The 72089-nt window shown below is 36.3% G+C and overlaps 3 protein-coding genes and 1 long non-coding RNA gene across 5 annotated transcripts; 2 read left to right on the top strand and 2 right to left on the bottom strand.

The window, feature by feature from the left end:
- The first annotated feature begins 1154 nt into the window (after window positions 1-1154).
- Window positions 1155-7990, top strand: LOC115435321 (P2Y purinoceptor 14-like). Its single transcript, XM_030157642.1, has 5 exons — window positions 1155-1251; window positions 4219-4374; window positions 4706-5000; window positions 6034-6069; window positions 7461-7990. Exons 2-5 carry the CDS (start codon window positions 4243-4245, stop codon window positions 7988-7990), a joined length of 993 nt encoding a protein of 330 aa, XP_030013502.1. The 5' UTR covers window positions 1155-1251; window positions 4219-4242.
- A 3714-nt stretch (window positions 7991-11704) lies between these two features.
- cnih4 (cornichon family member 4) lies at window positions 11705-19079 on the top strand. Its single transcript, XM_030158264.1, has 5 exons — window positions 11705-11773; window positions 13212-13280; window positions 13412-13524; window positions 15212-15352; window positions 15459-19079. Exons 1-5 carry the CDS (start codon window positions 11705-11707, stop codon window positions 15484-15486), a joined length of 420 nt encoding a protein of 139 aa, XP_030014124.1. The 3' UTR covers window positions 15487-19079.
- A 15593-nt stretch (window positions 19080-34672) lies between these two features.
- wdr26a (WD repeat domain 26a) lies at window positions 34673-66977 on the bottom strand. Of its 2 annotated transcripts, none has more exons than XM_030157524.1 (14): window positions 66294-66977; window positions 59859-59958; window positions 57596-57652; window positions 56349-56485; window positions 54698-54795; window positions 50892-51048; window positions 49832-49970; window positions 49600-49740; window positions 46018-46137; window positions 43183-43328; window positions 42256-42334; window positions 40896-41025; window positions 39873-40067; window positions 34673-35820 (listed from the first exon to the last, which is right to left on the bottom strand). In XM_030157524.1, exons 1-14 carry the CDS (start codon window positions 66581-66583, stop codon window positions 35798-35800), a joined length of 1812 nt encoding a protein of 603 aa, XP_030013384.1. In that variant the 5' UTR covers window positions 66584-66977; the 3' UTR covers window positions 34673-35797. The 2 variants fall into 2 exon arrangements, with proteins under 2 accessions (XP_030013384.1, XP_030013385.1); XM_030157525.1 differs by lacking the exon at window positions 66294-66977 and adding an exon at window positions 62069-62211.
- LOC115435244 (uncharacterized) lies at window positions 36346-39864 on the bottom strand. Its single transcript, XR_003937676.1, has 2 exons — window positions 36596-39864; window positions 36346-36548 (listed from the first exon to the last, which is right to left on the bottom strand). It is a non-coding gene; the product is annotated as an uncharacterized LOC115435244 (long non-coding RNA).
- Window positions 66978-72089: the final 5112 nt, after the last annotated feature.

Below are 72089 nucleotides of genomic sequence, written 5' to 3'. Positions count from 1 at the left end.
TACCAGTGAAAATGCTGCAATATTAGTATCACATTATTGTTACCTCTGTCATCTCCATGTTTGTTATTACTGATTTTCTTCTTCTTCTCAAAAAACTTTACTCTTCTTCGTGGTATTTGCCCAGTATGGTTAATTCAGAGCAACGCCCCCTGGTGGATTAATTGAGAAACACTCATTCCAACACATTAAATGTCAGTAGCAACACTTTTTTCCAGTCAGACTAATGACAACAACAATAAAGCACATTTATAAAAGGAACTAAGAACTGTAATGGGATTATTAAGTACTCGTATCGGTACTCGGTATCGGCAAGTACTCAAATGTAAGTACTTGTACTCGGTCTGGAAAAAAGTGGTATCAGTGCATCCCTAGTTCTTTGGTTGTAACACACATCAGGTTTATCATAACTGTTCGATAAACTCCATTCTTTCTTGTTTGTTTTGTATTGCTCAAATTCAGTTTTATTATGTTAAAAGTGTTTAATTAAAAATTGCCATGAGCTGAGATATACTGAAATATTTTTGGTGGGGTTTAACGGCATGTAAATGGCCACTGTGTACAGCTGTAACCATTTTTTTCTTTTAGCGCTTTGTGTTTTTGTAATTTTTTAAAATACTGCATCTGTCACTATTGATTTTGGACTCTTTTATCTTGGCCTTGAGCTCAATAAACTTCACAGGAAACAAAAGCCCTGCACTTTTGTGTCCTTCCTCATAATGCTCTAGAAAGTTTATCACACTTTGATTTGAGACAGTGTTGTTTATCAATTCAAGAACAATTATCTGTAAACCCACAAAAAAATCTGTGCCTGCAGTAAAATCGCATCTTTTCCATTGACGTTACCAGAATTTCCAAACTCAGAGCATTTAATTAAAGGTTCATTGTTTGATTTTTGGTGGCATCTAGTGGTTGCTTACCTTTGTTGGTTGCACCTCATTAACACAAATATAATAAGGGACACAAACTATGAAGTGCTGTAGAAACACATCAGTATTGTTTCATCATTTGGTGCAGGTTCATGTCTGCACAGTCACTTCCTGCTAAAGGTCAACTTCTCCTGTCAGATAAACTCAGCACTTTTGGGCAATGCAATCTTTTTGTGTCCCACAGGAAGTGGTTTCTTAAACCCTGAGTATTGTGAGGACATTTCTCTCTTTAACACACAAATTAAACAGTATCTGTTGCTTTGCAGAAGCTTATACTAGACATCCACTCAGACATATTGAGGCAGGGCAGTACTCAAAGATACAGGTACAGTAAGTTTTAATCTTGCCATTTTGATAGTTTTCATGCTTAAATATTGAGTTTAACAAAATACTCTGCACAGTTACTGTTCAGAAAATGGATTACTTTTTTTTTCAGAGAGGCTCATATGAATTAGAAGTTTGCTCTATGAATAATAAATGTGCAGTTTTAGTGAAAACAGTGCTTGTTGTTTAAATCTTAGGCTCAATGGGTCAAAAGTCATTAGAATTAGTCCAGTCTGGATTATATTATTATTACAACTTTATAGTGATACATCTGAAGTGTTCAACAGACATTAGCAAGGTTTACTAAACTTACTAAATTTTGACCTGCTTGTTGCACACCTTCACTTATAATCATTGTTTAAGTCCCAGATGTGGACATGATTATGTTGTCTTTTGTTTTTTTGTTGTTTTTTTTCCCAGAAATGAACATATATGATAAAACACAACAGGGCATTAAATAGCAAATAGATTTATTTAGCCCACAAAGACACAAACATCCACCACTGACCAAAGTCATCTACTGATGTAAAATGTCTAATATCTTCTGAACCACTCAATCTATCAATACATGTAAATAATTGGTGTAAAACACAGTTTATCATCTTTCCATGGTCATCAGATATGACCCATATAGACATTCAGAAGCTCTGTAGTGAACGTGGAAACACCTTCATCTTCTACAACATTGATTCACCAGTAAAACCCATGGAGTTGAGTCAAGGACAGCAGATAGAGATGTTTGTTTTTATATTCAGTTATTGATATGTTGACTGAAAAAGTCACTATTTCTTCAGTTTTTTTTGTTTCTGATATAATTACTCTCAACTTTAGTTTGAGCTTTTATGAACATCTACATGATCTGTGAATTAGAAAAATATTCATTTGGGAACTTCCACAAAAGTAGCCCTGAGTCTTTATGGGTTAAGCATCAGAGGAAAATTGACCATATGAACTGTGGATGTCAATAAAAGAGAGTGAGACCACTGCATCATCTGCATAAAATTTAACTGCATTCTGTCCAAAAATTACACTTACTGTAATTATTCAATAATTGTCAAGTAGGCTGCTACAGTCTAAAATAAGCTTAGTTTTGATGATCAGGATCATAGCAGTAGAAGACGGGGCTTGTGTTTAAAGCCCACTGAGACTGAACTCAGTTTGTTCGTCGTTGCCGATGACTTGATGCCAGTTTTCATCTGACTGAGTTTTGTATAGAGTCTATCAACAATACAGCTTGTTATGGGCACAGTAATGAGGGCCTGCGGGAGATGATTCTCTACAGGAAAGTCTACTGATGAATGTCAACAAGTGATAGAATGACCCTGTCTGCTGCAGTTGCTGCTGCTCATCTTTCAGAGAGGGGAAGCTCATTGTTGGCTTACATCAAAAAAATTGTCAAGTTATTTAAACATAAATTCGGCCCTCCATTCCTTTTTGAGAAAATGGTCAATGACTTTATTGTATCAAGTAGGTGTCTTTTCCAGGGACTTGATAGCTAGTTCACTTTGACCGAGCCAACAGTATGATTGATTTAACTATCTACAAAATGATATTAAACTCAAAGAAGAAATGATTAAATTATGTAACTGAAACAAGGAAATGTTGAAATTATGTTAAATTGAAACAAGGAAGTACAATGAGTGTGTTTTATTTACAGTGCAAAAAATGAACAAGTAATTTCGTAGTGGTTTCTCTCTCGATTTCAGAGCAGAATGCGCTACAGTATTAAACTGAACTCTGTCAAGCGAAGGAGTAGATCTCAAAATAGCTGTCAATCAAACAGGATTCAGCCTTTCGACTGATCCTCCAATCAGCACGTGGAAGCCCGGCATCCAGCCCAGCCGAGTTCCTCCCACAGCTCCATTCACCCCCAGAGACGCCGAGCATCCAGAGGCAGGACAACATCATGGCATTTATCCAATTACTGTCCAGTTTTGAGGCAATGAAAAAAAACTGTTCCACTCAGTCCCATTGAAGTGCATGGACGCTGAGTGTCTACGGGCAAATGCACTGAGCAGAGATCGTATGAGAAAACAGAGCAACGGGAATGTATGAGAAGTGAACAACATCGAGTCCATTGGTTTGTGATAAAGCTGATTCTGAACGAACTCATCTATGAGATGAACGTGTTCTAACAATCTCTTCAATGAAATGTCAACACAACAGTACATATTTGACCATTTAATTTTCGTAATTTTAGGGGAACCTTGCAGTCTTTGAGAAATTGCCTCTGGTCTGCTGAATCCTCACCCCCCTGCCCCTCACAGAAAACAATGAATGTTAACCCATAAAGACCCAGCACTACTTTTTGGGGCAGTTACAAAATATTTTTTTTCTTTCTTTTTAACTTTTCTTAATTTATTATGATATTATCCTCTGTATTTTTCTTTTTTTTTTCAGCCAAAATCAGGTATTTTCCTGTATTTAATTTACCGATTGAGTAGATGTCCATAAAAGGTCAAATTAAAGTTGAAGGTTATTGTATCAGAAACAGTGAAACCTGAAGAAAAACTAATTTTTTCAGCAAAGATATCAATAACTGAACATAAAATAACTGTCTCCATCCACTATCTATCCACTATACATTTATTAAACTCCAAAGGTGAATCAATGCTGTAGAAGATGACATTGTTTCCACATTCACCATGGAGCCTCAGAACGTCCAAATGGGTCATATCTGATGACCATGAAAAGATGACAAACTGCATTTTACACCAATTATTTACATGGATTGACAGGATTAGTGAATCAACAGGTATTAAACAACATAGATGAGTAAATGCTTTTGGTCACCAGTGACTGTTTGGGTCTTTATGAGTTAATTACTTATCACATTAACTTATTTATACAGTGTGTGTATTTGTTATCAGGCAAAAAAGGGAATCATTCTCAGCCAAATGTGCAATGTTGTGTTAGATGTTCTAATTAAATTTTGTTTGTTTGTTTGTTTTGTTTTGCTTTTTTTTAGAATAAACACCAAATCATCAACACCATGGTAGGACTGATGCTGTTACCCAACCAGTCCATCACCAATGAAAACACAACTGAAGATTTGACTCACTGTCTTGAATTCAGTGCTTCAACCAAGGTCTTCTTCATTGTCGCATATACTCCAGTGTTTCTGGTAAGCTTTTGCCCATTTCCTATTTTCTTTCTTTGATTAAAAAAACATCATAGTCCAAATATGAAAGGGGTAACCTGATGTGGAAGTAAGACGGATGCCAGAAACAGTTTTTGGTTTAGGTGCCTATAAATAGCATTCTGTTTAATCTAGTTCTATTAATACATCCATCCATGAGTGAACCCCAGGCTCAACTCTCTTTTCCACGCACAGCTCCAAAAATACAAGATGGTGACCGTGACAATGTCAGATTCAAAGCCTCAAAATAGACATGGGATATGCAAGGGTGTTTCTGCTAAACATTACACTGACTCTTCCTCTCCATCCACTGTAGGTGGGTTTGCTCCTCAATGGATTCATCGTTAAGTTCGTCTTCTGTCACCGTCAGAAGTCATCCAGAAGCATTATGGTCTACCTGAAGAACCTGGTAGCTGCAGACTTTCTACTCAGCCTCTCAGTCCCTTTTTACATCATTAATGCAGCCACTAACTCCACGACCATCCGCCTCATCTACTGCATTTTTGGCTCCATCATGTTCTACTTTAACATGTACACCAGCATCCTGTTCATGGTCCATATTGCTTATAACAGGTACGTTAAACTCCACCATCTTGTCCAAACAAGGTCATGTCTGACTCCACAAAAACAGCAAAATGTTAAGCTCAGGACCTCAAAACAGCAGCAACTTTATCCTTTTACCCTTTTAAGGTTGCCATGATAACAGGCCTAAGTGTCTCCATGTTTTTTGGGGTTTTTTTTGCAATAGAAGTGTCTTTTTTGCCAATTATTGTACAGCTTTTTTTTCAGGAAGAACCTCATTTTGAATATCTGGCCATTGATTATCATTATTCTAAATAATAAATGCTTAAAACTGTGTTTTAGAGTAAAAAAAAAGAAAAGAAACAAACAAGCTTGAAATATTTAGCATATTTATCACAAACAACTGTAAATGTGCGTAATGAAACTTTTTGAGATTGCAAAAATAAACTTTCAACTATTTTACATCTGCTTAAACATGCTTTGAGATCTTAAACATTCAGTATCCATATTATGGCTTCATATTTTTGGTTATTTCCAGGTGTTTTTTTAGCCTGTGTAGAATTCTCTGAAACAGTTCCTTTCTACATGTAATAGAATCCCACACTGCTGCCATAAAGTGTTAGCCTATATGGTTTCAGAAAGCTCAGGATGTCAGCTTTCCGATGCCATTTGACTTTTGTGGATAGCACACACGGTTCAGGAGTTACAGCAATTTGAATGCTGTACAGTGCAAAGTGCAGCGCCGCAGAGATTGCAGTTGTTAAAGGGTTAAGTCAAAGTATGATGGTAGAATGTCCTTACCTACATGTGCTGCTAGAGTTATAAACAATGAATCTAGGCTAAACAAGACACTTGCACTGGCATAGATGGCATTTAAATGTGAGAGAGGGAGAATGTGGACCTGGTCATGACTCCAGAGGAGGCTACTTTAGAATATTAATTTTGCAAATAAAGTCTGAGTTTGTAGTTTTAGCATTAATTGTAGCTGTTACATTGATCAGTAAGTCATTGCATAAGGATTTCTTATTGGTTGGTAAATTAATAAGGCAGTTACTGTTGTCATCCCTGTCACAGCCCAGCTTTTCTTTTTCTTAGTTTCTTTTCTAGATACTCTAATTCTAGGGCCTGCAGGTGCTCTTTCTCCTGCAAACACCTGGGGTGTGGCTATAAAGCCTGAGAGGCATTCAGTCTCATTCTCTTCCCTGCTCATTTTGGGCTGTGCTGCTGCACAGCCCAGACCCTCTGTTCCTTTGTGTTTTGAGTTGTTTGTCATCTGGCCAGTTACGGTTTCAGTTTTGGTTCTTGTCTTTTGGTTGGATTATTTTGGCTTTCTTTTATCGCTTATAATAAATTTTGGTTAACCATACTTGTCGTGTTTGGTTGTTTTGTTATGGCTATGAGCCAGGTCATGACATCCCAAACTGAGACCATGATTTAACTAAGATCTGAGTGAATCAAGACTCTATGAAATGGTTCTTGTTGCCAGTGAGCAGCAGATTTAGGCAGCATGTGGAAAGACAAATTGAGAATTGGGAAAATGTTTTATACCTTAGGAAAATATTTGAAAGATTTTTCTAGACTGAGAAAAAATGCACTCAAATCAAGTCCGAAACTATCAAAAAGCCATCTTGAGACCATAATCAGAACTGCAATCAATCTCAAATAATAAAATACTAGATGCTGTTCTGTGAATCACTTTCTACCAGTGACATGATTAACCCATAAAGACCCAGTGCTTCTTCTGTGGCAATTCCCAAATGAATTGTTCTATTTAATCATTCTTAACTGATTTATTGCCATTTATTATGATAGTATCCTCTGTATTTTATGTTTTTTCAGTAAAAATCATGTATTTTCCTATATTTAATTTTCTGATCATGTAGATGTTCATAAAAGCTCAGATTAAAGTTATGTTTTATAATATCAGGAACAGAGAAAACTGAAGAAAAAGTGACTTTTTCAACAAAATATATCATTAATTGAACATAAAACAAGCATCTCCATTTATTGTCATTGATCAAACTCCATGGGTTTTACTGGTGAATCAATGTTATAGATGATGACAGTGTTTCCACATTCACTATGGGCCTCTGAACGTCAAATGCACAATGCCAAATGCACAATGTTGTGTTAGATTTCCTTTTTTGGTGTGGTTTTGTTTGCATGTTCAGTTGACATTTGGGTAGGCAGGCGATATGAGGTAATCGACAATCTTTTCTAAGAATGTTTTCAGTTATGATGCTTTGGGAAATACCTCTATCATTCTAAGAAAATCATCTCAGCTTTGAGATGCCTCTAGGAAATGAAACCATGTCTGAGATGTTTATCCCTTTGTTGATTAATGGATTCTTCTGTCATAAGTTTGAATCCAAAATATTATTTTTGTTACTTCTTTTGTGGCTTCTTCTCTTACAGATATCTGAAAATCGTCTGTTCTAATAAAACTCACATCCTACTGACGGTGCGAGGCGCCTGCATCACCTCCGCATTTACATGGGTTTTTACCGGAATATTTGTCACCAGCTATGTTTCTGTGTCAATTGTCACAGGAAAGAATCTGACATCTGTCCCTGGTCGCTGTGAGGACTTGCAAAATGCGCAGTTCGGTGTGTTTGACAAAGTTTTCGACACCTGTGTTTTAACTATCTTTCTGTCCATCCTCGCCTTCATCATCTTCATCTACTACCGTATCTCCTACAAGGTGTCAATGGTTCAGCAGAGTCAGGTGACATCCTCCAGCTCTAAGAAACTGGCCGAGTCACGTCGGAACATGTTGGTACTGGTCAGCGTCTTCTGTATTTGCTTCGTCCCTTTCCAACTGGTTAATATTCCCTATGTTTTCCTTGGGTGTTCTTGGAGCCCAGTGCTTAACTTCCTGCAAGAACTGACCCGTACATTATCAGCTGTGAATATCTGCCTGGACCCCTTCATCTACTTCATGTTCTGCAAGGACTTCCGGGAGCAGATGAAACTGAAAAATGTGTTCTTCTTACGCAGAGACACACCAGAACTGAACATGGAGAGAGGGCTGCAAAATGAAGCTGAGCTCAGTATCCAGTCCAGCAGCGATAGCAGCTGATTTCACCACATCTGAAGTGATATGGTTACCTTGATTTGACTTCTAAAAGACACTCACTCAATCAAAATTTATTTATATAGTGCCAAATCATAACAGAAGTCAGTGGTATGCGGTGAGGTTTATGGCTGGTGAGGCACTGACTTTTCTAGAGTCAGATTTACAATTGTAAGAACTGAAAAGAGCATCTAATTTCACTATTCATCTAACAGCATGCAACTGGTAATACTTCATATCCCATCAGCATTCCGCTTTCAATTACACTTACACCAACACAAACATACATAGGAACATATTTGTCCAACAAAGAACATTTCTTTTATAGAAATGGATAGAGCACCCTTCTTGTGTCTAAGCAATTCATATTTACTGTAAACAAATTAAAGTATAGAGATGTGTGAAGCACATATTTAATTTTAACCTTCAGTATAAATTTCTGTTATTTATCAAACTTTAAGTTCTGGTGCTTTAATCAATTTTAATAAAGGTTGTGTTGTGATCCGATTTATTCATGTTTTGCGAAGTATTATCAGAGGGAGTCAACATAAGATAGGGTAAATTTTAATCAAAAATTTATTCTTTTAAATTAAAAATATACTTTCATTAACCCAAGACGTTGTCTATCAAAATGATAAGAAACGAAATCTTTTAGGCCAAAAATGTAGTTATCAAATACTTGATTTTTTTTTTTTTTTTTACTTACTCCAATCTTATTTTTAAAAAACAAAAACTTAAAACCATTTTTGGCCTTACCTTGAAACGAACGACGCTTCTGCCCCGTAGTTTGGAGCAAAATTTTAGCTCTGGTGTTGGTCTTTCATCATTTATTATCTTCTGTTTGGAGTGGAAGTCCAGTTTCGAGAAATATTTTAGTTTTGCAATACAATCCTCCATAGTGAGTCGGATCAGGCAGAGCATAAAAAACACTGTTGTTGACCTGTTAGCTTTAGCTTAGCGCCGACTTTCAATTGCTTCTGTTGAATCCAGCAATGCAGCTACAAAACACCTGTCAGTTCACGTCCGCCCCCTGGAGGTAAGGCAGAGTACTGCCTGCCTCACCTGCTGACTTTTCTCTGCACTGTATTGTACGAGCAGCAGGAACAATTCTCTCACACGAACATTAAAGACATTACACAGACTGTAGAGAGTCATGCTGTATAAGAAATTTTTCTGTAAAGTCCATATTGACGATATGCTGAGGAACAGAAACGGGTCTGCGTCATGTGACCCAGTTTGTATAGAGGGTATGCACATACGTCACTTCCCCCCCAGGCCACGCCCCTCTAAGTCAGCCTGGGTGGCAAAAACAAACCTGTTAAACATGAGGGAGTATAGCAGTAAACACAGCCAGACTGGGAAAATGTGAAATATGAAATTAAATGAAGGACATTTGGACTGGACATGGATCCCCACAAGCTACCAAAGAACAAGTGGTCCATGAACACTGACATGTGGACAGAAATGGAGTATCCTGACATCCAGGGTAAGTAGCATCGCTGTTTTTACCTGAAACAAATATACATGGTTTCATCATTACTGACAGCCAGGGTCTAAAACTAGGGCCCAGAACCAGCTTGTTATGGAAAAAAATATTACTCTACTAATTCGTCTATAATAAAGAAGGATAAGTTCAAACGTTCAGTGTCAAAGAAATCCCTTTATTTGGAGCTCCATAGAAGGAGATACCCCTCAGACAAAGACTGAGACGGTCTGACCCCAAAAATACAAATCACCCTGTAGTCTTCTGTCTCCCATGAGAAAACTATGACGTGTGGAAAGTATTTTGGTTAGTGTCAGGAACTTAGATAAGACCCCTGTGAGAAATGTTGGTTTGGCCTTCTACTCTGGACACAACACAAAAGAGGTCCAAACTGCTCTAGAATACACAGTGACATGAATATATCTGAAATAGAGTTAGAAGCCTATATGATATATGAAATATATGAAAATATATATGAATATATATGGATATAAGTAATTTTGCCATTACATACTCCCCCCTCTTGATCATTCATTGATCACTAAGAATAAATCATAACAAAAAGACCAATCACACACATCCATCCCTACACCCCCTTCAAGGTTTAAGTAGAGATTTCCTAAACCATCACAGAGGAATGCTTTGTTTTCCCAGAGGACAGACTCTTAAGTAATCATCAAGCAAATGTATAGAAAACAGAGAGATTTTCATATGTACATGTTAACAGGTTTACCAAGTACCAAGACAAACAGGCTCACCATCCGGAAAAAACAAAAGAGATTAGTTTAAGATGTGGCTATATTGCTTCGTCCAGAAGCCACCAGTATAAATGTCTTTTTACTTCCTGCCGCCTTCAAAATGAAAGTGTCTTTTAAAATAAAAGCACCCATTTTTATAATTTCACCTAATTAAACAAAGTCCAAACAAACTGAACACACATTATATTTCAGATCCTTTCCGGTGAACCTTACCGACTCCCAACTCATGTTGCACTTCGGTCCCGTTGGAGATTTAGTTTACCTTTAGGTCCCTTTTCCTGTCCATATGTACAATGACCTCTGTCAAATTGGGCACCCCACAGAAACACAGAAAGTGCACAGGCATGTTTGCAGATACTGTCTATTTCAGATATTCCTTGAACAACTTTTTTTTTCCGGATGGTGAGCCTGTTTGTCTTGGTACTTGGTTGTTATTTCCAAATCCCCACTTAGTATTTCCCACACAGTGTTCAAAGAAAAGTGATATACATCTTGTAATTAAAAAGAGTTACAATATTCATGGAAATTATTTCATTTCCAGATCACAGATGTAGATGAAATTATATTTTTTGTGTCCTTAATTGTCAGGATCTTACATGGAGTGAATTTAGTCATTTAATAGACAGGATTATTATATTTTAGAATTAGGAGGTTTGTATGATTTGAGTTAACTTGTGAATAAACCTGTTTAACCTCTTAGATATTCTTTACCTAGATGCAGAACCTTGGACATCTCACATCCGTAGGTTCCAACATTGGTGTTTCCAGTGCGCTGAGTACAAACCAACTACTTACTAGCACTAGAAATCTGTGGAACTGTATTGCAAATCTGGGTTTTGGACCCATATTTCTTGGCTGAAAACACAGGGAAATCTGAACTGAGCCCTGGTCTGTCTCAAGATTAGTTCTGTAAGGTTGACATCTAAAATGTGGTCTCACTGCCGATCCAGCCTTTATGTGTAAGTAATATGTGGATTTATGCTACTTCTTTTCTTTTTTATTGTGTATGTTTTTTTGTTTTTTGTTTTTTTTAAATCTGATCCTATGGACCTAGTTTTTGTGTCCTTAATAAAGCTTTAATGAATGAATGAGATCTGATTTGATCAAAAATGCCCGACTCTGACATACACTACAAACAAAAAGTTAAAAATATTTCTTTTTTTTTTTTTTTGCCATTTGTAACTAAAACTATGTCTGGTTATTAAAACGTGTTTCAATTCAATTCACACAAAAAAGGTAAAAAGCACTGTGCAAGAATCCCAACTGAAAAAAATAGCCCAAAAAATAAAAAATATCCTTAACATTTTGTTTGTAGTGTAAGTTTCCACCAGTACTGTCGCTTCATTTTCCCTGCCATTCTCTTCCTCGACACTCCAGTCCAATAGGGGACAGTGATGTTTCCCTAAACTGGTTGTAACCCGCCATACAATTCAACGAAGAAGAAGTAGCCGCAGTAGTAGAAGAAGAAGACGACCAAAAATGGAAGCGGCAGTGTTCATTCTGTCACTTGTCGACTGCTGTGCACTGATTTTCCTTTCGGTCTATTTTGTATCCTTTTCACAGGTTTGCTCTCTGGGTTGTGTGGGCTGTTTTAGGACGAGTCGTTAACCGGAGGAAAGCTCTGACTCGGTCATTTGTACATTAGCTAATACAGCCATGCTAACTACCTAGCTGTAGCTAACCGGTTAGCCGCCGCCTTACAAGTGTAAATTACTTCACAACAACTTACAACAAGGTGTGACTAAAAGAATACAAAACCCACAGACAAAAACAGGAAAGTAACCGACAGTTACACGCAAATACCTTAAACAGCATAGACCTGTCGAAAGAAGATGAATAAATGAATGTGTTTCATCGTTAGCTGTGACAGTTTCACTCACTTTCACATCTACTAGTTTGACGACACACCTTTATATTAGCTTTGGGGATTTCACCGTCTTTCTTTTGCAAATTTTCCACCGTTTTTAAAATTATTAGCGACCTTTGCTGTTAAATAAGTATACATATAAATTAGATACGTTACTGTGTTAGATACAGAAAACATTATTCTGTATTACTCCAAACTATCATAAGCAGAAGTTGGCCCCGATAGTCGCCGATTTCAAGCGACATTAAGATTAGAGGCTTTTTGAAGGTTTTTAGTGGCGTTTCAACTGAAATAATTACCGTTTGTGGGGAAACATTAAGTATAGTGTAATTAGCAACAGTGCATAGTTAAACTGATGTTCATTTCCACTGTTATGTTATTAGATATTTTAAAAGTGGTGTTCAGTGATCCACATATGTTTGCAGGAAAGTCTAAGATAGTTTTTATTTTGGGGGTAGGATGGAGATGATATCAGCTGTTAAAATATTGGCCTTCATTTCATTTCATTTGTTTATTTAGACAGGGACAATGCACAACATACATTAACCTTAAAAAGGAGAGATGTAGTGTACCAGGTTCTTGCACTAGTGCTAATTTCCACCTGTAGTCCCTGGGCAGGCTGATGTTATCATTAAAAAAACAGACATTAATAAAAACTAAAACAGTAAAAAATGCATTTCTATAACGCCATCTGTAAAGAAAAAATCACTCATATCCAACCATTCACTCTCACTGCAGTTCGTCACACACTCTGAGCATGTTTACATTACATTACATTATGGCTACAGTACAATATTGGCTTTGTATTATATGTTACATTTTATATCAGCCTATGAATATCAAATATCTGATGACCTCTAGTTTACTGAGGTTACAGTGGTTATATAGCTGCTTTGAGGCCTTTTTCTTATAATAAGATGAATATTACTTACAAAATATTTAACCTGAAATATGTCACATTCAGTGTGAATACATGTGTGTCAAGAGAATATGATCTAAGGAACAGCTATAGGGAAGTATTTTTTGTGTGTAAAAATAGCACAGTAACATATTTTATGTACATTAATGTAAATGTTTTAAGATGTTGACCACTTGATAAAACCTTGACCTGCTGCTCAGATTATCACTCTATCGGATTTAGAATGTGATTACATCAATGCCAGAGCCTGCTGTTCCAAACTGAACAAAGTGAGTTGGTTTATATCAGATTAGTGTCAAAGGGCAAACACAGCTTCCACATTTTGAATAGACCGGCTTTTGTGGAGTTTGATCTGTTGCAGTTTGATAGATTTGTATGTGTTGTGTGCTGTTCTGTGCAGTGGGTCATTCCAGAGATGATTGGTCAGTGTCTTTCCACGATGCTGATGTTGGTCTCCATGCACTGGTTTATTTTCCTGCTCAACCTGCCAGTAGCAGCTTGGAATATTTACAGGTGAGCTCTCATGGTATAGCATCTGCAAGTCCATGAAAAGTCTTTCATGCATTAAATTACTTGAAAACTGGATTATGAAGCTTACATTAGTTTCACAAAATCACATGGATTTTGTCTGATATACTGGGAGTAATATGAAAGTAACTAGTGCACATATTAATACCGATATCTAGGGACACAAGTTAGTAAATGCATTGTTCCTGTTTTTAACTTCATTTCCTGTCATGCTGCGTGGTACTGTGCTTCCGGTTAACTGAACAACATGATTGTAAGGCTACTGTAAACCAAAATGACTAATATCACCCAAAATATTGGTCCTATCAACTTGTTGAGATATTTAATGTGGAGACGAGACTATTCTCAACTGTAAGTATCAAATTGGCCAGTTAAAAATGTCTGAATTTCTCAGAACTGTGCAGATACACACTCACACAGGTGCTCTAAGACCTTCCAGTATTATGACATAGATACTTTGGGTTGTTTACTTAGAAAACATCAAACCACTGAAGTTATTGATGATAACACTTTTTTTGGTCAAATATTGAGTTATGCTATTTCTGGAAAATTACACCCATTGCTTAAGTTGTACTGGCATGTTACAGTTACTAAATGCCTCATTGCATTTCATTTTTCTTCTACTATGGGTTTAGCAGAGAGTTACAGTTATAGAGGTTTATTTTCTACCTTGTCTAAATGCTTCAATAGTGGATTTTGTATACATGGCACGTCAGATCTGTCAGTTTTTATTAACAAAACATAAATGAAAATCTGTTTCATATTTCAATATTCTATGCCAGTGGTTCTCAACGGGGGAGGCACAAGCACAGAAAAAAATAATGTAAAATCACTCACTGGGTATTAGTACAAAGGAGATGCAGCAGATTCTCCCCATGTCGAAATACAAGTGGTTGGACTATTACAGTGTTTCTCAGCGGGGGCGGTAGGAGGCTAATGATGCCATTAGTGGGCCTTTCTTCAAAAAAGGTTGAGAAACACTGCTCTATGCTAATAAATGTTTCTTCATCATAATGTCTAAGTATTATTAGCTTTATATTACTGTGGTTGCTTACAGTTAACAGAAGTAACAATAATATCATTAATTGCAATTATTTGTATCACAGTTAATCTGCATCTCACATTTCAATAATGTGACAACACTAGTTCTAGCGTTTGTATGGAATCCTGAAATAGGAAAAGTATATCCTGTGATTGGTTGGCTGTATGTGGATGATAGGTATCATCCACATACAGAGGGTATTTAACTTCTTTTTTTAAATTTATATACAGACCTTCACACTTCGAGCCATTGTTGGAAATTGGATTTAGCAACATCCCCTAATGCTCTGGAAAACAAAAAAAAAAATCTTGGAAAGTTCTAAGAGCAAGAAGCTCAAGGCAAATAGAATCGAGGAAGAACTTGTTTGGCTGGAACAACTGTGGTATTAAAATGACAAAATTCCCTCACAAGAATACACCACATAAAAAGCAGCTTGTCTTTGTCAAGACTTGCCATTTTCAGTGTAAATTTGCATCTCAAAGGTTGCTTTTTTCATTTAGTAGGTTGGACTTTCAAAGCTGTAATACACAGAGAGAGACTGAAGGAGTGGGTTTTTCCATGAGTGTATAATTTTAGACTAACCTGAATGTGTTCAAGCGTTTTCTCACCTCTCATCTGTTGTTTTTGTAGGTATGCCAAGGTCCCAATGGGCAACATGGGGGTGTTTGACCCCACTGAGATCCACAACCGGGGTCAGCTCAAGTCCCACATGAAGGAGGCCATGATTAAACTGGGCTACCACCTGCTCTGCTTCTTCATTTACTTGTACAGGTAAGAACTGCAGCATCCACCAGGATACTCAGCATTTACTCATCTTTATCAGGTACAAGGCTTTAAAATGATCCACTGCTTCTGTCTCCCACTCCTGCCTTTCCAGCATGATCCTGGCTCTGATCAACGACTGAAACGCCCGGAGAGCTCTTCTCTCACCCCAGCTGCCAAATTTAGACTCCTACAAACTCCTGGATTTGCTGGTTTTTCTTTTTTTTCCACTTTCATCCTGAACTGTATGTATAAAACCTTTCAAAACAGCAGTGCTGAGCAGAGTTCACATGTTCACCTGTGTTGTCACAAAGCTAAAACTGATCTTAACCCTGTTCGCAGCTAGTGCTAACATCCAACATCCAACCCTGCTAGAAATTAATGTGAATTTTCAAAGAGATAAATACAATAATCTGATCTTATTAGTTTCTTAGCTATTTAGACAATGAGCAATGTTTTGGAAAGCTTATCAGGTCAATTGTTAAAAGGTACAGATGATAACATTCATGTTGAGTGGAAATCACTACACATGCACCTCATGATTTATATAAAATCATCACAATATGCAACATATTCCCTTCAGGGTCTTATTACAAAATAGAGCTGGAACATTTTTTTTCAAGTTATTACATAATGAGGTATTTTTTATATGATATTAATGTTAGTACCAGCTGTGAGCAGGGCTTTAGACCTAAACTAATATTCACTTAAATGCCATTTCACAAAATAAGAAATCTAAAAAAACAAAACTTCATTAAGGTGACTTGAAGAGTAACTGAACAACACAAAGCTGTAAACACACTAAGTAATGATCACATCCTGGGGTACAATAAATACTGAGATGTTAAACCCCTGTAGGTCTTCAGAGAGAGGCCTTTAGGAGTTGTGAAGATATGTTGTTTTTAATCTTTGCCTGAAAGAATAAGATTAAATATTTTTTGCATTCAGATGTTTACAAGACTATATGAGTAGTTTTATTGTAAATGCCATGTGCCTGCAGCTTCTATATCACTGTAAATGTGAGTGAGAGTCTTAAATTTTCCTTCATTTTGGAGATTGAACAGTGCAAAAACAGCCCTGTTATGGGTGCGTTGAGTCCCAGTGTAAGAGAGTTTTACAGCCAAATCACAAACAGTTCGTTAAAAATTATAAGTGTTCTTCAAGGCTGAGCAGTGGCTTTCTATGTTGGTATGACACCAGACAAAAGACAATGGCTGTATGTTTTAGGAAATGACTAAGAAGATGGAAGAGGACTGGTGTAATTTGGATTAAACATGAAAAATCGGCAGTGTTTTTAATTAAAAAGCCTTTTTGAGCCAATGGAAAGTGCACCACGCCTTCTCACATACATAGATAATTTTGAAGATTTGGTAAAATAGTCTCCAATGAAACTAATTTGTATGAACTGCTGGACTGTATTTACCACCCACATATGTACAGTTGGCTTTTCCTAGAGTTCAATATGACGTTTCTCAGATGGAATAGAAGGCTCAGTTATCAAACCCACTTGGTGCAGATGTTGCCTTTTGCTGTGGTTTTTCATCAGTTTATTAAATGCTGATGTGCAGGGTTTGGTTTCTCACTTCAAGTTTCAATAGGCCTGTTGTTTTGCTTTTCGCGTCAGGATCTAAACTAAACGCTCTGACATGCCCACTGGACTGTTGGTGTGTGCGTTTGTCCTGCATCATTAGCTCTGATCAGCCTTACTGAAGCAGCTGTTCAGCCTATTCAGCACGTCGAGGCTGTGTTCGACGCAGCGAGTGAGTGTTGGCCTGTCTAACCTGCAGTTCTTTGCCTTTTTCTTCTTCCACATCAGCCCATCACGGTATAGACATGCACGGCAGCTGCCTGTTTACTCGTTTAGTTTAACTTTTGCAAAAGATTGTAAGGCCCTACTTGTTTAAAGACATTTTTTAATTAAATCTTTGGTTTATGATGTGATGTTGATATTTGTTGCGTTTACATGGATTCCAATAGTCCACCTCAATCAGAAGACACAGGTCTCATTTGAAGGAATTTTAATCAAATTCAGAGGGTTGATCTGCCCAATAGCAACATATTAGTAGCTAATAACCATAAACCCTTAGTCTGGTTGTAATAAATGTATTCTTTCCATTTATCCCACATGAGGGCAATATTAGGTTAGATTTTTTGGCAAAAATCAATCCAAATTAAAGTGAAATCAATGCGGAGACATCAAAACTAATTAAATGAACTTATTTTAATGCCTTGTCCCTATTTACCCCCTCTAAAAATTATTGTTTTAAAGCCATTAGATTTAATTTTGATATTGCTTTTCCAAATTTGTGTGCACAGGTATGTAAAAAAAAATATATGTTGGAAATTAGGACTTTTCTTCCCCAAAACTAGGGTTTATTTGATTTTCCGTTATCTTTTGTGCTGTTTTCCCTTTCGCATTTACCCCTCATATGGTTGTGGTATCTGCAGGTTCTTCAAGAATATTTAATATTTTCATCAAAAATGCATAATTTTGGAGCCTTTTATTATAAGAAATGCAGGGGTTTCCGTACGGTTTTAAGGCTTAGGTGCTGCAATCTAGGCACCACCTAAACCAAATGAATGTAAAACCAATGTGGATGTAGTTGTAGTAATCCATTTGATAGAGAATTAGATAATCGCTGCTGAAAAACATGACATTTTGCCGGTAGAACTACTGTGTGCACGTCAAATCAAACTGATCTGGTTAAATATTTTGTTTGTGCATCTATGTATATAAGTAAAGATTGCGCAGCATTTATTTCTCCAGTCATATGTTCACTTCTGTCTTCTAAGAGAGCGTGGTATGATGGATTGAGAAAATCATATGGATTGATATCTGTATAAACTAACAGTACACTAACTTTTAAATCATAATTACAATCCTTGGTTTTATTTTCAAACTTGCTTTCACATCCTTCAGATGAGATTTCTCTTGTGAGGTCTCAGGGCACTTTGTTTCTGAGACCGTGAAAGGCCTCAAAGTCAAAGAATCAGATTACGTATTTGAGATGGGTGACTTTTGAGAAATGGGTCCGAATTGATCTGCTAGCCTCCTAAAGGGGCGGGACAGTGGATGTGGAGAAACCATGTGACACTGAAACAGGAATTGACTTTGTGTTTGTTTGGAATCTCTTGAAGGAGTTTTGTCCATGTTAACGCAGCTGTTGTGACAACCCAGGTGATAGTCACATCCCTCCGCCTGTTCTGAGACGTCTTATACATACAGTCCACATCCTCTCAGACTCCAACGCAGACCGTCATCCCAGTCTGTTCAGATCATTACATGTATCACACGAGTTACTAAATGCGATCTATCGGGGGGGCAGTGATGGTGCTCGGCAGACAGTTTGACAATCTCAGCGAAATGTGTGTTTCCGGTCTGATGTATTTTACTCAGAAGAACCGATCAGTTAATTTAAGTATGAGTGGCAGCAGTTTGGATGTGTATGGACTGTTGCATGACCTTTGACACTGAACACAGACTGTATGTGACATTCCTCTCATCAGCAGGCGTCTCGGCCTTAAACCGCGACGACGTGCACTCCTCCTCATTCAGCTGAATCCAGAGACCAATCCTGGTTTTCAGTAAATACACACAGCCCTGTATTATCACAATGTGAACTCCATGCTCATATCTCTATTCTCTTCGGCGTGATTAAACTGTCTGATACAGTATTAAGTTTGTTTTATTTTGGACATGTGGAAGTTTCATAAATAAAACTCAAAAGTCAAGGTATTTGTCTGTATTTTATTTTTCAAGCTTTTATTTCATCCATTTCTTATAAAACAGGGGTGTCAAACTCATTTTCGTTCAGGGGCCACATTCAGCTAAATTTGATCTGAAATGAGCCGCATCAGTAAAATAATAACATAGTAATATATAAATAATGCAACTCCAAAATTTTCTCTATGTTTTATTGTGAAAAAAGTAAAATTAAACTATGAAAATGTTTGCATCTACAAACTATCCTTTCAAACAATGTGAATAACATGAACAAACTGACAAAATAAATGTAATTTTAACAGTATTATGCTTCAGTTTATCATTTACACATGCAGGGCCGTAGCACCAAATTCTGGGCCCATACACAAAAAGTCCCCCCCACCCCCACCCCAACACACACGTCCACCCATCTGCCAAGGGCCTTACCCACCAACACAATGGCTATATCACAGGGCTAACATTATGATTTAACCATAATTCGAAAGTCTGCGTAAGCTACTGTATAAGAAAACACAACCACGCAAGACTGTATTTACCCATTATATTTCCTGAGTGAACAAGAATAGGTCAAATTTTTCAATAGCCTATAATATATCATAAAAGGTAGTCAAACAAAACATGACTCAATAGTCATTTTCCTGTAAAGATACAAAAAAAAGGCAAAAACAAACAGATTTGAACAAGTATTCCAAAAATAAAAATAGCACAATTCTATACATTCCAGTTTACTCTACAGAAAATGCCCACTGACGAGTCTTCTTGCTGGCAAAATCAATCCCTGATGAGGTCTTTAACCCTTAATAGGTAACCATGGTGCCCCCCACAGCTACAGGTAACCTGGGGTCCAGCTAGACCCCAGGTTACCTACGGTGATAAAAACATCTAAAAATGTTATTTTTTAGTCAGTTACAATACTTTATTGCTTATAGTATGAAAGGATAGCAATGAAACGAAAAAAATATAATAAAATTGTGCTTTATTTTCCAAATAAATTCTCCTTTACTGCGTGAAGTACAATTCTCCTTTACTGCGTGAAAACATAAAAAATTAAAAACGTGGGGTCTGCTGGGACCCCAGGTTACCTATTAAGGGTTAAAGTCCAATGCTCTTGCCAATGTGCTTTCAATGGAGAGAACAGCCTAACAAGCAAGGTGCGTTTCTCAAATTCCGTGTGGAGTAAACCATTTTGCGCTTTTCTCAAGGGATGTTCACAGAGTAGTGACAGCAGTCGTTATTTTTATGGAATACAATAATATACCAATTTATAAAATCTAATGCGTGAAGCTTGCAAACTGGTCGACATTTATCATATAATTTAGTTAAATAACAGGAAAAAAAAAATACTTAAAAAAAAAAAAATCTTAACTTCCCATGGGCCCCCCTCTCCCTTGGGCCCCCCCACAGCTGTGTAGGTTAACCCCCCCGATCAATGGCCGTGTCCACATGTTCATCATAACTTACAGATCATAGTGAATCTGCAAACACAAAATATATAATAACAGACAGAAGATCGTTAAAATTGTACCTACTTCTCTTAAAACATTTCAGGTTATTCACATTTTTTGTAAAATTATACTTTATTTTAGTGTGAATACATGAAAATATTTACATTTTACAAAGAGAGAAATTTGGAGTTGTGAGTATTTATAGATTATTATGATAGTATTTTACTGGTCTGACCCACTTGAGATTGAATTGGTCTGAATGTGGAACCTGAACTAAAATAATTAATATCTTAGTGTAAATTTTGCATTTCACAACTTCATCCCAAGGGCCAGCCTGGACCCTTTAGCGGGCCAGATTTGGCCCCTGGGACACATGTTTGACACCTGTGTTACAGAATTACATAATCAGTCTATTTTGTGACAAAGAAGTTCTCTTGTATTTGTTATGATATTCGGCACAAAGCACTTTAACCTTTCCATTTTGAGGCAGATTTGACCTGATATGACAGAAGAAAAACTATCCAAAACTAGAAAAGCATTCAGAGAGCGCAGACCTCCACCAAGGCAGATCAGTGGCCCTCCCACCCCCAATCACCACAAAAATTTAATCATTTGGTCCTTGTGTCAGTATCAACATTTCCTGTAATTTTCATCCAAATCCGTCCATAACTTTTTGAGTTATCTTGCACATGGACAGACAGACAAACCAACGCCGGCAAAAACATAACCTCCTTGGTGAAGGTAATAATTACACAACTTTACCTAATTTGACCCATATACAATACTGTGCAAAAGTCTTCAGTCTTTGTTGTTTTTGCAGGGTTGTAGTAGACATATTTCTAACTAGAAATATGTGCACGGTACAATATCCATATTTCACTAGAACTAGAACCGAACAGCTTCTGCAATAGTCAGCATTTAGCGTGACCTTCAGTTGGATTCAGCAAATCTTCAACTCTCTTGGGTTAAATCTGGGTGTTTTCTTAAATTATCTGGTGTTACTTATTGCACACCATGAGGGTTTTAGAGGCTTCATAGTCTTTTATCCTTTTTTTTTAACCAGATCCCATATCACTTCTATAACCTTTCGATTTTTTTAATATATGAAATTCTTGACCACAGTCTTTATAGTAATAGTCACGTAAAAAATGATTAGACCATCAAAAGTCATCAAAAACAATGGTTACGCAATCCAGTACTAACTCCTGTGTGTATCATGTGACTAAAACAGACAGAAAAGAAAACATGGAATGTCTAAAAGCACTGTTTTTGCCAGTACAATGCCATAGATATTGATATAAGAACTAAGTGATTTTGGTTATTATCAAGAAAACATGGAAAATGGATTGATATCAGCTCTGAAATTAAACTCTTATGAGCTATTTTTGTTGTTATCATTATATTTGTCCAAATAAATGTACCTTTAGTTGTACCAGGCATTAAAATGAACAAGAATTTGAAGAAAACAAGGGGTGGTCTAATACTTTTGTCCATGACTGTATATGTAGAACATGAATACACAGTAAATATCTAAGTGTTGTTCCAGGCGGATCTTCCCTTCAGGTTCTGTTGTTTACTGTGATCACATGCACCTGTGGTTCCACCCCAGCTGAGGGCAATTGTCCTGGGTGGGTGTGGATATAAGGACACTGACACTGTGACTTCTGAGGAGTCAACATCTCCTCATATCGTCCTTAAAAGGTCAGCATTGCATTTTGAATTTATTTTATTTTCATGTGATTTCCACTTAGCTGTGTAGGTTTAATGGTTTTTTTTGTTTGTCTGTCTTTTTGATAGTTTTAGCAGGAGGTGGGGGTTTCTAGCCAAATCACCTTGTAGAACAGTGGTGTCAAACATACGGCCTGTGAGTCAAAACCAACCCACCAAAAAGTCCAATCTGGCCTGTGGGATGAATTACTGGAATGTAAAAATCAAGTTGAATATTTTCAGTCAAGGGTTGTTGAGCCGGATTATGTAATAAATTCCCATTATGTAATAAAAGTTCAAAATGTAATAAGAATGTCACGTCATCTTGTAATAAAGCCGCATCATGTAATAAGCTGACGCATTTTGTAATAAACTACGTCAACGCATTATATAGTAAATTTTTTCACATTATGGAGTAAGTTATTACAATTTGAGAAATTTATTACAAAATGCACTTGACACATTTTTATTTTAAAAAAATGTAATAACATGGTTCATTATGTAATTATCCAAATTAATTTAATTTCAGAGCAATTTAGAAGAAATTAGTCACAGGAGCTACAGGTAATGGAATCAGAACTTTAACCACACAGTTTAAAGATTAATTTAGCACATTGTTATTCTATTGCCGTGTCAGTTGTGCCTGATACAGTATCTTATGATCTTGGAAAAATATTCTTTGACACCCTGTTGAGCCGCATTATGTAATAAATTCCCAGTATGTAATAAAAGTTCAAAATGTAATAAGAATGTCACGTCATCTCGTAATAAAGCCGCATTATGTAATAAACTGACGCATTTTGTAATAAACTACCTCAGTGCATTATGTAGTAAATTTTTTCGCATTATGTAGTAAGTTATTACAATTTGAGAAATTTATTACAAAATGCACTTGACACATTTAGTCATTTAGACACGTGTTTGGCACTGATTAGTGTGTGTTTATCGGCAAAATACAGGGTGGGGAAGCAAAATTTACAATATTTTGAGGCAGGGATTGAAAGACAGTGTATGACCAGTTAGTTTATTGAAAGTCATGAGAATTTAAATCTTCAAATCATATTTTACTGCATTTCTAACGGTCTTGTTGTCTACCTCAAGTTCAACTGCCATTTCTGTCATGGATTTGGTTGGATCCTTTAGGATTTTGGATTTGAGAGCTTTAATAAAAGCTTTGGTACATTTTTTGTTGCTTCCTCCACTTCCAGACTTTCTCGTAATAGTTTTGCTCATAGTCATTCTCTTCTTTACATTATAAACAGTCTTTATGGACACTCCAACTACTGTATTTTTGAAATCTCCTTTGGTGTGACGAGTGCATTCAGCAAATCACACACTCTTGACGTTTGCTTTCCTGATTACTCATATGGGCAAAAGTTTCTGAAAAGGTATGGATAATAGTGTTAGGTATGATTATGACATCAATATATGTTTGGTTTCAAAACAATTGACGTAGTGCCTGCTGAGAAAAAACAACTAAATGTTCATTGTAAATTTTGCTTCCCCACCCTGTACTTTTTAGTTACAAGTTAGCCACCAAAAGTGTGACAGTTTAGCTCTTTTTTTTATATCCAGAAATGTTGCTTACATTGTTAAAGACACTTTACCTAACTTTTTTTTTTTTTTTTAAACTGGCATAGACACCTTATATTGATCAAAATATTTAAATTTGCCTTAAACAGGTTCTGTGTAGAAATAAAGCCATTTATTGTTCAACATCAGCATTTTCTACTTTGTGTGTGCATGTTGGAGTGTGTGTACTAATTGTGAATGTAATGGTAACAGGTAGGCTATCATTACCACTACTACAACTACTAATCTGCAGGGCTACTTCAATAAAAGAGGGCAAAAAAAAAATCTACTTTAGTGTCGTTATTACGTAATGAACCATGTTATTACATTTTCCTGAAAATAAAAATGTGTCAAGTGCATTTTGTAATAAATTTCTCACATTGTAATAACTTACTACATAAAGCGAAAAAATTTACTACATAATGCACTGAGGTAGTTTATTACAAAATGCATCAGTTTATTACATAATGCGGCTTTATTACAAGATGATGTGACATTCTTATTACATTTTGAACTTTTATTACATAATGGGAATTTATTACATAATGTGGCTCAACACACCCTCAGATTGAAGAGCAAACATTTATTGTGTGTTTTATTGATTTATGTCACAGAGATAAGCTCCAGTCCATATGTGAACAGTCTTCCCTGTCTCTCTGCTCCTTCCTCGTTCTCTTCTTTCACTTGGCGCTGGAAAATAAAAATGTGTCAAGTGCATTTTGTAATAAATTTCTCAAACTGTAATAAATTACTACATAATATGAAAAAATTTACTATATAATGCATTGAGGTAGTGCGTCAGTTTATTACATAATGCGGCTTTATTACAAGATGACGTGACATTTTTATTACATTTTGAACTTTTATTACATAATGCGGCTCAACATGGGTGTCAAAGTCATTTTAGTTCAGGGACCACATACAGACCAATTTGATCTTAAGTGGGTCAGACTAGTAAAATACTATAATCCCACCCCATAAATAATGACTTCAAAATTTTCTCTTTTGTCCGTGTTAAAAAAAAAAAAGTACATGAAAACTATCCTTTCACAAAAAAATTTGAATAACCTGAAAAAATATGAACATGAAATGTAAGAGAAGTGTAATTTTAACATTCGAACAGATCAGTTTAGCAGCAAAAACACTTAGTGCAGAAAGGTCTAAAAATATTACACAAAATGTCGAAAAATGTAGGCATGTGCAAAAGCTGTACAATAAAATATTAAATACACATATGCTACTAAAGTACTACTGAAATATACAGAAGCTAACTCTGTTCTGCCTGTTCCTAAATGTTTTGTGTATTTGTAGATCTACTGTGATCTGTAAATTCTACATGATAAACAGGCATAATATTGTTAAAATTATAAATAAAAGGATACTTTGTAGATGTACGCATTTTCATCATGCGATTTTACTTTTTTCACTGTTATTATTTTACTTGTCGGACCCACTTGAGATTACATTGGGCTATATGTGACCCTTGAACTTCAATGAATGTAACACCCCTGTTTTAGAACCCTTTTCTGGCCCATATCTGTATAGTGTTTTTTAGAGCTGCAACCGATTAATCGACCCAAAGTGATCCAAAAAAATCATTCAACCACAATTCTCCTGAATCAAAGCTTTGTTTCCTTCATTTTTCTGCTGTTAAACATTGGTTCCACTGTTGTGTTTCACCCGGACACTTATTGTGACGCACAAAGAAGCTTCAATTCAGGAAAACTTCAATAGAATATCTCCCTTCAATCGATTGGAGTCAATTAATCGAATTGGGACTTTTTGCATTGACTTCAAGCACCTAGTCGATTAATCGGCTGCAGCTCTAGTGTTTTTATTACTTAGTTTAAAGTATTAAAAACAAAAGAGCATCTCAGAAAAAGAATGTGAATATTATAGAAGCCATATGGGATCATGTGGACAGAGAAGAGGATAAGAGATGATGAAACCTCTAGGGCAATTTAAAGGTGTGTAATGTAACTCAAGATTATTTAAGAAAACATCCAGAAAGTCATATTTATGCCAATTTAATGCAAATTGTATGTTTTATTTTGTACAACAGTGAAAATGCCCTGTCATGTAAAATTAAACTTAAACTGAATTAACTTTTACTCTGAAAAGAAAACATTAGTTTCAGTCTGATGTACAATTTACTCTGTGACAATTTTTCAGAGTAATTTCTACTCTTAAGTGTTAAATTTTAGCTCTACAAGATGATAATATACTTTGAGACCAATTTTACTCAGCAGTGATATATGATCATCTGGATGGAGAAAAGGATAAGAGACCATGAAAACCTCAGGGATGTTGTGAAGGTGTGTAATATAACATCCAGACTCGTCTCCCTCCTGTTATCCGGGTCTGGGTCTGGGTCTTGGGGGCAGCAGCCTCAGCAGAGGAGCCCAGACAGCCTTCTCCTCAGCCTCTTCCACCAGCTCCTCCAGTGGAATCCTGAGGCGTTTCCAGGCCAGCCCAGACATATAATCCCTCCAGCCTATCCTGGGTCAGCCCTGAGGTCTCCTCCTGGAGGGACATGCCCCACATACCCCCCAGGGAGGCGTCCAGGAGGCATCCTCACTAGATGCCCCAACCACCTCATCTGGCCCTTCTTGACATGGGGGAGCAGCAGCTCTACTCTGAGTCCCTCCTGGATGTCCAAGCTCCTCCCCCTAAGTGAACGGTCACCTTACCGTGGTGGAGTTTGAGAGCCCTAATGACTCTAGGACAGGGGTCTCAAACTCAATTTAGTTCAGGGGCCACATTCAGCTAAATTTGATCTGAAGTGGGCCGGACCAGTGAAATAATAACATAATAATATATAAATAATGACAGCTCCAAATTTTTGTTGCTGTTTTAGTGTAAAGAAAAAACCCCATTAAATTATGAAAATACTTACTTTAATGAACTATCCAAACAAAAAAGATGTGAATAACCTGAACAAAACGGAACTTTCTTAAGTAAAATAAGTACAATTTTAACAATATTCTGCCTCAACTTATCATTTCTCCATGTGCATTATGGATCAGAGCTACAAAGACACTAAACACTGAGGAACAGGCAGAAAATGTTAAAATTGTGCTTAATTTTCTTTAGACATTTCAGGTTGTTCATTTTTGTTCAGGTTATTCCCATTTTATTGTGACAGGATAGAATGTAAATATTTTCATAATTTAATGTTTTTTTGCACTAGAACAGAAAAAAATTGAAGTTGATTCAAGATTTTTTGCTAAATTTAAGATTTTTTTTTTTTTCACTTAATTCAAGATTTTTTTTAACTTAATTGATTTTTTTTTTTTTGCTTAATTCAACATTTTTTCCTTAATTCAAGCAAAAAATGTTTTTTTGCTTAATTCAATTCAAGACTGTGGAATTTTTGACTTTGTAAATTCATCCCGTGGGCCAGACTGGAACCTTTGGCGGGCCACATTTGGCCCCCGGGCCACATGTGTGAGACCCCTGCTCTAGGAGCTATGTTATCGGGGGCGTTTTGCCCCTGGTAGGGTCTCCAAGGCAGATTGGTCTGAGGTGAAGGGCCAGATGAAGAACGGTTCAGAAGACCCTGCATGCAAACAAATATCAAGAGATGGTGCACCCAGCCCGGGGGGTTCCTGGGGCTAAGCCCTGGTGCCAGGCCTAGGGTTGGGGTCCATGGGCGAGTGCCTGGTGGCCGGGCCTTTACCCATGGGGTCCGGTTGGGCTCAGCCTGAATCAAAGACATTGGCTCGTCGCTCTGTGGGCCTACCACCCACAGGGAGAGGCAGAAGGGTCCGGTGCTTTGTGGATCAGACAGCAGACCCAGGTGAGGGCCTTGGAGGTCAGATCTTCTGTTATGGAGTGACGATCCCAAATGTAAGTAAAATGATCCTGTAAATTTAACCCTTTCATGCATGAATTTTCCTGAGTGTTTTTATTCCTCTTTTGGCTTGAAAAAAACAATGTGACTATTTTTAATGGAGCTGCAAAAATGTCCACTCAGCTGGACACCATGCATTTAATTTTTAAAGCAAAGAAACATGTATTTAATAATTTACTGTATGAAAACTATGAAATACATATTTTTTATGCTGCTAATCTGATGTTTTGTCAGATTTGAACATACTCTAGTATTAGTTATTACTCACTTTATGGAGATAATATGCAAAAAAAAAAAAAAAAACTTTTAGTTTAAGTTAATTACAATCTAATAACAATAACAAGCAATTGATTTACACTCAAACATGTTACTGCAGATCAGGTTTATAAAGAACAGCAAAGTTACAGTAATGGTGTGAATGTCACTGTATGGGATGATGCATAGGCGTCCTCTGTGTTAGCTGATATGGAACTAAAACAACAAAACCCATGAATATACAAAAGAACAGCTGTAGAATAGCTGTCCACTGTAGTGCCCACTATGCATGAAAGGGTTAAACTTAAATTGAATTAAATTTTACTCTAAAAGAAAACATTTGGTCTTGGTTTGGAGTAAAATTTACTGTCATGGCAGAGACAATTTCTACATTTTTTCTGTTAATTTTTAACTCTACAGGATGATAATCGACTCTGACACCAATTTTACTCAAGACAGTCGTATTTCATTTAAAACAGTCCTCTGTCACTCAGTCTACTGCTGTATTTTCTGTCCAGTTCATAAATGCATAAGAAGTGAAGAACATTTTTGACAAAGTCCGTTTTAAAACCCTGAATACTTTATTTAAAATAGGTATACGTAACACTTCTCCTACAGAACAATACAGAACAGTACAATCACTTTTTTTTTTTGTAATAACACAGTTAAAATGTAAAATGGTTTTCTGGCAAAAAACTGCCTGCAAGCAAACAAAGTTCCTACTTTGGCTTCTTACAGCGAGAGGAGAACAGAGGAGAAGCCTGAAATACTGGGAGAAGGAAACCCAACGAAAGAAGAAGCAGGAACTAGAACGACACGTCTGTGATGGACTGGAGTGAGTGTGTGTGACATCTATATCTGTTCTTACCACTAGAGTGTGTGTTCTGTGATGGAGAGCTGAAGCTGGTGATGGCTGTGATAGCTTCCGGGCAGATAAACAGGGTTCCCACAGTCCTGCACGGCTCTGGAAATATTCTGGATGAATGAAATCGCTCGGTTTGTAAACACAACCCAGAGAAGCACTTAAAAATAATCATGAAAAAAAAACAAAAAACAAGTGAAATGCACGTTTTTAGCTGCATTGTTAGTGTTGGTTGGATAGTGTTTTTTTGTAAACTCGCTGTTGGACGTGGGACCAGAGCAGGCCCTGGGAACCCTGGACTACGAAAACCTGATCCTGTCTGCCGCTGGTTCACAGCCTTATAATACATGCTATAACAGAGAAATATACAGCACATATTACACAGAACATCATATCAGGCAAGATTGTTCTTTTAGACTCTGAAAGGAAACTCTGTACAAGTTCATCATAATAACTTTGTTACACTTGTGTACAAATGTTACACTGGGATTGTTCGATACTCCCTCATTTTGCTGCTGTGTCTCCTCTCCTCTGATAATATTTTACATTTTTCTTTTTTTAACAAATCTCATGTGCAGACCAAAGCCAACAATGACTGTTTTTTTTTTTATACCAACAAATATCATTAATACCAGTTTTAAAAAGTGAAAGGTTACATCTCAGGGCATTATATCATTAAATGTCAAAATAAATGTCATTTTAATCGGTTAGAGGAAAAAAAAAAAAAGCAATTTACGTTTTAAACATCAGTGATTACATACCAGAGCTGCAATGATTCAATGAGCTTCTGAAAAAGGAATCTTAATATTTGAATTTGGGTCATTTAAAAAAAACAAACAAAAAGTTATTCTTGTTCAGAAGTGTTAAGATTTTCTGGTTTCTGTCCACCTCTATAAAAGTTTTTTTTTTTTTTTTTTTCGGCTTGTGGACAAAAAAAATTGGGCTTCCAGATCAAGATTTTTGAGTTTTATATAGAACAAAAATATAATTGATCAATCAAGAAATGAAATGACAGATGAATCAAAATGAGCTGCAGCTTGAGAATACGTCGTGAAGTCAGTCGTTAAAGTTTTTCAGTGCAGAAAATTCAACATATTTAACAAAAATTCAATGCAACATCCCTCCTAAATTAAGGCTCAAACATTACTGTACAGTGCTGGTTTACATTTGCATTTTCAGGACTTCTCAGCTTTATTCATCACTTAAAACATAACGTCGGGTTTATTCGATAAAGTAGTTGTGATAATGTATTTGTAATCTGTAACTAAACAAACCCCTATAACCACTGCTACTAAATTCTTCTTGTCACAAACCTCCATGGCTGCCAAAAAAAACATGACTGAGCCACACTATTGCACTAATCCTTCATTACTAACAAACAAACGCCATTGTTTATTATCATTCAGTCCCACATATTCTGTTTTTACGGTGGAATATTAGTCCTGGAACTCAGCCATCCCAGTCAGTGCTCAGTTTACATTTTATAAAAAGGAATATTATCTAGATTTACAGTCGTACACCTTCACAGATGCGCAACTTACACCCATATCTGTCTGTAAAATGAATGGGTTTAGTAAAAAAAAACAAATTATTATGAGTGAGTGTATGTGGATTTAGGTAAATGTGACAAAATTAAAAAACCTTGACTGAACATTTAGAGTAAAATCACATCAAATTGAGCAACTTTTCAGTGTATTTACAATTACTGTGAAGAGGAACTGATTCATAAGTTGGGAAAACTTTCAGAAAATCTCAATTTCAGCAACCAGTTTACATCCATCCAGACTCGTAACACATTTAGTGCAGATTTTGAAGGAATTTAATAAAGGCTAATAGGTGTATTTGATGGTCGTTTACTGACTGTTCTTGTGCAGGAGTATGGAGTTGAATAACAGGCAGAAAAGTGGTTTTGTAGACAAATATCTGACAAAACCTTCGGGTTTTTAAAAATCACAATTTTACCATTTGAAATACTCGTCTCTGTGATTATGAGTGTTCTGCAGAACTGTCAAACCGCTTGTTCCAGTTAATGAAAATCTGCTCCAAGATCACAGGTCAGCCTATTTTTCAAAACTGTCTCCAAATCCAGCGTATTATAGTAATTATATAAACTTTTTTTTATCTTTAGTCTAAATCAGCCTTTAGTTAATCTATCGACCCTCGAGTTAAAGCTTAGTCTCAGATCATATGCAGAAGGATCTTTAAATGTCACTTACTGTAAAAAAATAAATAAATAAATAAAAATACAGATGGGTCAAGTCACACGCCTGTTGACTTTGAATCAAAAAATTAGAATTGAGATAATGATTTCAGAGTTTTTGTAGTTCAGTAGTATGACAGCTTAAGTTTCTAAATCCATTAAAATTTTTTGCCAAAAAAGGATTTTCAAGAAAATTACAGAACTTTTTATATGAACTAAATTCAGTCCCTCGGAAAGTTCTCTAAGAATGAATAATAACATAACTTATCACTGCTATAATTTGAAATCTCAATCATATATTTCTGTTTTCAATATAGTTTTATGACCTTTTAAACACCCTTTTATCATTATAAAAATCATTTTGTCTGGAAAAATTGGTGTGAATTGCTTTTTTAAGCATTTTAATATCAGATGGTGCTGGTTATGTAGGGAATTTTTAGATGTTAATTTTTGTTCCCTACATAACCATGCAGTTTTTCAAATTTTTATGGCAAAAGATGGTACTATATCTTTTGTTTCTTTTATGAGCTTCAAGTACTAGTTAATACCTTTAAAATTATGTATTATTCATGTCTCTAGCTTAAATACTTTTTGAATTAGAGCATAAAATGTAGTCGGGCACGCCCTACATAACCGCGTGACTTGACCCAGATATAACACGGTGCTCCTTCAGTTTCTGGGTTTCTTAGGTGTGTGATGTTAAAACTGTGCACATTTTCACTTAACTTCCAATTATCACCACTAAGTTTGTGGAAAAGACAGGCACATAGATGAGGGTTTGGGACATATCTGTAAGATTTCCAATAAATATATCTCCTTGTGAAAATTTGAGAAGGCTAGAACAGAAAATAAACCCCCAAAAGTTCCACTCTGAACCAACTCCAACCATTAGATCTGTCATTTATTTAGTTTGGATGCTCTCCATATTAATTTGGCTCAGATGCTGCACCTTTTTAAGTCAGGAAAACTATGTATTATAAAAATATATGCAACTTTACTGTGATTTTGGAGCAAAAAAAGAACTTACAAAGTATTATCATCATATAAAGTCATTCTTGTTTTATGGGCTCTAGGGTAATTTTTTAACCTCTCTTGAGTACAAATGAATTTTTGTGCAAAATATGGAAGAATTTCCCTCAAAAAATGTTACTGAGAAATGAGAATGGGACAGACAGACAAAAACAACAAGTAAAATTAAATAACAATGCAAATTTGATTGTACGGTGCCTTTTTAGCAACTGATAAAAACAGACAAGTTCAAAGTACCACACAAAAAGCACAATTAACACCTGAAAGAAAGACTTTGACCAAAACGGTAAAGATTAATCCACTCCTTTTACTACAGTATTGATCAAAGGCTAGAATTTTCTTTTTTTCACATTTTAATGTTTGTTTACCCTTTTTTTTTATCCTGTAAAATTTCTGTTGATTCTTCTTCCTCTGCTCTATTTTTCCAAATTTTTAGAACGTTCTGATGCCTTAACAGTGCAAATTTCCCTGTGTGGGACGAGTAGATTTAATAGATGTTCAACCTCCTTAACCAACAGGGTCTTGTGTACATTTCAGTAATTTTTAAAAATTATTCAGTAGATGAAATGTCTGAATCCCAGGACTTTTCATTCCGGATAAAACAACAATCTCTCCTAAACCCAAAGGACTCACAGTTCCTAAAATGCACTACTTTATTGTTTTTCAAGTAATATCGGCTAAAAACTACACAGTCCAATTGTTTAAAGAATAGTGTTTTCTGGACGATGAGATTCTCATGTTTTGTGAGGAAATTTAAAGAGTACATGCTAAGTCAGACAGAGATGAACTGTCACACTGTTGTTGGTTTTGGGCTTTTCATTAGATTTGTGGACGATACAGAAAATGTTAAAAATGTCAGTGTTCACATTTAAGCTGAGATTTGGAGACGCTCTCGGTGAAGGAACAAAATCAGGGAGTGTCTCTATCATGTTACAGCTCCACTTGTAGTGAAAAGAAAAAACAAAACAAAACGCACACAGTGATTAAAAAAAAATAATTAAATTAAAAAAAAAATGAAACCAGAACATGTAACTACCAAACCAAACACAGACCACTGTTTCTATGTGAGGACAGACGGCGGCAAGCTACAATGAAAACAGATTCAGTACGAAATAAAATAAAATAGAGAGAAAATAATGAAGCCATAGTAAAGACGCAACAGCAAAGTAATAAAACAGGAAATCCACAATGAAGGCAAAAAAGGAAACTACACTCATCACATCTTTTCCACACACATCAGCTGCTATATACTATATTCTGAGAAGGCAGCTACTTCCACGGATACAGCGAGGACATACTGCAAAGTGGAAAACACTAGTTATCGACACTTTGTCCTGTGCAAGTCTATGCAACATGCTCATCAAATACAACTCCTTATTTTTGACGCTAAAGTGTTAGTTTGGGTTTTTTGAGGCGGTTTTGCATAAGATTCATTATTCGTCGTTGGTGTATTTCCCACGGCAGATGGCAGTTCGCACATCTGGTTTGGAGAAGCAGACAGGCGTACGGGAATAGATGCACATCAGCTGAAATGTGTGTGGTATTTAGAATATTTTCACTGCTTTACTTTGGCGTCAGAAGTGGAAAGAGAAGCTGTTAAAATGCGCTTTTCAAAGCCGTCAGACCCTGTTGACAAAACGGTAATTTTACCTCCAAACTGAAGCAGCAGGTCTACCACAGAGTTCCGTTTTTTAGTGTTTTAACATGTTTGATCAGATCTGAAATAGAAAAATCAGATTAAATCAGCTGATTCAGGCCTGTTGGTGTGCAGGTTTTCCCTCACTCACTTTTAATACAAAACCTATAGATGAGGAAAAGATACTTATACGTTGAAGAAGCATAATCTGTTGAATTTACATCATTTAATCTATTATTTGCTTAATAATAAATTATTTGATCACCTGTGAGTTTCTGATATTCAGTGAAAGAGCCCTTCATATTACCATTTCATACTCTTTGAGCATTCTTTCTATAAATATTTGTGTAGATTTTCTCAATATCAGATGCTCTTAATTTATAAACTACTTTTTTGTTGGAATTAACTTAAATACAGATAATGTTTATTAATTTATTATAGGGCGACACAGTGGTGCAGTGGATAGCAGTCGCCTCGCAGCAGTAGGTCCTGGATTCAAATCCAATACCAGGGACCTTTACGTGAGTTCTCTTCAGGTACTCTGGCTTCCACATGCACTGATAAGTTAATTGGTCAACCTAAAATAGCCCATAGGTGTGAATGTGTGAGTGATTGGTTGTTCCTCTCTATTTCTCAGCCCTGTGATGAACTGGCGACTCATCCAGGGTGAACCCCGCCTTTGCCCATAGGAAGCTGGGATAGGCTCCAGCAGCCCCCGTGACCCTACGCTGGAAAAAAATCTAAATCTTACCAAGTGTATTTTTCTCAATTTTACTCAAAATATCTCATCGCACTAAAAATAAAACATAATCACCTAAAGAGTAACTATTCAGTGAGATATAAGAAATTATTTAAATAAGATCATTTTCACTTGTTCCATTGGCAGATTTTTTTTTTTTTTTTTTCCTAATTCAAGCAAAAAAAATCTGCTAATGGAACAAGTGAAAATTATCTTTTCCTGAAATAAGATTTTCAAGATTTATTGTCTAACAATATGTTTTTATATCTCACTGACAAGTTATATTTTAGGTGATTATGTCTTATTTTAAGTATGATGAGATATTTTGACCAGAACTGAGAAAAATACACTTGGTAAGATTTAGATTTTTTCCAGTGTAGTGAGGATAAAGCAGGTTCAGAAGATGAATTAAATTATCATTTAATTTTACCAGATGTTTCACTCACATTTACACACAACGCCACCTGGATTACTTTGAAAGTAATATTAATGGCAAATGTTGACTTTTCACTTTTTTGGTAATATTCTATACCAAGCCTCCAGGCTCACAGAACACAGGAGTTACTGATCTACTGCTGCCCTAATATAATATAATTTATATGTTGAATTTAAAACACCAGAGTCTTACAACATTACAACCAGGTAACCAGTTAGATCATCAACTGGTGTCTGATGGTTTTGAGTTATACAACAGCTTCAGTTTTTCATCTGAAGAGATTGTAAAGCATTGATATATTGCAATATTCTGTAAAACTGATGTTGATTTTTCAGTCTAAAGTGCATCGTTTAGCTTCTGTCTGCTTCTCTGTACCGGAATCGACTAGAGGTAAAACACAGAGAATGGATACGTACCTCATTACAACCACAAAAAACAGAACTAACCCTTTAGGCTGAAAAGGAAAAAAAAAAAACATTTCAGGACAGGATAAGCATTTAGCATTTTTAAAAGATTCTCTTCAAGTGGGCGGTACATCCATCCAATGTTCCTGCAGGTAAAATCTCTTCCAAGGTTCCGGAGGTGAAAGAGGAAAACGAAGCGTGTTGTCATGAGCAGCTCAGACGCAGGAGTGAGGAAAAACTAAGAACACACATCCTCCACCAGACGCTGCTACCTCAGTGAACTACTCAGAATAAATAATGTTGTTAATAATAAATAAGAGGAGGTGGCTGGTCCTGGATGGCGGAGAGGGAATGGGGTCCGGACAGGAGGAGGATGAGGTGGAGGTCCCCGGGGCCCGGCTTCAGCCCTGCTTTCAATAAGAAGTCTGATTGACATCGCTTCCATATTATTGTTGTTGTTGTCGTCAGCATGACTCGCAGCATCGGTGGCCCCGCCTCCAGAGAAGCAGCTGTCCAATCACCAAAGCTTTCCTCCCTTCATCCATTCAAGTGTCTACAGAGTCTTAATGCTCCTCGGGCTCGTAGCAGATTATCAGCTGTCCATGCTGCAACATTCTGACAGCACAAGAAGAGACAGAGGCAGTGGTCGAATGTAACTACACATGTTTACTCAAGTACTCAAACCTGTACTGGAGGACCTCCATTTTATGCAGCTTCAGACTTATATTCCACGTGTTCAATAAAAAAAAATGTCTATTAGTAGCTAATTTTTATGTATCTTATTATGGATTAAGCTACTCAGCAGTAAATACAGTAACTACAATGTAAATATTTAATTTTAATTCTATATTTATATCCTCCTAACACCCAGCTATGCATTTTTGTCCTCTGTAGGGGACAAAAGTTTGTTGTACTTAAAAAATGCTGTCCATTGCAGAGGACATTCCATTAAAAAAATAAAATAAAAATTATTTCAAAAGTGTATCTGGAAAAACCGTTGCATTATGCAGTTTCCAATCAAGACAACTGTTTATGTAAAAAAGCTAAAAATGTTACTTTCCTGGGTTTCAGGAGGATATAAATACTATTTTTTTTTACTTTTCTCTCTATATTTCATTTATCACTGGTTTGAGTTTTTTCTCTCTGCACTTGCTTTTTGCTGCTGTCAACTGAAATTTCCCCACAGTGGGATCAATAAAGTCATGTCTTCTATTAAAGTGAGCCATGCCATTATCAACTACAACATTAAAGACGGAAACAAGAACGTATCAATAGTTACAATGTAATATAATATACAGGATATTATGCTGAACTTCCATTCTGCACTTGCATATATTGTGGTGCTTTTGTATTTTAGCCTGAGGATTTTTTATAAGAAACAGTATTTTACATTGTGGTTTTGCTACTGTCACAGAAATAAACGGGTTTAAGGTTTGACTGGTGTTCAGTGTCAGATCAATCTCAACTTTGGGCTGAGAGTCTTCTTTTACAGAGAAAAACTGGTTTATTTTTAAGCTTGAAACATCAGTAACTCTGTCCCTAGGCCAGTTTTACAAAGACTACGTTTTAGATCTGATAGTCAGACTTCACATAGATGTCTAAAAGTACTGTGGCTGTTGCACAAAGCTGTTCATGACTGATAATTCTTTCAGGCTCAGAAGAGTTAATTTTGACTAAATAAATGACTGTGATTTCTAAAAACACTTTGAAATATATTGTTTTGTAACAACATTTCTTATTTCACAATCAAGTCACAAAAGTTCATGTTTGCCTCCGTTTTGTCAGTTGGTGCCACAGGTTAAAGTGGAAGTTACAATTCCATCAAATATCAGTTCGTATTAAACTGAGAGTAGACTAGTAACTTTTCAGACTTTAAATAAGCCTAACTTTATTTTGTAAAACTGTCTAGTTTGCCTTGTAATCATCTAAGAGCAGTAGTGTGTTCGTCTCAGTGGACTGCAGCTCTCATCTGTCTCACATTTAATCTCAAACAAGTGAAAAAATAATAGAAGAGGTGAAAATTCCTAAAACTCTGGTCATGTTGAGGATGCAGAGACATTTCCACAGGCTCTGAACACCTTGTGAAGAAATGAATTCATGTGAGTTAGAAGTGTGTAGTCATTATATTCAAGTATTTTCACAGTTTGATCCTTCAACAGTTTTACGCTGAAGTGTTATTTTATTGACTTGCATAATTTTCCTGTAAATTGACAAACTTAAGTTTAACTTATGGCATGAGTTAAACAGGATCAAGACATTTTCTATCTTTCACCACTGACCACCACTCATATTTTTTTCCAACTTTCGACTCCATGAAGATGCAGAACTTAACCTCTCTACAGACCAGTGTAACATTTTCCAGGTTTTACAGAGCTTTACGCTAACTGGTGGCTCCAACTGACAAAAAGGAAGAAAATGTAGATTAGAATTGTTTGGTTTGTTTGTGGTTCAAGACTACTGCAGTGGGAAAAATGAAAAGAAGAACAGGTTGAAGGGAATATAAAGTGATGAGAATATGGGCAGAAGTCTCGAGAGTTAGTATAATGCAACATTAATTAGCAATATTATCACAGAATAGATTTCTTTTCAATACTGTAGCTGAATTTTTCTAATTGAATATCTTGTAAAAGTAAAAATCACTGCCTCGATCAGCTTCGTTTTAGTTTTTAAAGTAAATTAGCTCCACCTAAGATAGACCTCTACCTTAAGTCAGACCATATTCAGTCTGCATGTGAGTGTTATGATGATGATGGAGGCACTGAAGTGCTTGTTTGACCGAATGTCCTTCAGTATGACTACTGTCCTGCAGATACAGGACAGGTGATGCAGCCCATGAGGCATTATCACATGCAGGAGGACTGTCCACCAGGGGGACCTGTACCCTGTCAAACCCTGTAGAGATGAAGAGTAAAAATACCAGCCTCCTACAGTCTCTAACATTGGGTTAAGGTGCATATATGAGAGTCTGAGCAGCTTTCAGACCTCAGATGTACAGTAGTAGCGTTTCTTCTATACAGTCTATAAATATTAGTCTAACCTCGCTGATATAAGTGGGACGTCAAAATACCTTAAGCCTATTAAGTTGATGCTCATTTTTGATTTGTGCAGAATGACGGTCATTTTAAAGCTGATATGTATAAACTGAAAGTGACTCTGGGAATAAATACATTTAAGCAGGCGTGTCCCCACTAAACTAATTTAAGCGGTGTTACAGATAAACAGTGCGGTGCTGAGTCGGCAGGTGGTGGATTGTGGAAAATGTGATCAATCTCTGCACAATAACTGCAGTGTGCTGCAACTTTTGTCACGGCAAACCCACTACGGCTCCTCTCCTCCCTCTGCAGAGTCACCAAAAATAGAGAGAACAACATCCACCTCCCTCCACTCCCGCATCCACATGTTCATGATTCTTCATCAGAGTGACTCATACAAAGGTCAAATGTAAGTCAGTCGCAGCTTTCTTTCAGATTCCTTTTCATTTATTGTATTAATTGCCAATAAAGACCTCAAACCTCCCTATGTTCAGGGTGTTGTTGCTTTCCTCATGTTATAACGGTTTATCTGTGTGAGGTATGCATATGTAGAGGAACACATTTGCGGTTTTAGCCCAACCCTATTTCTTTCTTTTTCCATCCCTGAACTGAAACCAGATGAGTCTTGGAAATAAGAAACATCGCAACTGTATTAGTTTTCAACATTCAACACCTTAGACATGAGAATAAATATACAATTCATAGCAGATTCTTCTTTGCATTAAATTCTACTGACATTGTGAATTTGCACATTCCTTTCCCTCTTCTGTTTTCTTTTATATTTCCCCATATATTTACATTTATGGACATCATACCCAGTATCGTTGCCTTACTCTGTGTTATATTCTGTTTGTAAAGCATTCTGGGACTTTTCCTCTATGAAAACACAGTACTGGGAATAAGGACCGGGCCTTCACTTACATTCCTTTTGCTACTTCACATTAAGAGCTTTTCACTGATAAACTAGTGGGAGGTAAAAATAATATTAGGAGAGTTTATGAAGCAACAACAAATCTAAATGCATCCTGTTTGTTTGCTGCAAGACATCCTCTGTGAATATGTTCCTCCAGTAACTAGCTGTCAACATGATGGATTTTTAACAAATAATGCATATTGACGGCTTTGCTGGAGCTGCTTTTTGTTATTGTTTTTTTGTTGATACTGCACATCTACAGCATTTTGTTTTATGAAAGGATTCTACTTTTAACTATATTTTATCTTAGATCAGACCAGACAGAAAAATGTCATTGAAATTCTGGCCATTTCACTGTAGTGGCTTTTATTTTGAAACAGGAAATAATATAGTAATTTGCGTATTACTATAATAAACCTGGTCTACCACAGAGTAAGGACAGGATTTAGTTGAAAGGTTAGTTGTCAGGGTGGTAGTAAAAGGTAAAAGCCAGTGCTAGCAGACACACGTAGAGCTGCAGATGACAGGTTTGTATATGTCGGACTAGGCAGAGGGAAATCCCCCCACTCTGTTACCATGAAACACTCAGATGGAACTCTTTATCAGAAGCCAATGAAGACAATATCTGAAAAATATTCCACCAAACATAACACGCAGCCCTCAGTAGTGTCATTGTCTCTGCAGTTGTCACAGACAGCTGAGCACACTATTCCTGTTCATACCATTGAGGCCCTCTGCATCCTGGACGTCCAGGAAGGGGGCGGGTCCCCAGATTCGGACGGTCCCGTCATCAGACGCGCTGGCCAGCAGACCCGGCAGGACGGGGTTCCAGCTCACACAGTTGACAGTGCGGGTGTGACCCGTCAGCTCCGCGATGGGCAGCTCACTGCGCCGGTGCCAGATGTAAACTTTATGATCTGAGGCGGAATCAGACGGGTACGGGTGAATACAGGTGAAGGGCAGTTCCACATGAAAACCTGTTTAATGGTCATACTTCACAACATGTAAAAAACACCTGATACAGCAGAATAGGGTTTCTGCAGATTGGTCAGAATTTATTTTGATATTTGTAAGATTTTTTTTAAAGTTATTTTGTGGAGCTGACATGGGACTTTGTGGTCAGTGGAGGAAGATGTGGCAAGTGGGCAGGACTATATAAGTTGCACTTCATCCCACACCTTTTCAAATATGTTTTTTTTTTCTTTTGTTGTTCTTGGTTTTCAATGTTGATATTTGAAATAAAAAAAAAAAACAACAACCATCACCAAGTTAAATTTAAGGCTCTTTTTTCAGCAAAATTTAAATCTTGGTCTAAATAGTAACACAATCCAGTTGCATTATGGGAAGGGTTTATGATCCTTTCTTGATCAAGCACTAAAACATCAAAAATTGGAAAATAATGTTATATCTTGATAATTATCATGACAGACATTGTCAGCTAAAAAGTCATCATTAAAAAGTCAGTGGAATTTTTTACTTAATTTTGTTTCTATTTATCATAACTGCTTTGAATACTCTACCTCTAGATTTTGAAATTAAAAACCACAATGAACCACCTGGTTTCTTCAACTGTCACTTCACAAAAATCTGCTTTTAAACCTGAAAAATTATTTGACATTTATAGCAAAAATTACTGCTTTAATCCACTATGAACATTTTTGTCATGATATATATTTGTCTATATCTTCCAGCTCTATACAACAGTGGAAAAAATTTCTCCAGGATGCCACTGAATGTGCTCTTGCCTTCACTGCCGCTAGCGATGAAGTCTTCGTTGTGTCCACCAAAGCAGGAGTGGATGGTGTAGAAGCCCTGGGTCACCCCTTGATACTTCCTCACCAGCACCCGGTCCTGCAGGTCCCATAGGTGAACTCCCTACAAACACACAACATTATTAACACTTCAGAAATCTACTGAAGTGTGACTGATATAAAATCTAAATGTATGTATCTATGTAAGCTCCTCTCATTTCCCTGCCTCCTCCATGTCTCACTTGTGACCTGAAAATTGATCTCAGAGCACTATTTTTACAGATGTCTCCACTGATAATGTGCACTTTAAGGTGCAGGGATCGAGAAGGAGCTGATGATCCATGATCCATGCAGAAACTTTTGCAGTTATTGGAAATGACCTGTGTAAAAAGGACAGTGACACATCTAAATGATACCAAAAGCACGAGCAGGACTTGAGTATTAACCCATAAAGACCTAAACATCCACCAGTGACTAAAACCATCTACTGATATAAAATATTTAATACCTGTTGATAACTAATCCTATCAATACATGTAAATAATTGGTGTAAAATATAGTTAGTCATCTTTTCATGGTCAACAGATATGACCCATTTGGACATTCAGAGGCTCCGCAGTGAACGTGGAAACACCATCATCTTCTACAGCATTGATTCACAAGTAAAACCCATGGAGTTGGATCAATGACAGTGGATGGAGACACTTGGTTTATGTTCAGTTAACGATAGATTGGACTGAAAAAGTTACTGCTTCTTCAGCTTTCTCTGTTTCTGATATAATAATCCTCAACTTTAATCTAAATTTTTATGAACATCTACATGATCAGTAAATTAAATACAGGAAAATACCTGGTTTATACTGGAAAAACACAAAATACAGAGGGTAATATTATGATATATGGTGATCAATCACTAAAGAAAAGTCAAATATGAAGAAAAAAATACTTTGGAACTGCCACAGAAGTAGAAATGGGTCTTTATGGGTTAAATTAAATCAAACAATCCTACGACATCCTTACATCGCCTACTCACACATTATGTCACATTGCGAACTGAATTACAAGATCACTAGAAGATTACATGAACATTCATCTGACAGAGATCACAAACTAAACATTGGGAGGATGAACAGATGATGCAGCAGTTGCACATGTCACATTTAAAAGGAATTTATGTAAAATGATGGCTCTGAGTCAGGGATGTGTCATTTTATTCAATTCTTTCTCCTCCTCCACTCCTCCACTTGTATCTCGGTCGACAGGGACTAAGACGCGAGGAGAGGAGTTGAGGCAACGACCAGAGGAGGCACAAATTAAGAAATGAGAGGAGGTGATACAAATAGAAGTTGTTTACCTGAGTAGCAACATTGAGCAGCGCTAACCTTCCATTCTTAGAGACAGTGAAAGACATAATGGGATGGTCCTCCTGCACTCTGAAAACAAAACATAAACATCGTCAACAACTACAAGCACAGATCACTCTCTCTCTCACGTACACGCACGCACGCATGCACACACACACACACACACACACACACACACACACACACACACACACACACACACACACACACACACACACACACACAGAATGTAGCTTCAAAGCCCCAGAAAAGCTCAAGACCTCCTAAGCTTTATTAAGAATAAAATGTTGATTTATTCTGGAGCTTCATTTGATACTGCAAGATTAGCTTGAAGGCTGCAGCAACAGAAGAATGAGGGAATTGTGGTGAAAACATAATTTATTCAACAATTTTTAGATTCAACGGAGATCTGACAAAAAAGTAAAAACAGGCCAAACAGTTTTTGTTTAGCGTTAATGGATTATTTGTGCAACTTGTTCAGTAAAACTATGTGTGAAACGGTTTATTTTATTTCTTTATTTAGTGGGCATTAAATGTTTGGGCTCTCTGCTTCAGGGTTTTTCCAAGGATTTCAGAGGGTTTACGTGCTGTCTTGGTTGCAGCATTTTCCCTGAGTTTGTGGACGACGCAGAGCATTTTAAACACATCAATTTCACATAATTTTGGACATTTACATTAACTTGAAAAAGCTTGAACGCACTGAGCATGTCCACTGAGCTGCCATCTTCAGATCTGATAAAGTTCACTTTGGTTCATTCTGATGCTCTCCACATTCATTTTTTGTCTCAGGTGGTGTACCTTAAAATGGTAGAGGAATCTCTGGACTGTCTGACTCGGTGTTTGTTTATTGCCAGTCATATTATCTTGTTAGACATCGCTGATTTTCCTTATATTGCGCCAGCCTTGTGTTGACTTACATATTTCTGTCTGTCAGGTCCTCAAAGTTGTATCCTCGGATGCGTTGGTGGGTGTCGGAGGCGAGGACGGTCCGGCCGTCACTCAAACACCACAGGCACTGCACACGAACTCCTTCCCACGAGTCTAGGAGGTTTCCATCCAAATCCTGGGAGAAAGCAGGAAGGAACAAATGCATTGAGGAAATATACTGTGAGAGGGTCATTTCATTTAATCACAGTTTCTTATAATGTGATAGAAGGTGCTTGTCAATGACACTTACACATTCATAAATTTAGCTCCTCAATATCTTACTTGGCAGCTAAGGGTTGATATTTTCTCATGAATTATACATTTACACTATAACACATCTGATCTCATCTCTTTCCACTCAGGTCTTCAGTCTCAGTATGGATTTACTGTTCAGCAGAGGTCACGTTAACCATAAATATTCCATCACTGACAGATTTTTTTTAAAGATGTCGGAAAATTCTGAAGGCTGTCCGTCATTTTGACAGATTAAAAAACTGAGGGTAATCTACACAGAACCTGCTCGCAGGATCGCTGGTCTGTCTCTCTCTTACCAAGGCATCAAACTGTCCATAACAGTATCCTACCTGTATAGAACCCTACAGCGCCACCGTTCACAACTACACTGAATACAACATCGTTACTTCTTTCAAATGACTCACTGTTTGTTCACCTATAGTAGACCCCCTGTCCAGTTGATGGTGTGTGTGCATATTAGGCTAATCAGTCAGTGTCAAGGCTTGTCTCATTGTTTAGCTGACTTTAGCCAAAATTATATGCTACTTTGCTAGCACAAATTGTCAAGACAGCCGAGTCTCCTTAGTTACTTTAAAAAGCCAAGTAAATGTGATGGCATTGATAAACGCAGTGAAAAAAGAGGAACTCGTGGTGGGGGATGAAGGACAAGCAAGTAACGTTATCAGCCAGCAGCAACTATAGCTGAGATGTTTTTGAACATTAAATACTACTAAATATGTCTCATTGTCATTACAAATTAAAATAGAAATGAAGGATAATATGTTAATACGGAAATTTGTACGACCTTGTCCGTAAAAATGACGGACAATAAAAATGTCTAGCACCACCTCTGCTGTTCAGATCACATTCTTTCGCTCATATTAGTATCAGCCTGGCCTGAACTGACCCACATGCACAAAAGAACAAAAATAACAAGTATGACACGCTGTTGTAGTGAAATAACTGAGGTCAGTTTTAATGGTTTCCTTTATACGCTGAAGTGCAGTGGGAGACAGAAAATTTAATGAGCAGATGATACCAAGGAGAAGGAGAAAGCGGGCCAAATTTTTAATTATGGTTTGTCATGGAGGTGTGTGTGTGTGTGTGTGTGTGTGTGTGTGTGTGTGTGTGTGGAGTCAGAGCCAGGCGTGGTGAGATCGTGGCGTGAATGGCTTTTATCCAACATTTCAGGATGACACTTTCTGATGGTAGAACTTTTAATTACTTCTCCACTCACTGCCTTTGTTACAGATGTATTTTGTATTCACAGAATTCATCCAGAGACACAACAACCCAGACCAGAATCACATATGAGCAAATCAGTTTTCAGCCTTTTTGCAGCAGTCTGAACAAGCTGTTAGTAAGCACATTGAGTCCGCAGCACTTAATGAGGTTTTGTGTAGTACTGTTGAGCAAAAAGTAAAACAATCAACAGCAGGGGGAAGTCCTGAAGGAGAATGCACTCACAGCTCCTAAAACACCAATGAATTGACTTCAAATATCCACAGACTGTATCACTCACCAAATAAAGAACAAAGCTCACTGTTAACACGCATCTGTATTATGATATCATCAAGTTTTCTTCTTCAAGCTAAAAGTCATGGTTGTGTATTTTGACAGTTGAATAAAATAAAACTGTCTTACACTCTTCATGTGCTGCATCAGCTGATAGTTTACATTATAACTCTGTTTGCTTAGCTCTGTTTATGGTCAGAAAACAGCCACAGAAAACCACAAATCACCTCCATTTTCCATACAGTTTATATTGTCAATACCTGCATTAAAGGTTGGTTTACAATCATCCAAACAAAGTCAGAACTGTCACAGTTTAATCTGAACTGCGGATCAACAAATGACAGCAAACATATAAAGACACCTTCAGAAGCTTCAAAATCAAACGCACCAGTGGAAAAAATACTGCGATTTCAGCATCAAAATCCTTTCTTTTATTTTAGAACTGCACCCACTGGATCATTTTGTCTTCGATTCTTTGAAAGTTGTCTCTTACTGGTTCTCATCTCAACTCATCATATTCTGCAGCTTTGGTCAAGACCATTGGTTTTACTCAAGGCTACAGTGGCTCATAACTCCCTTGGGTGGTCAAATGTATTCATAGTGACACACAGATAGTCACTGTGAATAATTTTTAACATATCCTCCTAAAACCCAGGAAATGTCAGCAAAGTACAAGCTTTTTTTGTTTTGTTTTAAATAAGTGCCTATATTGGAAACATCATGATGCAACAGTTTTTTCAGATGCAGTTTTTAAAATTTTGATGGAATGTCCTTTGTGGTGGACAGTTTTTTTTAGTATAAAGTTGTGAAACTCTTGTCCACAAATGTGGACAGAAAACCCATAGCTGGTTCTTAGGAGGATACTGTCAGGACTCTTCTTTTTTTAAGACCCAACTGATAATTTTAGGATGTCTTTAAATATTCCACAGTAGAATTCTAATTCTACACATAGCTCCTTTAACAGTGCATGTTTTTTTCTCCAAACCAAACTAAAGAGTGAGGTGTCTGCCGTGTATGTAATGGTTAGAGCATGTGGGTGCTGACAGCATGCAGTGTGTGCTGAGAACAATACTCACACACTGGTAGAACTGGCCCCTCTGCCCCCCGGTGACGAAGCGTTTGCCATCTGGATTCCAGGACACGCTGGTCAGGCTATCCTCGTGAGACTGGCTCATCTTTGTTCGTAACTCCCCCGTCTATGCAGCAGAGATGAAAACAGGAGTGAGCACACCCAGCTGATTTTACAAATGTATGGGCTAATGTCATGTAAACACAGAATCAGAACACAGTAAGCCTTTGTAGGTGGTTACACAGCTCAAGAACAACACTTGCTTTACTATTTATAAGTATGTGGATGAGTAAACTGAATATTTCTGCTCATTCTACAAACTACAGACTCAAATATCTAGTGATATATTGTCATTTATAGCATGCATTTGCAGAAAATATCTATGAATACAAAATGTACAGTTTTCTGATGTTGAATAAGGCAAAGAAAATGAGCTCATAATGACAGATGCTTGTTATGTCATCAATATTTGGTGGAAAAACCCTCATTTTAAATCTAGGATTTAATGCTCTCCTCCAGTCTTTTACATTCCTGAACTGTTTTATATCACTCCTGGGTTAAAAATGCAGCAGCTGGACTTAAACTGATGGTTTGTCTTCCTCTTGATTCCAGAGGTTCAGTCAGTTTTTATAAAGCTTCAGGAGCTTAAATTAGAGAAATTAAACAGGCATGTCCTGGACTTACACTTTAATAAAGTAATCAGTGTCACTGCTATTGCATGTTGTACATCTATAAAACACTGTCTATTAAACACAAGGAAAGGGATTCCATTTATTTAAAAAACACTCTCTAACCTCTGATAAAAAACATCCAGACCCAACTGAAGAGCCATATAGACTTCTATTTAGAATAAATTTGGATTTTTACACAGAGCAAGGGGTTTATATATAAAGGGAGGAGTCATTACTTACAGTACAACCATTAGTGTATGTAGCAGTATGAAACAATAAATGTGAAGGTATTCTAAAATACTACAGAACTGTAACATTTAACTGTGATATGGCATAGAGCGGAGAGAAGAGCAGTTGTTATAAAAAGTAAAGCAATGTGAACTGATGGCAGAAAATACATAGTAAATGAAAGAAGGCAGATACAGACGCTGTTTCTTGGACTGTGAGGACTCAGTATAAATACACTGTTTTTCCTCTGCAGTTAGTGTTAAGTGTTTGACAGATGGACAGACTGTGACAGCTGGTTGTCATGGAGACATTCTTCCACTGGTGGCTGCACAATCCTCTGTTTCTAACTGGGAATCTACATAAAATGCGAGACGTGAGTGGTGCATAAACACAACGGTTTGAGCTGTGTTGGACACTGATGATATAAATGGAAAAGTGCTAAACTCAAACTGTGAATGGGTACTGACTTACATAGTTTTGGATGGAAAGACGTAGCAGTAGTTGTGTTGGAGGATTTTCACTGTAGCTTTGGGGAAACTGAACAGATGCAAACAGGTTTTTCTTTATTCAATGATGTTTCAAGCGTGGCAGCTCTTCGTCAGACTTCAGTTCCTTCTCACTTCACTTTTTTATCCAGCACCCAACAGATTTTAATACAGGAATGTGCATATTAAAATCAACAGGCTGGAGGATGAAGTTACTAAGGAACCCTCAGTTAATGAAAATTGAATAAACAGCAAAAGAGTGAAGTAGACCCCACACTGGATTTGATTCCATTTGATTTGAGGTCATGAAATAAGTCTCCAAACCTCATGGCTTTACAGGAAACCCAAAAAACCTGCCGTGCTGATTCACTTCACTACTTTTCTTAGAAACCACCGGTTCTTTTACAGCTTAGTCCAACACATAACATTCTGCTGTCTCTCTCAAGCTTGGCAAATACAATCTGCCACAAAAGGGTTCCCTTCTGAAGCACGACTGTCGCTCTTCATAATCATCCATCCAAAAAAAAAAAAAAATCTGCATAAATAGAGCCCATTTTTACTCTGCAGCACAACAGGATAATTATACAAAAAATAACCTCATTTTCCATTTTATCTGGTTTTAACATGACACAGACCTGGCCTGTCCTCCTCTGGAATGACATTAAACCTGCTGCTCTCTATAGAAAATGTATACTGGTTAAATTACATTTCATAAAGTGTTCTAAAGAGTAGTTAATGTCTCCATTTTCTTTACACATGTAGTAAATTTTGATCCTAAACATCACAAAGTAACCTGCTGGAAATTAAATGAAAATCTAAAAGCCCCCCCCCCCCTTTTCATACAAACCAGCTGTTGTACAGTATGGCTACTCATGAAAGATAATTAGAAATTGACGGAAAATATTGATTATATTTTTAATTAAGATTATTGACTTGTTGTCATTTGGGACTGAAACTACTAAACAAACTAGTTGCCCCTATCAACAGTCACTTAAAGGTGCCCTGCCACACAAAACCGTTTTCACTTGTATTTTTGGAAATATGTTAGGTCCACAGGTGTTTGTGTTATGCTGTGAATTTGAAAATGAACCGCTACCCCCTCTGTCTGCTATTGCCACTAAAAAGAAATAAGCAGAGAAATCAGGTTCAATTATTAAAGCTGTTCAGTGTGACGTGTTAATGCCTGACCTCATTACTATTCATAAGCATGCCTGGGTGAGACCACGCCCACATAATTCGTCTAGCTCAGTGACAGTTTTCGTATACAGCAAGCTGGGGTGCCATAAAGGGGGGGGTAAACATGACAAATTCATGGGGCCCAGCATTCCTGTGGGGCCCACAGAGCAGTGGGAGGGGCCCAGTGGATACAGGTTAGAAATTGTGAAAATTCACTCTGTTTCTCATATACTTAGAGGAAGTTAAATTGGACGAAGGATTATATCTGTATACCAGTGACTGTCCTCTGCCCCTCTTTTTTTCTTTGAATAAGGACTGGCTAGTTAATTAATTAATTAGTTGTTACACACATCTGAGCCTTTGTTTTTTTTGTGTTTTTGTGTGTTACATAACTGATAACTACAAAATAAAACATATACATATAAAAAAAAAAAAGAAACGGTGAAAATTCCGTGTAAGGTCCTCGGTACAAGAGAAGCTTAAAAGCTGGGTGTCGGACGTTTAAAGCATGTTAAGTTTCGGTTTCGGTTTCCAGGCTCTCATTGGCTAGCTGTTAGCCAATCAGAGTCAAGCAGATTAGCATGTTGAATATTGATGAGAACTGGTGCAAATTGAGCTGAGTCTTCCAGCAGGCTTTCTATACCACATTAGAATGGCTTGAACCTTGGTAACCAAGGCATTTTTTCCACAAAAAATGTTACAGAATCCATGGTAGAACTTCAGACATTACCACAAAAGTAATGAAATATGTGTGGCAGGGCACCTTTAAATAGTTAAGCTTAGACACGTTTAGGCAATTTATGACCTATTTCTGTATAAAAGAGCAAAGCATACAGTACCTCATGTAAAAATAGAAGAAGCTGGCCCATTTTTGCACCTGCACACACACTACTTACATGCTGTTCTCATGCCTGGTGTAGTCAGTTAAATTGATTACAGTAGTGTAGTGTTGCAGCAGCTGTATATGTTACATGTTCAGTGTAACCAAAGCTTTACTCTGATGTGTCCATTCTATGTGAGTCTACGTACCTGCACATTCCACAGCCACAGTTCAGAGCAGTCATCAGGTCCACAGGCTATCAGATAGGCATCATCAGGGCTCCACGCCAAATATGAAACGCCGTACGCGTGGCCCTCCAGAGTCTTCATCAGCTTCAGTGTGTGGGTCTCCTATTAATGAACAACATCATTAATGAAAATGTCGGCCTACTGCGTGTCACACACATTGTTCTGCTCTAAAGTGAAGTACATGAGCGCTCACCGTGTCCACGTGCCACACTATGACTGTGGTGTCTTTGGATCCGGTTGCCAGTTTGGTGCCGTCGTTGGAGAACTTGCAGAACCAGACCTCGTTACAGTGTTCAGTCAGAATTTGCTGAGTGTAGCAGGGGAACTGTTTCCTGCAGATCAACACACACTTTCATCACACATGGAATGAGGTACAACTTTTGCATTATTTATAATTATGACGATTAAAAAAAGAATGTTTTCTGATATTGTTTCCTTCTAAAAAAAATTTGTAATTTTCATCCCCAGGACACAATATGTAAACATATGTATAAAATTAGCCCAAAAACACACCCTATTATCATGCAAATAATAAATGCACTTTGATGTAAGTTCAAATTTAGTACATATAGAAATTAAGATATAAAAAAGCACTAAATCCTGGCTTTCTAATGCTACACTTCATCATAAGGATTAAAATGCTTCAGAAATTTTGATTTCTATCTACGTTATTGAGTGATTCCAGATCTCCTTTTTTTTTTTTTTTTAAACACACACACACTTATCTATCTATCTATCTATCTATCTATCTATCTATTACTCAATAAATTGCAGGATAACAAAAGACAATAGTGTGTAACAGTTGCACAGGCTCCTGTGTTTATGTGGTTACAATCTGTTCACATATTGGAAATTAAAAAAAAGTGCTGAACGCATGTAAATTTATTCACTTTGTACCTGTAAAAGGCAAAATAGATTTAAATGAAATAAAAAAAACAACTTGTGTGTATATATTGTGTTTTTAGTGAAAAAAATATTAATTATTAAAACATGTAGCTAAGAATTTATCAAAAACAAATAGATTGTTGAGGTAAAAACAAACAATTTAGTTGATATGGTTGATAAATGACAAGTTCTGGAGACAAATGTGAACAAAGTCCGCGTAGACACCATGCAAACCATGAAATAAAGTTTTTAATAGTGTGTTATGAGATTCGGTGATGAAAAAAAAAAGCTTAATTTGGAAGAGAGATAGAAATGACTGGCGCACTTGAACGGCTCTGAATGAGTCTTTCTAATTTGTGGGTTATTACCGGCTGCAGGCGTGGTCCAGCAGCAGCGAGACGGAGTCCAGTCCACTGTCCAGTTTGGTGTTGTGGTAGAGGCATCGTTCCCTCTGAAGCTCCACCGCCTGCTTCAGCAGAGTCTGCAGACGACGAGGCGGCAGCATCACAGACGGAGGCAGATACGCTGCACACAGACAAAGAGTACGCTTTGTTTCACACGTTTTAAAAACAACCAGTGAAACGTGTAAATCTTTACTCGGTGTTTCAATACTGCTCAAGGTTTACCATTTTAAGCCCTCAAAATTAAATTCTCAAAACAAACATGAGATTTCTGACATCTTCAGTGTCTCGCAGTTGATTTATAGGTACATTTGCTTTTCATAAACAATTCTGTGTAAACAACGGCTGCAGCGTCAGAGTCATTCACATACTCGCTTGTGTACTCTGTGTATCTGGAGGATGAAAAAGTGAATCCACTAGAGGAAGGATTAGATCATTCCTGGCTGAAAACTCAACATCCTGCTTGTGGCTTGCTGCCCAGATGGAGGCTGTGTTGAAGTTAAGATCGACTTTCTGTGTCCTTTATTTTTCTCTGCTGGTGATGTGCATCTCCATCACTGAGGCTGACACATTACAGATACATACAGGGGTTGGACAAAATAATGGAAACACCTTAAAAAATCAACAAAATATAATTTAATATGGTGTAGGTCCACCTTTTGCAGCAATTACAGCCTCAATTCTCCGAGGTATTGATTCATACAACTTGTGAATTGTTTCCAAAGGAATTTTAAGCCATTCTTCAGTTAGAATACCCTCCAACTCTTTTAGAGACGATGGCAGTGGAAATCGACGTCTTACTTGAATCTCTAAAACTGACCATAAATGCTCAATAATGTTGAGGTCTGGGGACTGTGCCGGCCATACGAGATGCTCAACTTCATTAGAATGTTCCTCATGCCATTCTTTAACAATTCTAGCTGTATGGATTGGGGCATTATCATCTTGAGGTGAAGGTGTTTCCATTATTTTGTCCAACCCCTGTATGAAGCAACTACGAGTATGAAAGGCTTCAAGGATTTGAGAACACAATTAGATTCAATGCATCGTGATGCAATGCGACTGTCGAGGGTTTGTTATAAACTCAGGGTTTTCAAGAATAAAAGAATGACCAACAGTTTCTTTCACTGGGAAATACAGACACTTAATAAACAATAATGTGCTACACTCTGCTGCTACCTCCCTCCTCATGTCCAATAATACCCCCTATTGATGTACCCATTTCACCTATATACCACCAATAAGCTCTTATTTATGCTGTGTTTACATGTCTGCCTCAGTGTTAAGTGTTGACAGGTATGTGTTTTTATTGTCTAACCACTTCTATTATTGTTTTAGCTGCTTATAATTATTTTAGCTACCCTTATTTTGGATACAGCATATGTTTTCTTTTATGTTAAGCTTGATTTGCACTGACCTGAAGAGCACCTTGAATTTCATCATGTGATGCCTTGTGCTGATATGATGACAATAAAGCTTCGTAATCTTAATCTTGAGAAAAATGGATCAGTTGCAAAAATTAACCTTTCAAGTTTTATTTCTTGCTACCTCCTCAAAATGTGCAAAAAGAGCGGGTTGTCTGCTCTGTCCTAGTCATGTGCCGTTGTGTCCTTTGGTAAGACACTTCACCCACCTTACCTCCAGTGTCACTCACACTGGTGTATGAATGCGTATGAATGTTTGGTGGTGGTTGGAGGGGCCGTTTGGCACGGATTGGCAGGCACACTTCCGTCAGCCTGCCCCAGGGTAGCTGTGGATACAGTTTTAGTTTACCACCACCAGAGTGTGAATGTGAGAGTTAATGAATAGTGGATCAATAATGTAAAGCGCTTTGGGTGCCTTGAAAAGCACTACAGAAATCCAATCCATTACTATCATTATTATTATTATTATAAAAAATACTTACAAAGAGTACAAAATAAAGTATATAAAAAGTACTGGTGAGAAAAAATAAGTATTTACAAAGTACTGATGAATCCACTATCACAAAGAAAAAAAACCCTTAGAAAACAACTTACTCTGCAGAGCTTTGCAAGACTTCACCCAGTCCAATTGCACTTACTTTCAGAGTGCTCCGTCACAGCAACAGTATAACGTAATGCGATTCATTTTATTTCTTTAGTGCTTCTTAAACAAATGGCACGTCAAAAGTGACAGATGGATTCATACTTAATAACACTGTACCTCTACTACTGCATCTGGGTAAGCGTCTCATTTTTGCTGTTTCTTTTTGACTTCTAAAAAACATGTTGTCTTTTCTTGAGCCTTTCACAGTGGAAAAAGTAAAGAGACAAAATAAATGCAGTCCTTCTTTCCTTTTCTGTCTCCAGTTAGACATTTCTAAGTAGCAGCCCAGAGCTTTGTTTATACTCATGCAAGAGTTGCCGAGAACTTGCAGCTGACAGCAGTGGAGATGAGAAGAGAAAAACACTTGAGAAAAATATTTAGAGAAAAGGAATCAATCCTTCTGTAAATATAAAATTACCACTGACACTCAGAGGCTACTGCTAATAAACACACAGAAATTCAGGTCAATTAGTTGTGACATTCTACCACAACAAAATAATAATTATTAAAAATTGACAAAGGAGAGGGTGAATGACAAATACTGTGATTTTTTGTTAACACTTGTTTTAGACTTAACACACGCAGCACTCAGGAAGAAGAAGCAGCATAAACATTAGCTCCATGTCTCTATGAAGACGTAAAACATACATTACTGTGCAAAAGTCTTACACCATTTCACGTTGTGGCTTTTGCAGTGTTGTGATGAACATGCATGTTTTCCTTGAGTCTCTTTATTAAGGCATAACCAGACAATGCAGGGAAAATGTGCATAGTATTTAAACTCTAAATAAATCCAAACTAGATGGCATCTATAGGTAAAAGTAAATATTTAATGTGACCTCCATTTTTGAATTTCAGTAGATATTAACCTCTAGAGTCGATTGGAAGTTTTCTTAAATAATCTGGCAGTACATTAAACCAACCTTCACGCAGAACATCCCAGAGGTTTTCTTTACGCTGTCTGTCATCATTTTCTCCATCCAGATGATCCCATATAACTCCTATAATATACATATTTTTTTGTTTAATGCTGTTTAGATGTTGTACTTCGTTCAGTTGCTATATTAATGCAGACTGAGAAATTTATATGATACAATACACTTTATTGTCCCCTCAGGGAAATTTGTCTTGGACTCCAAGACCTGCACAGGTAAAGCTGCCAATTAATAACACAGAAGTATTAGACTACAACAAATGTGCAATTATAACTAAAAGAACAAAGTGGCCTAAGACTTCCATAGTGATGTGTATGTAATGCCACTTCCACCTTCAAAAAAAAAAAAAAAAGAAGAAGAAAAAACGTCAAACTCTTAAAAAAAGGAGTTAACTATGCTTATCATTTTGACTATTGAACTACTCATATAGCGACTAATGCATATCCCTAGTATGTACTGATTTCATGCTAAACTGTATCTGTTGTACTCTTTTTTAACAGGTTTAATAGGATCTTCATCTTTTATGCTAGTGCACTGATGCAAAACAAAAAATCCTTCATCCCACATTCTCTACAACTGCCCTTTTTCTGTTCTGAAAATGAAACAAGACTACAACAGCACTGATATGAAAAGAAAGAAAACGTGCATGTGGAATATTTCTGTGAACCCCACTGGAATATGTCAGTGACACTTACACTGGATAATGGTACACTCTACTGTCACTAAATGCAGGGGAAACAATGGTGTACAAATGAATGAGGTTTGACTCACTCTGGAGTTTGTCCAGTAGCTTTGTTCTGGACGCTGTGCCTTTGCCTTCCCACTCTGCTTTGGCCCGCAGGTCCTCTGCATGGCTGCACATCAGGTACCTTCAAAACACAGCATACAGCTACTGTCAGTCACACCTGCTTTCACTGTGAGGTTAAACAAAGGTTCAAACTCTGCTGGTGTACTAATGTATTTATAGACAAGTAATGAAGAGGAAGAGCAGTTTATTAGTATTAAACACTATATCACATATATGAAAAAACAGCATTTTGTTTGAGGCTTTGTAATCAAAAATCACAAAGAGCAGAGTCCTTCAAGATAAACCCTACTTAAAAAAAACTAGGAGACCATGACACTGGATGAAAAATAATGACCAACATTTGCAGTTTTCAATTTTTTTTATTTATTTATTTATTTTTATTTAGTAGGTATTTTAATTATGGATTCATTTCAACTTTCAGAAAGTTAATAAGCTAATGTAAGGTACTTCAAAATCACGTTGAAATTTCCCTTTAAATTAAACTTAATATGGTAACAGTGACTGGTTCAGTACTGATGGCAGATGCCAATTTTATTTTATGTTTGTTTACTTTGATTTATTGTCATTATTTATCCCTCTTTTGTGCCACAAATAGAGAAACAAAGAAACCATATATATTCCATATATACAGTCGTGGAAAAAATAATTAGACCACCCCTTGTTTTCTTCAGTTTCTTGTTCATTTTAATGCCTGGTACAACTAAAGGTACATTTGTTTGGACAAATATAATGATAACAACAAAAATAGCTCATAAGAGTTTAATTCCAGAGCTGATATTTAGCCATTTTCCATATTTTCTTGATAATAACCAAAATCACTTCAGTTCTTATATCAATAGCTATGGCATTGTACTGACAAAAACAGTGCTTTTATGCATTCCATGTTTTCTTTTCTGTCTGTTTTAGTCACATGATACACACAGGAGTTAGTACTTGATTGCATAACCATTGTTTTTGATGACTTTTGATGGTCTAATAATTTTTTCCGTGACTGTACATATGTTAATTCACTGCTTTCAAACCTTCACTGTATTATCTTTGAATGGGAACAAATTCAATTGTACAAGTTGTTGAAAAACCTTCAATATGAAAAAGATAAACATCTGTCACTGCTATCAATGAAATTATTTATCTTATTTACCAATACTAATGTTTGGACAGCATGATCTGTGTTGTTCTGAATTTTGATGCCAAGATTGGAATTTTTCACTGCAAATGCACGATACATCTGTTAATGAGCTCCTTGTTTAATATAGATCAGTATCAGCAGTGAAAAAGTTCATCAGTCAGCTGAGCAGCTGTTGAGAGTCAGACATCTGAATATCTGAACAGAACACTGTAATCCATCTCAGTTTATTCCTTGAAACGCTCTCCAGTGGATCCTTTAATAAACACAGCAGCCTCTGATATTTTTCTGTGCTGCAGCAAAAAGTGAGTCACATCCACCACATTACTACTACTATTTTTGCAGAAGCCCTCTGTGGATGCACCCCCACTGCACCAACACAGTCTGAAACGCTGTGAATCATCATGTTACACGGTGTTGGACTGGTAGCGATGATGGTGCTGCTCAGTACATTGTCAGTGTCATGTTGTGAATTCAGGTGAACTGACCCGCTGAGGATGTGGATGCGCTCTGTGTTGTACTTGAGGGGAGTGAGCTCGGCTCTGAGAACCTGCAGAGCCTCCAGAACTTTTCCGTCCTCCAAATACTCCAGATACTTCTGTTGCAGCAGCAGGAACTTCATCCGCTGGAAACAACAAGAGGAAATATTATGATTATTATCTGTGTAAGTTCTCATTTGCCCAGGTCATCACTCTTCTTAGTAGCTCTTCTTGGTTCAACTGGACTAGTTTAGCTCTTTAATACCAGGTGATTTCATGTGTAGAACGTGTTTGAACCACAAAGGTGTCATTAATTCTAATGCAATCCATGAGATGAGAGACAAAACGTTTTCAAAAAGAGATAAACCAGTCCAGCTGAACCGAACAGAACTACAAAGAATTATCATTATTAGATTGTCATGATGTCCAATGACAGTGATCTGTCAAGTTTATACAAATCATCTAAGACCAAACCTTTTTCTATGGCGAAAATTAAACAAAACACACAACGGAATTTAACACTTCATAATTTGTGTTCTACAAGCAGTGAAACACAGTGAAGACCAACTCTCCATGCATAATTTGACTTGTTTTTATTACAGTTTTTACCATGACTAGCAAAACAATGACAATAACATTCTATTCTATTCTATTCTATTCTACTCTATTCCAATTAGGTGGAAGGAAGATATTTTAATTAACTTAATGTAGCCTCAAATCAACTGTCAAAATGTTAAATATTGAAGCACTTGTTATGAAATATTTATCGTTTAATACATTGAGTTATTATTCACTGTGTAATTCAAAATTTACAATTGCTATAAATATGTCTTTGTTGTTTGTGTAAAAATCCAAAGGTAGGACTGCATCCAGACATTTTCTCTTAATCTGCCAGTCATTTTATGTCCGGGCTAAAATAACCGGAAATTTATTCAAACCACCAAGTAAAAATATATTACAGCCACTGCAACGCCTTCAGATTTATTGTTTTGTCGAGGCAGTCCAGAATCCAAAGACAATCAGTCTGTTATTACACATGACGGACAAGCATCAGTGAAGCACCCCGTACATGAAAATATATGAAATGTTTGATTGAAATCGCACCCAAAATATATGATTGTTCGTCACATATGTTTGGTGGTCTGTTTGATGGCGATTTGTTTTATGGCAGCTGTCGTCCTGCACTAAAATGTTGATTTGCTGAATTAGAGACGTCAGATCCTCAGTGGTCTGAAGATGATGGATGGGTTACTTACCACTATAGCACTGGGAGAGTGCATCAGTGCCTTCAGCTCATTCAGATCACTCTCAGCCTAAATTAAAAAAAAAAAAAAAAAAAAAAAAATGGAAGAGGGATAACATAAACAGAAGTCAAATCCACTTATGAACTTGTTACAAGATAAATACTGACCTACAGGGATTTGAAGCATCAAATTTAAAGGGTTAGTATAGATTTTCTGAAGTGTGTTTGGATGAACTGCTCATCCGTAGTCAGTGTATCACCTACAGTATATTTCTACCAGTATAATATTAAATCAAACTGAATTAAATTGACTTAAATTAGCCAAATATCCCAAATCAGCTTCAATACACAACACCCTCTGTCAAGGCGTGACAAACTCCTCTCCCAAAAAAACCTTTGAAGGTCTCTCAGGATGGACAGACACTGTAACAGTTGTCATGTGCAGAAATGTTATACAAAAAAACTTATTCATGTGTATTTTGTTCAGCCTGATTTTGGAAAAGCACAGAGGAGTAAAATTGGGGGAGATAAGTGATAATGTGAACAGAGGCAGCAAAATGTCACTTTCACAAAAGCAGAAAAGTAAAAGCATTGACAGACTTGTATATGTTAATATTATGTCTTGGGATACATACTGATTCCCAGAAAGAGTATATGAATGTTTGATGCATATGTTTAATATATAGGCTACATGTGTTTTCTATCAAATATTCAGGGTAGACAGTTCATTTTTGTATTGTATTTAAACACATGACAAGTAGATATACTGTACATGTAATCTGTTATTCATTTTAATTTTTACTTTTTCCTCAAAACACCTTCGTATAAAGATGCTTCACTTACAGTATATATTGCAATAAATTGGATTTCAATTCCTGTATCAAGATACTATCATGTTCCCTGATTCTTGTTGATACACAGGCCTACAGTTGAAACCTACACTGAATTTAGAGTAGTTTCAGCTTTACTTTACTGAAGCAGTTACAGTGCTGTGTTCAGTACCACCAGACTCATCTGACAAAAACAGTCATTTTACCTCAGAGAATACAGCAGTTTGTGCTTTAATTCAGTTAGTTGGTTTGTGTTACTGTGTGGGTATGATGTTTTTTAATTACCTCAGATTACAAGAATGACACAATAACACAAACCAATTAATTTTAGGCAGTGATAGGTCGAACAAAATGACTGTTTTTGTCAGTGGAGGCTGGTGGCTTAGATAGTTTACATAGAGAGTAGTTCAATGTTGAAAAGGACTGTCTCACAATAAGAGGCAGTGAAAATATCTTATACGTAATGCGCTAAAACTGTCCTTTTAGATGTTAAAAATGCATTTATGTCAGACAATGACAATGTATTTTTTTTGTTTTTGTGAGAATGTGTTTAGCATGTCGAAGAAGTGATTTTTAGATGCTGAAAATGGCTGTAGAAGTTGATTTTATTCTTTTATATTGAAAATATTTTTCGATGTTGAAAATGTGTTTACAAAGAATAACCTTTACCGTAAATTTGAAGATGGATTCTTTTGCGCAACACTGGGAGGGATGGGTGAGATATGTAAGATCTCTGGGACCCGATTTTTCTGAGATGACTGCATGAATATGGACTCAAAATCCTCTAACTGAGGGAAATATGTTTTTGTGTTTTTATCTATTTTTATTTATACATTGATTCTTTACTCTGAAATCCTGTATGCCAAGACAATAATGACCTGCTGTAAATGTTTTTGTTGTTTACACCCACTCTCTGGATGTGTACAGTTTGTCAAATTTTTCGATGTTTGTAAAAACCTATCTTCTTTCAATAAAAAGAGAATTTAAAAAAATGTGTTTACAAAAACGCACTTTTGTAGTTGTTGAAAATGTGTATTTTATTGAAGTTAAAAATCCATTTTTGTAGTTGTTGGACATGCATTTATTAGATGACAATACACTTTTTTAGATCCCAAAAATGTGTTAGATTTTGGAAATGGATTTACAGGTTAAAGCTATTTTGTTAGACGTGTAATTGCGTTTTTGATGTTGAAAACACACAGCTGCCTCTGGTCACAGAAGTACATCATTTCATGATTCTGTCTGTTCTCTTTTCTGATAGTATATCATCTACTGCAGATAATACATATGGATAATACTATGGATAAGTACCTCATTCAACTGCAGAGTATAAATCCACACTAAACCTTTAATCCACCTCATTCCATTTAATTGGCCTAAACTAAAGGCACAGATTACTGCGATAACCAACTGCGTTTCATATGCATTTAGATGAGTTGGTCCAACCTTGTCCCACTCTCCTTCCATGACGTGGTTGCGGAACTTGGTGGCTGAGGGGTGTTCCAGTCTGCAACCGGACTCCTGCATCAGGAGGTCCACGGTCTGACTGTAAACAAACAACGTACACAGAGGAAAATCAATTCACATTCAACTCGCTGACCTTTGAATGTCTCAGCACTCATGATCAATTTTTCATACAGTAACAAATCATTGAGCAAGTGAAGAACTGAAAAATAGCAGGACTCCTGTGTTTGGGCTAAAGGACACTAGTTTTTTATGCTTGTGACTGTGTTTAGTACATCTCACTTTGTGTTTTACTGATTACAGGTTTTGCCTTAATTCTGTGTTTTAATGCGTACAGCAATTTGGTCAGTTTATAAATAAATAAACATTACTTTACTTACAATCCACAAGCAGTGATAAGGAAAGAGGAAAATAAAATTAAAAAAAAAAAAAAAAAAACATTAGCAGATTGACTGATTGGTAAAACAGCAGGAAATTAAACACCTTGATCCACTTTTACAATATTTTGTTCAGTGTTTTCACCAATTTACGTCTTTTACAAAATCCAATCCAACTTTATTTGTAAAGCACTTTAAAACAACCGCAGTGGACCAAAGTGCTGCACAGAAGAATATTTAAAACAAAAACAGAAGAAATAAAATACAGAATAGATTAAAGACATAGAAACTGTACAAAAAAGAAAAACAGTGCTATACAGAAGAATAAATAAAAACCAAATAGAAGAATAAAATACAAGAATAGATTACAAAACATGAAAAGCCACAGAATTAAAAACAACAAAATAAATAAAATAAATAAATAGATAAATAAGAACAATAAACCACTTCCACATAAAAACAACAGAATGAAGATAGTACCTAATTAAAATCATACCTAAATAACCACATAGTTTCTTCAACTTTCACTCAAGACCAATAAATAAATGAATATATAAAGATCAGCTCTAATCATTACTATTTTTATTATTTTACTCATTAAAATAACAATTAGAAATCATGCAATGTGTGTTTTTGCCTGTTTGCTTTTACTTGTTTTTCTTGTGCGTTTGTGTTTTGGCTGGGTAAAACTCCCTTTGTATCCTAGATCCTAATTGTGTCTGGTTCACATGAGCTTAATTCAAAATGCACTTGTTCAGTCTGAAACTAAAAGACTCTCTTCCTGACCAGGATTACTTAAAACTTCATATGAGACAATAGGTGGAACAAAGGTGTGGGCACAGCCATGTTGACCTCGTGTTATTGAAAAGATCAGCAAACATAAGAGCGTTCCTCCCAGTCGGAGGCCGTTTAAGAAAATCACACCTTTGATAGGATGGATTTGCATCGACTCAATGCACTGCACACAAAGTGAGGAGTCAAACAGTTACAATCATAAAAGAGCGAAAGGTAACGTGATTGAAACTGAGGTGTGGCTCCTCACGACAAAATATCTGCTCACATATTATTTCTTAATTAATGCAAAGAACTTTTCTACAACCAAAACTATACTGTACTGCTGTAAAATCTCATACAAAGACAGTAAAATTACTTTCTTTCAGTTTGACATGGGATAAATAATAGATTTGTCTGAAGAAATCTATGTTTTTCTCCAATACCAGTCCTAAAACAAGAAATCAAAACTACAGCTTAGTGATCATTTTCAGTGTTGTTTAATTTCTCACCTGTCTTCCCTTTACTTGTTTCAAAATAGTAAAAAAAAAAAAGGTGGATGACTGTTTCCTAAAAAGGTTCAAATGAATTCCTCAACTGTCTTGTTTGAGCCACAAAATAAAGATATTCAGTTTAATGTCAGAAAAGTGAAGAAACAATAAAATATTCACATTTGAGAAGCTTCAATTTTAACGCTTTTCAATCATAAATAATTACTCGAATCAGTTACCAATTATCAAAATCGCTGGCCGTTCATTTAATAAATGACAGATTGATCAATTGTTTTACTATCGTGAACTAATCAATATAGGGCCATCTACCTGTTTTTTTTTTTACTTTAACAATTTAAATACAATATTTCTTGGGAAATAATTAGATTTTTATTGATTTCCACACATGTAATTAGTGTGGAAATCAATAAAAAAAAATCAAACTTTAATGAATTTCATTACTACGTCAAGTTGAAATCAATTTCATTACTAAGATTAAATTTTCTTTTTCAATAAAAACCCTAATTCTACACATACACAGCGGAAAACTTACAGTGGTAATTTCAGTTGTAGTCCGTTTTCTGTTAGGTGTAATGTCCCTGCTCTTTTATCGCTTTCATTATTTGTTCCTTGTGGTTGTTTTCTCTGTAGATCACTTTTGAGTATCAAACATTATGAGGAATATTTCTATGAATGTGTCTTGCTTTACGTCTACATTTTACAGAAGAAATATCAAATTACCAGTCGGACAAACAACTACAGTACTGACCTGCCTAACTAGTCATTTCATTCATATGATAACTGACTGACTGGTGCTGATAGGATGTTTCACAAACTATCAGTAGCTCCAGAACTTGGCTCTGATAGCAGCCAATATCTGGCTAACATACTCTACAGCTTCTCAGCTACGTAAATATAATAACACTGAGGTGTCATAATATCTTAAAGGGTTCATATTTTGCTAAACCCACTTTTATTTGTCTTTGGTACATTTATTTATGTATTTGAACCCTAATAGTTAAAAAAGTTTGAATTTGAACCCTCCAGGTGCTGCAAAGCTATCTTATATTCATTTTGGCAAAAACCAAGTGGCTACAACCTGTTTTAATTCCTTCTTAATTTGTTACGTCTATAACTAGTTATGTCACGACATTTGCACATATAAGGTCAAGACTTTAATTAAAATTTCTCCGAGTACACCATAACTGTTTATCAGCAGCAGCAGTTGTGGTCCATACTGAAAATATGTCCAAACTTCGAGCTGATTGCGTAAAATGTTCAGTTGTTGGTTGTATTAACAACCACAATTGGCTGAACGGGACAGAGCAGCACAGTCAACAACCTGGAGGGGATGGGGTCATTTGCATTTAAAGGGCCAGCGCTCAAAACGACCTTTCTGGTGTCAGTACTCAGAAATGGAGTTAAAGATGGACCTGTGGAGTTTAACTAATGAAGAATTCAGACCCAAGCATAGCATTTACAGTCTATGTAGACCACAGGGAAATGTTTCTAAAATGCATAATTTCATTTTTTAAAAAAGCTAAATATCACTCCTTTAAAAATAGAAACTGTACCTATAAACAGTTTGTTTAAAGCAGCGTATGACTTCCATTACATATTTTTTTAAAATTTGTAAAACCTGAGTGATATCCTAATTATCACTAATCCATTAGTTTTTCTGTTCTTATGCACCTGAATCACTTCCCTCACGGTGAACAACTTCGAAACATGACTCCATCATACACACAGTCCACTTGCTTACAAAACAAACTGAAACATCACTCAGGACTTTTCGGAAATTTTGTCACGAAGTACATTGTGGGGATGAGAATTCCACGCAGTAGCAATTTGGTTGTCTCTGTGAGTGCTGAACCCAAATGCCGCCTTTACCTCCGTCCACTGACTATACTCATTCTTTAAAACAACCTTGGTGGACTGTAGAATTTTACGTTGTAGCGATATAGCTCATTTTCTAGCTGAATCTGGGAGAAACCAATTTCGCTTCCCACAATGCACTTCGTGACAAAATTTCTGAAAAGGCCCGAGTGGCGTTTCCGTTTGTTATGTAAAAAAGCGGACTGTGTTTATGATGGAGTCATCTTCGAAGATGTTGACCATGAGGGAAGTGATACAGATGCATAAACATGGAAAGACTAATGGATTAGTGATAATTAGCCTATCACTGGGGTTTTACAGTTTTAAAAAAAATTATGATGAGAGTCATATGCTGCTCTAAGGACAACATCATTATGAATTACTCGTATTCAAAGAAGTTAAACTAATGTCTGGTACTGAAATATGTCAGTTTATGTCAAAGTTTAGAAAAACTCCAACAAAAATCTTTAACACCCTTAAGCTGAATGTGACAGCTTGAGGGCGTGCATAAATTACTTGTGTATTTTTTATTTATTTGCTTTAGCAGATATTCATTGCTTTGATAAATTCCTAAATAATAAATTAAATGTTGGCTCATTTAATTTTTATGCCAGACTTTGTTATCAGGAGATAAACTGACTATTGCTCCAAATTATCTGTATTTAAATGGCTTCAGAAGTCCACAATTAGTCCATCTGGATAGTATCATACTTAAAACACAATACATTTTTCTTAAGATGCAACTAATTTTTGACTTATTTCAATCATGTTCAGTCAGTTTCAAGCCAATGAATTTCTTGTCTTGCATTATTATATCATAAACCTTAATGACACAGATCACACTGTTTTGCATTATTATAATATATTTAGAAATGAAACTTGATTTTTACTCTTTAAACAGCTTCAAAAATCCACAATTGGGCCATCTGTACTGCATCATATTTAACATCAATACATATATCTTAAAGAGCAACTCATTTTCAACTATATTAGTGTCATTTAAATCAACTTGTCAGGTTCAAGCCAATTCATTTCTTCAGCATTATACTTGGAATCTATACATTTTTCTGGAGTGCCATTCATTTTCAACTATTTTAGACTTATTTCAAGTCAATCAATTACTTGTCTTGCATTATAATATCCTACACATTAATGACACAGACCACATTGTTTTGCATTGTTATAATATGGTAAGAAAACTTGATTTTTACTCTTTAAACAGCTTCAGAAATCCACAATTGGTGTATGTCTACAGCCCTGTACTTGGAATCAATATATTTTTCTGGAGTGCCATTCATTTTAAACTATTTTAGACTTATTTCAAGTCAATCAATTACTTGTCTTGCATTATAATATCCTACACTTTAATGACACAGACCACATTGTTTTGCATTGATATAATATGATAAGAAAACTTGATTTTTACTCTTTAAACAGCTTCAGAAATCCACAATTGGTGTATCTCTACAGCATTATACTTGGAATCTATACATTTTTCTGGAGTGCCATTCATTTTCAACTATTTTCGAGTAATTTCAAGTCAATGAATTTCTTGTCTTGCAGTATAATATCCAACACTTTAATGACACAGATCACATTGTTTTGCATTGTTATAAAATAGTAAGAAAACTTGATTTTTACTCTTTAAACAGCTTCAGAAATCCACCAGTGGTGTATCTCAACAGCATTATACTCGGAATCTATACATTTTTCTGGAGTGCAATTCATTTTCAACTATTTTAGACATTTCAAGTCAATGGATTTGTTGTCTTGGATTATAATATCCTACACATTAATGACACAGACCACATTGTTGTGCATTGTTACAATATGGTAAGAAAACTTGATTTTTACTCTTTAAACAGCTTCGAAAAGCCACAATTGGTGTATCTCTACAGCATTATACTTGGAATCCACACATTTTTCTGGTGTGCCACTCATTGTCAACTATTTTAGACTTATTCCAAGTCAATGAATTTCTTGTCTTGGATTATAATATCCTACACATTAATGACACAGACCACATTGCTGTGTCTTGTTATAATATGGTAAGAAAACTTGATTTTTACTCTGTAAACAGCTTCAAAAATCCACAATTGGTGTATCGCTACAGCATTATACTTGGAACCTATACATTTTTCTGGAGTGCCATTCATTTTCAACTATTTTAGACTTATTTCAAGTCAATGAATTTCTTGTCTTGCATTATAATATCCTATACTTTAATGACACAGATCACATTGTTTTGAATTCTTACTATACAGTAAGAAAACTTGATTTTTACTCTTTAAACAGCTTCAAAAATCCACTAGTGGTGTATCTCTACAGCATTATATATGGAACCTATACATTTTTCTGGAGTGCCATTCATTTTCAACTATTTTAGACTTATTTCAAATCAATGAATTTCTTGTCTTGCATTATAATGTCCTACACATTAATGACACAGACCACATTGTTTTGAATTCTCATTATACTGTAAGAAAACTTGATTTTTACTCCTTAAACAGCTTCAGAAAGCCACAATTGGTGTATCTCTACAGCATTATACTTGGAATCTATACATTTTCAACTATTTTAGACTTATTTCAATCAATGTGAGTTAGTTTCAACTCAATTAATTTCTTGTCTTGCATTACAGTATTCTATTTGTTCACCATCCATGATTTTTACCGTGTCATCTACTGTAACTGCAGTCCCAAACACCTGATAAAACTTCCATGCATGTAGGTTGACTGAAGGTCCACCTGTGAGGCCTTCATGTCCTCTGTTTTGGTCCATATTGTGGATGCAGACTAACAGATAAACAGCCTCTTTCAGTATGACCAGACTGATAATAACATGTCCAAATGTCATTCATGGGGGATTTGCTTCTATAATTCATCTGACACCGGCTCACTTACTTGAGACCTAAATCGTGTAAATGTTGTCCTATTAGCCGGATAACGTCCTCCTCGGACTGGGACAGACGCTTCTTCTTCTTGCCGCCGGAGGTGACATCGGACGGGCTGTTGGTGTTGTTGGACGCGGGCTGGGCTGACACTCCATTGTTGTTGTTGCTGACAGTGTTTCCATTGTTGGTGACTGGCAGAAGTCCGTTCGTTACCTCCGACGAGGACGACTCACCGTTCTGGGCTCCGTTTCGGCATGACAGCTCTGAATCTCGGTCCTGTCCTGCCCCGTTCGCCTGCATGTTCCAACGGTTTTAGTCGACGCGTATGTTAGCGGATGACAGGCCCGACGGGACACTGCGGGGACACCAAACCGCCGACAGGCCCACTGACCCAGATGCAGCCCCGGACTACCCTGCTTCCTCTGCGGCCGAGTCTCCGTGTTTGTCTCGCCGCGATGACCGCGACGCTAAACCGGTTTCCGACTCGGACGACGAAGAAACGGACGTGGGAGTTATTTCGACGGCCGCATTTTGTGGAATTCGGAGGTTTATGGCGCTGTCAAGTACCGTTTAAGCCGCGTTTAAGTTGTTGGTCGGGGCTTGTTATTGTTGCTTTCAGACAGCTGCAGCCCTGTTATGGACATACGCAGTGACGTCAGCGGAAATTCCTTCACGTACTCTGCGCGCGCTGCGTCACCTGTAGGGGGCGACAAAGAGTCAGATCCACAACCTGTAACAAAGAGAAGTGGCAGATAAATTTACTCAAGGTAATTATAGTAAAACTGAGGAGATGATAAACACTTTTTTATTAAATTCGATACGTTTTAGACTCAAAATAGATTTTCAGTTCATTTAAAAAAAATTGAAATGATGGGGATGTTTTGGACATTTCAGCTTTATGTATGTGAAGCTAAAATGTCCAAAACATCCCCATCATTTCAATTAATTTGTTAAAATAGTTGTTTTTTTTTTAATAATTGAAATGATGGGGATGTTTTGGACATTTTATCTTCATGTGTATGAAGCTAAATGTGTATGAAGCTAAAATGCCCAAAACATCCCCATCATTTCAATTAATATGTTAAAATAGTTGTTTTTTTAAAAATAATTGAAATGATGGGGATGTTTTGGGCATTTTAGCTTCATGTGTATGAAGCTAAAATGTGTATGAAGCTAAAATGCCCAAAACATCCCCATCATTTCAATTAATATGTTAAAATAGTTGTTTATTAAAAATAATTGAAATGATGGGGATGTTTTGGACATTTCAGCTTTAAGTATATGAAGCTAAAATGTCCAAAACATCCCCATCATTTCAATTGATTTGTTAAAAATAATTGAAATGATGGGGATGTTTTGGACATTTCAGCTATATGTATGTGAAGCTAAAATATCCAAAACATCCCTATCATTTCAATTAATATGTTAAAAGAGTTGTTTATTAAAAATAATTGAAATGATGGGGATGTTTTGGGCATTTTAGCTTTATGTATATGAAGCTAAAATGCCCAAAACATCCCCGTTATTTCAATTAATTTGTTAAAATAGTTGTTTATTAAAAATAATTGAAATGATGGGGATGTTTTGGACATTTCAGCTTTATGTATGTGAAGCTAAAATGTCCAAAAATCCCCATCATTTCAATTAATTTGTTAAAAATGATTGAAATGATAGGGATTTTTTGGACATTTTAGCTTTAAGTATATGAAGCTAAAATGTCCAAAACATCCCCATCATTTCAATTATTTTTAATTGAAATGAAAATGTATTTTTGAATCTCTAAAACATATCGAATTTAATAACAAGTGTTCAGTTACCTTAAGTAAATCTGTCTGCCACTTCACATTGTTATATTTTTCTCTCCTTTTTAAACTATATTTTTATTTATTGTTGGATCTTCATCTTTATTCTCCTTATTTTATCAAGTTATTTATATTTTGTCTTTTTTGTTAAATTAATCAACTTATTCTTGTAGTTTCTATGTCTTCTATGATCAGTGTCTTGGAATGTCTGATATTCTGTATATGCTTGTTATATTCATATTTTTTGTATGTTCTGTCGTTGAATAACAAATGCATTCTTCATATAATAATAATAAAGAAACTTTACCCTGTTGAATAAAGTTTTGCTAAAAACAAAACAGTCAGTGACATTTTATTTTTTAATCCTTACTGACCATCATCATACAGTCGTGGAAAAAATTATTAGACCACCCTTGTTTTCTACAATTTCTTGTTCATTTTAATGCCTGGTACAACTAAAGGTATATTTGTTTGGGCAAATATAATAATACCAATAAAAATACTTCATAAGGGTTTAATTTAAGAGCTGATATCAAGCCATTTTCCATGGTTTTGTTGATAATAACTAAAATCACTTCAGTTCTTACATCAATAGCTATGGCATTGTACTGATAAAAAACAGTGCTTTTAGGCATTCCATGTTTTTTTTACTGTTCGTTTCTTTTCTTGTCTGTTTTAGTCACATGATACACACAGGAGTTAGAGTTAGTAGATTTTCGATGGTCTAATAAGTTTTTGTCATTAGATATGTAATGCATTGATAAAAATAATTAAAGCCGCAAGCGGCATTGAATGGCCCTCATCAAGGGCATGTCCAGTACAAGTATGTCCATCATCCAGCAGGTGGTGCTCTAGCGCCCAATTTTATTATGACTGATGAATGGTTGTAGGCCTGGGAGATGAACAACTTAGTCAAATTTGAGCCAAATCGGTGTTTGTATGTCCGAACTGATACAATTTTCACAAAGGTAAATTTGTAGGAGTGCTATAGTGCGAAATTTAAATTTTCTTTGATAAATGGTTGTAGGACTGGGAGATTAACAACAGATTCAGATCTAAAAGAGATCTAAAATGTTTAATAACTTCTGACACACTAATTATTTCAATACATGCTAATAATTGGTGTAAAATGCAGTTTGTCATCTTTTCATGGTCATCAGATATGACCCATTCGGACACTCAGAGGCTCCGTAGTGAACATGGACACACCGTCATCTTCTACAGCATTGATTCACCAGTGAAACCCATGGAGTTTGACAAATGACAGAGGATGGAGATACTTGTTATTACATTAAGTTATTGACATGTTTGCTGAAAAAGTCACTTTTCGTCAGTTTTCTGACACAATAACCCTCAATTTTAATCTGAGCTTTTATGAACATCTACATGATCCGTAGATGAAATACAGGGGAAAAAAATTATTTCACTGAAAAAAAAAAACACAAAATACAGAGTATAATATGATAATAAATGGTGATAAATTACTTAAGAAAGGATAGAGAAACAAGAAATAAAAGTAGCACTGGGTCTTTATGGGTTAAATCTCTTAGTATGATTTGGTCATTATAACAACTTATAGATGCATTTTTAAAAAATATATAAACCAAATAATTTGTATTATAAATTTTATACTATAATTTTATAGATACAGTATATCTATCCAGACTGCACATTACTATCCTTTTACATTCCCATTTCGATGATGTGTATGTTGTTGACTTTTTTTTTGGTTAAGTAGAGTGTGTGCTGTGCTTGTTATTATTGTAATCATGTCTATGTCATATTTACTTATTTTTGGCAGCATTCAGTCTAACATCTGAACTGTAAAACGATTGGTTACTGACTGTTCTGGAAATGTAGTCTAAACACTAGTTAATAGCACTGCAGTGACAAGAGACAAATGGAAAAACGACATGAACACTCACTTTTATTGGATTTTTTTTTATTTAACTCACTTTATGATGACAAGTAACTGAAATGAAAGTGGGTACACGAACAGAGAAATTCTTCAACTAAAAGACCAGGATTAGGAATAACTGTTCTGAACTAAGCAGACTAATTCCGTCCACAAAAACTGCGAGGAGGAAATAAAATGGGAATTAAATTAGGACAAAATCTGAACAGTACGATTGACCGAATCCACAGGACTGAACTGTTTTATCGCATTTTGATGCCATCGGCTGATCGCTTCTCCAGATGGCGTTTCAGTGTTACAGAGTTAGCTCAAAAATCTGCTGCGACAAAAACCTGGAATCAAACACAGAGTTGTCACATTATTCAAAAGTGCTATTTTGTTCCCAAGCCTGAGATTCTTTGAAAATACAAATCTGGAAACAGCTGTGGTCCACGCTTTGGCTTTACATGTAAAGCCATTCCGTTATCATTGGCACTTTCACATCTGTGTAAGAAAAAAAACAAACAATGCCCCTGTCATTTTTCAATAAATAAATCTGACCAATAAACACTCTGTAAGCTCTATGTACACCAAGGACACATTCAGTCCTCTTTCCCTTTCCATAAATACAACAAAATGTGTACATTATAAAAATATGGATTAAAGGGGAAGGAACGATTTTCCTTAAGAGAGGAGAGTGTCAAGTTTGTAGAAGAAGACACTATTGCACTTTCATCCCATTCTACAGAGACACTAATGGGCTTTACAATCAGCAGAGGAAGAGACTTCACACATTCCCTTAAAATATTAAACAGTCCTGTACCAGCTGGGTGTGCGCATTCTCCTGCTGTCACATGAAAGCCTCAAATATCTCAAACATCGCACGTATTCTCCAAAAACAATCACATTTGGTGCGTTATCGCAAGAAATATGCTTCAGTCCTGTCTTATATCTGTTTATGTGCAGGTTGACGACACTGATACCATTATATTTTATTTTCTAATACAAGCCGCCCTGTAGAAGCCAATAATGTAACAACAGCCGATAACGTAATAACAGCCCATAAGAAAATAAATTTGCCAATTTTAAAATGTAGTAACCCAATAACGTAATATCTGGCCAACAACGTAATAAAAGTCCCAAACCGATAATGTAATAACTTTGGTCAATAACGTTATAACTTATTGGCTGGTTATTATGTTATTGGCCTGGTAAAAAGAAAAAAAAATCTTTGCAAATATAATAAATGAGCCAATAACGTAATAATTTAAAACATTATTGGCCAAAAGCTATTACGTTATCAGTTTAGGACTTTTATTACGTTATTTTAAAAATGGCAAATTTATTATGTTATCGGCCATTATTACGTTATTGGTTGTTATTACATTATTGGCTTCTACACACCCATTAAAGCACCTATCTTCAATTGTGGGGATTCATGTACTCCCCCTTCATCGCCTTCACTTCACCTCATGTTGAAGGACAATGATGCTTCACTTGAAGGCAGATAAAGGTTCTTTAAGGGAAAGTTCAATCACAAATTAAAAAAAAAAGTAAATGAACTTAATGTTAACTTTTTAAGACATGTAGGAATGCAGTTTAAGACCAACATAATACTCTCGACATAAATACAGATGAATATTGTGAGAGCAGTAATTTGCTGGTGGATTTTTACACAGCTTTGTGTTTTTCTGACTTATCATTTGACTCTCATGTCTTTATACCCCAACTTTCTAATTTTAGCGCACAAAAATCCTAAATACAATCAACTTTTCAGGACTCCTCAAAAGTGCATTCTGATTATAATTTGGATTACTCAGAGTTTTTAAGGACCTGCAAAAACTCTAACAATAAGAACTCTAGAGCAGCTGATGTGTGTGATCTGCAGAAAAAAAATCCTTTAAAATCTGACTGAGAAAACTTGCGGTATTTAAAATGAAGCTCATGATTAAAGAGGAGGATTGGGAACTGGTTCCAATATTGCCGATCCATGGGAAATGCATCTCTCAGAGCTCATCAGCAGAGTGGTGCTCACATGGATCAAATATAATAATGCTGTTATTCTGCTTTGACTGGTGCTCTGTTGATAAACTGATAAAGTTTTGGGCAT

The sequence above is a fragment of the Sphaeramia orbicularis genome, chromosome 16 (assembly GCF_902148855.1).
Source record: "Sphaeramia orbicularis chromosome 16, fSphaOr1.1, whole genome shotgun sequence".
In the NCBI taxonomy this organism is placed as follows: Eukaryota; Metazoa; Chordata; class Actinopteri; order Kurtiformes; family Apogonidae; genus Sphaeramia; species Sphaeramia orbicularis.
This window is presented reverse-complemented; position numbering and strand designations above follow the sequence as displayed.

Excerpts from the sequence above, each read along its gene's own strand:
- wdr26a (XM_030157524.1), bottom strand. The coding sequence starts at position 66,583 with ATGCAGGCGAACGGGGCAGGACAGGACCGAGATTCAGAGCTGTCATGC. Across the intron at positions 49,971-50,891 it reads CTGGACCACGCCTGCAGCCG|GAAACAGTTCCCCTGCTACA; the intron begins GTAATAACCCAC and ends GTTGATCTGCAG. Across the intron at positions 46,138-49,599 it reads TGTGGCTGTGGAATGTGCAG|ACGGGGGAGTTACGAACAAA; the intron begins GTACGTAGACTC and ends TCTGCTGCATAG.
- LOC115435321 (XM_030157642.1), top strand. The coding sequence starts at position 4,243 with ATGGTAGGACTGATGCTGTTACCCAACCAGTCCATCACCAATGAAAAC. Across the intron at positions 4,375-4,705 it reads CATATACTCCAGTGTTTCTG|GTGGGTTTGCTCCTCAATGG; the intron begins GTAAGCTTTTGC and ends CATCCACTGTAG. Across the intron at positions 6,070-7,460 it reads TTCTCCTGCAAACACCTGGG|GAAAGAATCTGACATCTGTC; the intron begins GTGTGGCTATAA and ends CAATTGTCACAG.
- cnih4 (XM_030158264.1), top strand. The coding sequence starts at position 11,705 with ATGGAAGCGGCAGTGTTCATTCTGTCACTTGTCGACTGCTGTGCACTG. Across the intron at positions 13,525-15,211 it reads GCAGCTTGGAATATTTACAG|GTATGCCAAGGTCCCAATGG; the intron begins GTGAGCTCTCAT and ends TTGTTTTTGTAG. Across the intron at positions 15,353-15,458 it reads TTCTTCATTTACTTGTACAG|CATGATCCTGGCTCTGATCA; the intron begins GTAAGAACTGCA and ends CTGCCTTTCCAG.